The sequence below is a fragment of the Phragmites australis genome, chromosome 14 (assembly GCF_958298935.1).
Source record: "Phragmites australis chromosome 14, lpPhrAust1.1, whole genome shotgun sequence".
NCBI lineage: Eukaryota > Viridiplantae > Streptophyta > Magnoliopsida > Poales > Poaceae > Phragmites > Phragmites australis.
Genome location: NC_084934.1, coordinates 28,191,011 through 28,251,958, shown reverse-complemented (window position 1 = coordinate 28,251,958; position 60,948 = coordinate 28,191,011). Strand labels below are relative to the sequence as shown.

At 42.5% G+C, this 60,948-nt stretch overlaps 5 protein-coding genes across 5 annotated transcripts; 3 read left to right on the top strand and 2 right to left on the bottom strand.

Moving 5' to 3' along the window:
• Window positions 1–614: 614 nt before the first annotated feature.
• LOC133891441 (uncharacterized) lies at window positions 615–2,854 on the bottom strand. The gene has a single exon (XM_062332153.1). It carries the CDS (start codon window positions 2,793–2,795, stop codon window positions 810–812), a length of 1,986 nt encoding a protein of 661 aa, XP_062188137.1. The 5' UTR covers window positions 2,796–2,854; the 3' UTR covers window positions 615–809.
• A 4,418-nt stretch (window positions 2,855–7,272) lies between these two features.
• LOC133890622 (kinesin-like protein KIN-12E) lies at window positions 7,273–30,893 on the top strand. The gene is given in 34 exon segments (XM_062331087.1): window positions 7,273–7,700; window positions 8,071–8,226; window positions 8,313–8,396; window positions 8,476–8,595; window positions 8,674–8,787; window positions 8,865–8,957; window positions 9,080–9,240; window positions 9,304–9,378; window positions 9,879–9,966; window positions 10,056–10,114; window positions 10,208–10,271; window positions 10,359–10,424; window positions 10,496–10,642; window positions 10,725–10,829; window positions 10,992–11,191; window positions 11,319–11,388; window positions 11,473–11,529; window positions 11,746–11,825; window positions 11,987–12,044; window positions 12,117–12,173; window positions 12,262–13,212; window positions 13,215–13,277; window positions 14,358–16,277; window positions 16,359–16,466; window positions 17,004–17,155; window positions 17,248–17,335; window positions 17,426–17,500; window positions 17,568–17,804; window positions 18,254–18,352; window positions 18,442–18,516; window positions 18,602–18,660; window positions 18,759–18,870; window positions 30,273–30,368; window positions 30,443–30,893. Coding segments are annotated over 34 exon segments (6,423 nt in total). The 5' UTR covers window positions 7,273–7,310; the 3' UTR covers window positions 30,587–30,893.
• Window positions 30,894–31,739: 846 nt separating this feature from the next.
• LOC133891778 (serine/threonine-protein kinase haspin homolog) lies at window positions 31,740–40,241 on the top strand. The gene is made up of 15 exons (XM_062332525.1): window positions 31,740–31,929; window positions 32,028–32,136; window positions 32,257–32,337; window positions 35,311–35,410; window positions 35,490–36,046; window positions 36,136–36,259; window positions 36,330–36,445; window positions 36,691–36,802; window positions 36,915–37,007; window positions 37,096–37,157; window positions 37,639–37,781; window positions 38,589–38,659; window positions 38,739–38,791; window positions 39,694–39,763; window positions 39,846–40,241. The coding sequence occupies exons 1-15, from the start codon at window positions 31,914–31,916 to the stop codon at window positions 39,993–39,995; spliced, it is 1,857 nt and encodes a 618-aa protein (XP_062188509.1). The 5' UTR covers window positions 31,740–31,913; the 3' UTR covers window positions 39,996–40,241.
• A 1,009-nt stretch (window positions 40,242–41,250) lies between these two features.
• Window positions 41,251–46,563, bottom strand: LOC133891357 (novel plant SNARE 13-like). Its single transcript, XM_062332070.1, has 10 exons — window positions 46,187–46,563; window positions 45,848–45,940; window positions 45,598–45,691; window positions 45,477–45,514; window positions 45,251–45,339; window positions 45,079–45,158; window positions 44,938–44,994; window positions 42,374–42,466; window positions 42,211–42,285; window positions 41,251–41,651 (listed from the first exon to the last, which is right to left on the bottom strand). The coding sequence occupies exons 1-10, from the start codon at window positions 46,261–46,263 to the stop codon at window positions 41,550–41,552; spliced, it is 798 nt and encodes a 265-aa protein (XP_062188054.1). The 5' UTR covers window positions 46,264–46,563; the 3' UTR covers window positions 41,251–41,549.
• Window positions 46,564–49,402: 2,839 nt separating this feature from the next.
• On the top strand, window positions 49,403–53,560 carry LOC133890399 (uncharacterized). The gene is made up of 2 exons (XM_062330782.1): window positions 49,403–49,589; window positions 50,100–53,560. Exons 1-2 carry the CDS (start codon window positions 49,403–49,405, stop codon window positions 53,558–53,560), a joined length of 3,648 nt encoding a protein of 1,215 aa, XP_062186766.1.
• Window positions 53,561–60,948: the final 7,388 nt, after the last annotated feature.

Sequence of the window (60,948 nt, the reverse complement as noted above, 5' to 3'; positions counted from 1 at the left end):
GGATTTTGAATTTTAAGCTAGTGTTGTGAAGTTCTTGTATTCTTAAACTTCGGAGAAATTTAGAGGATTCAGGTGAGGTTTAAGTTAGGAATCAAGTTTTTAGGTTGTTGAATGAGTTTTATACTCTATAAACTCTTTTAAACATGTTCCCATTTGATTGGCAGAGACTGCAAATTAAATCGGCAAATTTTCCTCATGAAGAATTGCTTTCTGTAGAAATCAGGAAAGTTCGGATAAAAAATTCGGAGAATTCGAATAAATCCGGAGTATCCGAAGAATTTTTTGGAGACTACGTAATCCGAAAAGTCGGGAGAAAAACAGGAGACTCCAGAGTTACTATTTATCATGACTTTCCTTTTACGAGTAGGCAACTACTCGAAGATCGAGTTTTTAGATAAAATCTAAGGACATATGATTTCACCTATTTTTTATTATCTTTAGTTTTTATTTTTGCTGTGTAAATTCTTTTTGTTGATTAGGAATTGAGTCGATTTTTATTAATGATAAATTGTGAAATCTCTTTTGGGCATGTGCCGTTCTGCTGGTAGGCCTAGTCGGTTCAGTAAAACTTTCTTTCGGCAGACATGGGGTAGCCGGCTGGTTAGGTAGCTTCCTAAAAAAATTGCAAATATACGTGTTTATTTTGAAAAATTACAAAGTATGTTGTCGTTTACACCACGCATTGGTTTATTCAGCAATACAACAGATCGTCACCAACATAATCATTATTCCAATCCGGGATTATTATCACCCATCACCGACAATCGTAGTCACGGAAAGCGAAGAGGGTCATCATCGGTCCTCACTCCTCAGACGTCGCAGGTAAGCCAAAACGGCTCATCGAAGTGGCCCAGCAACTCCTCCCCGGCGGGCGGGCCCAGCGACAGAGACTCGATCCCCAGCGCCGCGCTCGCGGGGCCCCACGCCGGCGTCCCGTTCTCGTAGGCGTTGCAGGTGAGCCTGACCAGGCCGGACCCGTCGAGCCGGCACACGTACAGGTCCCCGTACGGCTGGAACTGGTTCGGGCCCGAGATGGGCTCGGCCACCACGCTGTCCAGGTTCGCCGTGAAGAGCAGCCACTGCGAGTCCGGGCTGAAGCACACGTGGTTGATCCGCTCCTTGTCCGCCTCCGCGCTACCCTCCGGCGCGGCCACGTAGACACGGCGCAGGCCTGACCCGTCGGGACGCACCAGGTAGATGCTGAACACGGCCGGGTTGGTCGGGTCGTGCCGGTTGGACGAGAACGCGATCAGGCTCCCGTCCGGCGACCAGCTCGGCATCGTGTCGATCCACTCGCCGACCGTCAGCCTCCTGATGGTGCTGTCGTCTCCGCTGTCCTCGCCGCGCGCCGCGTCGACGATGTAGAGGTTCTTGTGCCCCGAGCGGCCGGACCGGAACACGAGCCACCGCCCGCACGGCGACACCGCTGGGAACGCGTCGTTGCCGGCCTCCGGCCGGGTGAGCACCTTGAGCGTCGCGTTCACCTCGTCGCGGTCGTCCGTGAGCTCGCTCGGGTCGAACTCGACACGCGCGATCCGGACCGTCGCTTTAGGGGTCTCGAAGATGGGGCCCACGGACGTGAACACGACCCCACGCTCGGTGGGGCTCCAGGTGGTGTAGAACAGGTTGGGCTCCTTGCTGAGCGTCCACCGCTTGGAGCCGTCGGATCGGAGGACCCTGACCCCCGGCGTCGTGGAGAAGTCGCCGTTGAAGGCGAGGTGCGACGCGTCCGGCGATAACGACGGGAACGAGCCGTTCACGCGGAGCATCCGGATGGAGCTCACGGGGCTCCGCACTGGCTGCAGGTGAGGAACAACCGAGTCGCCCGGCGCCCCTGCGCCGCGGAAACGGTGGTACCCGAGGCGGCCGCCCGACGGGGAGAAGAAGGGGTTGTAGTGGTGGAGCTCGGGGTTGAGCAGGTCGGTGAGCGGGGAGAATTGCTCGGTCTCGAGGTCGAACAGCTCGATATGTCGATGCGCACGCCCCTTCCGCCGCGTCGCCACGGCGATCCAGCGGCCGCCGCCAGAGCCCACCGCTGCAGGGGTGAAGCAGTGCAACCCCGGCGGCGTCACGCGGCGCTCGGCGCCGGAGGGCTCGAGGGTCTCCGGCGAGATGTCCACCCGGAACACGCTCCACCATCCGTCATCCGCGACGCGGTGGAAGAAGAGCGTGCTCTCCCCGTGCCAGGTCGGCCACCCGCCCCGCGCCGCAGCGACGATGCGGCGTGCGGGTTCGGCTGCGCGGAAGATGGTGACCTCCGTCTCCAGGGCCTGGAAATCGAACGCCCAGGGCCGGTCGCCGTACGACGCGACGGCGACGAGCTCGCCCGAGGCGGACACGGCGGGGCTCATGTCCACCACGCCCCGCGGCGAGACCCTCGTCACCTTACCCTCGCCGCCGCCCACGTCCGCCGCGTACACCGCCGCCCAGCTCCGGAACGTCTGCGGCGGCTTCTCGTGCGCCGAGACGAAGTACACCCGCCCATCCCTCACCGTCGGGCGGTCGTGGAACAGGCTGCCCTCAACGGCCGGGAGCGGCTCAGCGCGCTCGGACCCCGGCCGGGTCAGGAACAGACCCGCCGCGCCGGTCCGCTCGGAGACGAACGCGACCGCGTCGCCGGCGTCGTCGGCGAACTGGGCGTTGAAGTTGACGGACACGCCGTCCGTGTGCCGCCGCTCGTGGAGCTTCGACGCGGAGACATCGTCCGGGGACGCCGGCACGGCGACGGAGAAGACGTCGAAGCCGAAGTTGGTGACGCCGACGGAGAAGAAGAAGATCGTGCCGGTTGGCTCCATCGCAATTCGGGAAGTGACTGGTTTGTTTGTGGCGGCGAGTGAAGTGCGGTGGAAGTGGAGGGCATGTCCGTATTTGTAGGTTGGCGGTCGCGGCCTGAGGGGTCCACGGGCGAACGTTGTCTGCTGTCTGCTTGGAACGTCGTGGACGACCATTGGAGTGGTTGTAGGGTCACTGCAGTGAATGTGTGCACGTGGCGTGTGTGAACGTGCGTGTGGCGAACGGAATCTGTGGACCACGTAGCCATGCACAATTCGATCTCTCGATAACATCGCAGCACCGTATCATGTACGCCTGTTCTGCATTGGTCCTAGTCATGCGGCTAAAATATGCTGCTAGTGGTGAAGTTAATTAGGAGTAGCTTCTACGAAAGTGCTGTCACTAGAGAACGTGTTACCGAGAGGTTGGACGGTTAGTGTGGTGGTACCAACTATCTATAAAGTATCAAACTATAGAGTAGTGTTTGGTTTATAAAATAAGACGGAATAGATTTATTCTATTTTTAGTTGTTTGGATGGAGATCAGTGATATAGAATGGTTCGGAATCAAGGAATATTATTTAAAGATTCTGGACAGAGTCGTTAAAAAATAGTGGAATACAGCCGTTCCACTTCGAACGTGACACTAACGATAGATCAAGATACTAAAATGGACTCGTTCCATCCCACCAACCAAACAAGTGTCTACATAGAAATAAAATAATCATATCTTTAAATATATAAATGGAATCATCCCATACTACCTCGTTGTCCAACCAAATATTACACAACTTTGCTTCTTTTATGTTTTATTGAGTCAGAATTTTCTTTGAGTGGTAATGACATACATATCGATAACGAGACACCTACGGTGACTTCGTTAATTTTTTTAGCTCCGTATCTTTGATTTTTAATAGACATATGTGTGAGTACATACGATATTGTGAGTGTATATGCTGTTTACAAATGGTATCGGTGTTTTAAAAAAAATTATAGAACGTGTTACATGGAATGTGTTGGATGGCGTGTAAAAGTCAAGTGATCGATGTTGTAACATGGGGCTCCACGAGCAGGATGTATCGAGGAGGAGCAGGCGCGAAGCTATATGTAGTTTGGATGGTGCTTGATACTGGAGTGAAAAAATATTTTATTAGTAATTTGCTCATATCAATAATATAACTTTGTATATGTTGTTAGATGTATAATGAAGTGATATCAAGATTATTTTAGCTTAAACTTCGCCTGCTCATGTACGCCCAGGTGCGAACGCATACGAGCAACAGGCAAAGTCGGCAGATTCGAGCTTAATTTGGTCAAGGACACACGATCTGATATCACCTGAGCTTGTTTACCAAGAAACGTATCGTAAATCATGCTGTGCACTCGCTTATCTGCCCTGCCATCCTATGTTACGCCAAGAAAAAACATTTCCCATAAACGTGCTCTCACTTAGGTCAGCTTCAGCAGTTCCACTATCCAGTGCTACAGTATTTCGTAAAGTATTATACACTAGAAACACTGTAGTAGAACTGTTTACAGAAGCTGACAGTAGGATCGGATGGAGGAAAAGAGTAGTAGAAAGTAGAAAATATGATAACTATTGGAAATGAAAAAATAAAAGATACTATAATAATAATGGAGATACTATAATAATATTTTTGAGAATGAAAATTTAAATAACTGTTGCGTGTTTCTGCCTGCTACGACTGGACTGCGGTCTGCACAGGGACATCGGCGTCGGTCACACGGGATGATCTTGCTGTCGTGCATGCAGCCTTGATTAGATGTGAACACGGCGCGCACCCGAAGATTCCGATTTTGGTCGATTCCACGTGGGGCAATTTGTTTCCTTGGTGGGACAATGAACTGCTCGGTCGTTTCTCTTTCATTCTGCAAATTCGTGTACAAATCGAGGTGATTTGAAGTGGACATCCGATACCCTTTTTTAGTGGATTTTCATCAGCTTCTTCTTTTATGCTTGGCATTAGTGCGCAGCGAAAGTTAGGTACTCCCAGTGCTGGGCATTGGTCTAATGATTGGAGCTACACAAGCTGCCCAATGATGTTCACTATTCGGCCTAGAAATTTTGGCCTGCCATTCTGTATGGGCCGATGGTGCATTTTTAGGAAACAATTTATAGGGTTGGTTTCTTAGCTCGGAGATTTTATGTACTCAGGCCCTGTTTGTCAATTTAGGAAATTACATTCTACTTCCTCCGAACATAAATACAGATTATTTTAAATAAAATATGATCTCTAATGCATAGTTTTGATCACATTTTTTATTAGAATGTGTTTATAAAATTCATTAAATTTATGATATTATGAAATTATTTTTCAAGACAAAACTATATTTTTTTTTATATATATTTTAAGGTTTTCAAACTAAAATTTTTGAAAGCCACTGTTAGTTAAAGTTCTTTTAAAAAAATTAGCAAACATTTAAAAAAAATGTATTTATGATTGAATGGAACAGATACTTTGGTGCCCGCAAGATCCTCTCTAGTATCCTGTGCAAGGGTATTTGGCGGATACGAACCGAAGTGGGTCTGCAAAAAACTATGCTTGCTTGGCCAGGCGAGGCTGGTTTTTAGGTGATTGTTCGAACTGCCACCAGGTTTTCATAAATTGTCGCTTTTTGTTACTGAAAACATGGAAATTGTAGTTTAATTTGCACTCTGAAGTGACAAATTGACAAACGGATCCATTTTCAGTGGTAGTTTGATATATATCCGCTGTCGCGGAGGATCCTGATAGACCTTTAATTAGTTCATTTTTGTTCACATGACTGCCATCTTATTATGCTCGCCACCGCTAAATCAAACTCCATCACAACTAGCTGTGTATGTTGTTACCTCACGGCTCACTGATGGGTCATTGGTTTTAATAAGGAGAATTTGTATCCATACCATTATTTTAGATGTATATTTCATTTATAACATCAGCTGTGTTAATGATACGTAAGGTTTGATCCTACATATCAGTGACCTAAGCTGATAATATAGATAAAAAGTGTATCTAAAGTGATAGTATAGATAAACTTATTTTTTTTAAATAGTCTTGTAAGTCTGTTTAGTTGTATGTTACAAATAATCTCAACTAGGGATGTAAGTAGATGAACCTATGGTTACTTATCAATTCACAATAAGTCCGTCTAGTTATATGCTACAAATAATCTTAACTAGGGATATAAGTAAATCAAACTATGGTTACTTATCAATCCACACTATTTAGTCTATATATCTACACATAAAATTAATTAAGTGGAGTACTAGAGTGGGTGAATCGATCCGGTTACATTGTACATCTCATCTCAAAAGTGTCTTTATTACGGGACTAGGGCATACCTAATAGTGTTGTCGGAAAAGGTAGGACGTTATAGCCTAAAAAATCCGAGTTTTGCAAGTGAAAACAAAATCTGACTTTTGAAAGGAAAAAATGAGCTACGGTTCAAGCCATTCTCATCAGGTAATCTCCGTTGTTTTTAATGAATGGTAATACCCGTTTTTAAACGAAGACAAATTAAGGGCAAGTTTGGATGGACGTCCATAGTCACCCTAACAAAAAATGACGCCGATCAAGTGCGTGTGTAGTTCAGTTGGCACTTTGAAGTGACAAATTGACAACCAAATCTATTTTCATGCCCATGCGCGGACAAAATGGTGATGACAAAATCATCCGTTAAAATATTGGCAAGCTAAAGTATTAGTTGTGCTGGTACAGATGCTATCCAAATATACCTTAATTATACATGTGGTGAGGATCATAGTAATTAAGGGTGTGTTTGTTTCAGCTTCGAATTATAGCTTTCAGTTTTTACAATCTGAAGCTGAAATAAACAAATAATTTTTTATAGCTTTTTATAATCTGTTTGTTGTATCGTGAGAATTTAAAAACCTGATTTCTCTAAACTTTTTATAAATTGTGAAAGTTCATTTTACTAAACTGTCTATAATTTTTTTTTAAATCTACTACTAAAAACTTTTTATAATTCAATTTTTTACCATCTACAACCTACCGACTGATTTTTAAAATCTCAGCTAAATAGAACCTAATAAACCTAACCAAACGACTTTCCCAATAACGGCAAGGTGCTACCGAGCAGAAATCCTCCGTCAAGTCCACCACCTCGCAGCCTCGCAGGCACGCGCAGTTCAAATTTGAATCAGAGCGGAGAACGGCGCAGGGAGAGTGGGAGACCCCATTGGCTATTAGACTATCTCCAACTATATTCCTTTCATTTCGTTCACTTCCTGATTACCTTCTCTGTTTTTATTCTCTTTATTTCCTCTCATCTTCAACAGCTTTCTTTCGAGGAGAATCGTGAAGGAAACGGAGAGAGAATTTCATCCTGAAGAAAATGACCTTGAGAATCTCATCGTGAACAAAATCATAAAGTAAAATCGTTAGGAGCGCTGAAAAGAATCCCTTCACGACATGAATATGCCCGGGAAGGGATTACCGTGGGCTTTGTCTTACTCGTGGCCGCCTCTGACCACCTCGCTCCGCTCCCACTGCCCCGCCCGCCTCCGCCTCCGCCATGGCCGCACCCGGCGCCGGCGCTGGCGGCCGGCGCGCCTCCGCCGCGGCGGCGGAGTCCAACGAGAACGACGACCTCGCCGCCGCGCCCTCGTACTCCGCCTCCTCCTCCGCGTTCGCCCACGGCCCCGCCCCGCATTTCTCGCTGCCACCGAGGTCGCCGCTCGCGGCCATCGCGGATCCCGGAAGGAACCCACGGTCCGCGCCGGCGACGCCGAAGTCGCTGGCCGGCACGCCCAGGGCCTGCGCGGCGGGGTCGGGGGCCAGGGATCGGACCTCGTCGATTGGGGCGGCGAGGAGGGTGTTCGATCTGAGGGATCTGGCGGCCGCGGAGGTGCCGCACTTCGAGCTCGACGATGACTCCGCCTTCTGGAAGGATCGCAATGTGCAGGTCTGGGTGTTTGTAGCTTAAACCTGTGGCGTCAGTGAGGTTTTTTAGTAGAAGTAATAAATTAAGTACATAATCGTTCTGTGTCAGTTAAATTGGAAACCGTAATAATAATGTTCTAGATGACGATCAAGTACCCTAGTATTATCCTCGCTTAATCGCGCACATCGTAGAACTATGCCTAACCATCATGTAAGGCTGATGCATTTTGAGGGCTTGTCATGCTCGTTGAGTTCTAACATTCCATTTGTCATGGAGTGTGCATCATGCCAATTGTGATTTTTTTACATGGCCAAATTTGATCTGTATATGCGCGTACTAAGGTGTGAAGCTAATATGGCTAAGTGTCGGACATTTGATGCGGTTTCTACAGGTGTTGATACGGATAAGACCAATTAGTGATACCGAGAATGCCGCGCATGGTCAAAAAAGATGTCTGATGCAGGATAGCGCGAAGACATTGAGCTGGACAGGACATCCCGAAACAATGTTCTCGTTCGATCATGTTGCATGTGAAACAATATCACAGGTCTCTTGTATACTAGCACTGTTTTAGAGTTCGTTCTGGATCAGTCTTGCTTTAGCCTAAGCAATATTTTTCTACAACAATTTTAGGAAAAACTGTTCAGAGTTGTGGGTCTGCCAATGGTGGAGAACTGCATGTCTGGATACAATGGCTGTTTGTTTGCCTATGGTCAGGTAAGACAAAGTTGCACTTTTGTTTAGGTGCAAAAGAACTCATCTGAAATAATGCTGTTCGATAATTATACTTTTGTAGACAGGAAGTGGGAAAACTTACACAATGATGGGAGAGCTTACCAAGTTGGGCAATGAACTTAGTAAGGACTCTGGCCTGACACCTCGCATTTTCGAATATCTTTTTGCACGGATAAATGAGGTAAGGTGTTTGTATGTTGGGTTAATACTTTAGTGAACTGTTGTTTATTGATAGACCTAAACGTGACATAATTTGAAGGAAGAAGAGCGTGGGAGAGAAGATAATCTTAAATATATCTGCAAATGCTCTTTTCTGGAGATATACAATGAACAAATAACTGATCTGCTTGAACCATCATCAACCAATCTTCAGGTGATCTTCTTGTGAATGGGAATTGCTTCCTACTGTATGAACTGAATGTGAAATCCCACATCTATTTTGTTCTGTAGATACGCGAAGATATAAAGAAAGGTGTATATGTTGAAAATCTTATGGAATGTTATGTGTCATCTGTTAAAGATGTTATGTTGCTATTGCTACAGGTGACATATATATATATATATATATATTTTTCTGTATTGTTCCTTCTATTGAATCTGAATATCTTAGGTACCTGTAATTGTTAAATGATAACTTCAGTGAAGTTTCTGAAATGTTCTTCTAGGGGGTTGCAAACAGGAAAATGGTTGCCACAAATATGAATAGCGAGAGCAGCCGTTCACATTGTGTCTTTACTTGTGTAATTGAGAGTCATTGGGAAAGTGATTCGATGACACATCTCCGCTTTGGGAGGTTGAATTTGGTTGATCTTGCCGGTTCTGAGAGGTGAGTTAATAATAAGGCATCAACCTTTTCTTGCTTCACAAATACTGACTGTATTCAAACTAGGCAGAAAAGCTCAGGTGCTGAAGGAGAACGCTTGAAAGAAGCTACAAACATCAATAGATCGTTGTCAACCCTTGGGTAACCTTTTGTTCTCAGATAATATTCCCCATGCATCTTGGTGTCGATCATACTTCCTTGTCTTGACTCAAAAGAAATACTGCAATATTTATCCAGCTGCGACCATGTTATATTTGCCAAGGCTAACTTAATGCTTATATTGTAACACTTGTGGAGTTTACAATGGCATAACAAAAGCTAAACTCTTATTCCCTAAAAAAAGAGCTAAACCCTTGCATGTTAATTTTCAAGATTTAAGCTGTATTTTTTATTTTATAAAACCTGCCCTACTTACAACTTGGTGAAGAATATTCATGCGTAACATTATTGGTTTATATTTTTAGTCTTTTAGAACGTAACATGTGTAGAAGTACATAGTTTCTGTAAACCTTTGTTACAATCTTCTTTACTATATCAGCTATATGCGTATTTGGATAGTAAGATTGATAATTTACTGGCATGAAAAGTTGTAGTGTAAGAAGCACCGGTCATAATTATAATCCATCTATATACTCTTTCAGGCTTGTTATCATGACTCTAGTGGAAGTTGCAAATGGGAAAAGCCGTCACGTTCCCTACAGAGATTCAAGACTGACATTTCTCCTCCAGGTTAAAAACACATCATAAAAGCAGGCTCCTGGATCCTTTTTCTCGTTTTTGTCCATTGTTTTCTCCGGCTCATTATTCCATCTTACCACGATTCCCTAGGAGGAAACTCTAAAACAACAATTGTTGCCAGCATCATCCCATCTATTTGGTATCCATTTTCTGTATCTTCATTCCTGTTATTCAGCATTTTTCTAGATATTTCACAATGTGCTTAACTTATCTATTAATTACTCTATTGCAGTTCCTCCAATGAAACATTGAGTACCTTGAAGTTTGCTCAACGTGCGAAGCTGATTCAAAATAATGTACTTATATTCCAAGTATATCAAATTTTCTAAGATATGGGAACTTTTCCCTGTTGACTTAATTGGGGATTCATCTACTTGTGCTAGGCAAAAGTAAATGAAGATGCTTCAGGAGATCTTATGGCTTTACAAAGGCAGATAGAGGAACTAAAGGTTTTTATTGCAAAACTCCCTTATCAAATTAGATGTGATTCTTAGTATAATGCATGACTTCGTTCTAACAGGATCAACTGACATGCTTGAAGAAGCAACAAAATTGTCATGGATCTCCTAGCTTCCAGCTGATTAATTCAGGCTTTGCCAACGAATTCAAAACTTTGTGTGGAATAGATGATCAACCAGACTGTGATCTGTATATCCTAAAGCAAAAGGTCACAGGGCATGATTTACCTTTTTTGTAAATAATGATAACTAATAACAGATGCAACCAAGTACTCATGCATTTAGTAACAGGTTAGCCATCTAGAAGATGTTTTGGTTGGGAGCCTCAGGAGAGAGAAATCAGCAGATACCAAGATCGGGAAGCTGGAAGCTGAAATAAAGCATTTGAACCGTTTGGTAATACTGTATTCTATTACAGATATCTCAATTGCTTACAGAAGAGAGCTAATAATCAGTAACTACACTTATTTTCCCAAAGCTGCAGAATACAATCATATTCTCTTATCAATGAGCAGTGTATGCCTTTTCAATACTGATATTAGCTATCTGTTTTGATAGGTTGACCTGATGGAATCTGACACGCAACGCTTGAGAAGGAGGCTCGAACTCCGTGATGAAGAACAAAGAAGACAACATTTGATGGATGAAAATACTGCACTGTCCCAAGAGATTCAGCTGTTGCAAGATCAAATCAATGAAAATCCTCAATTGACTCATTTTGCTTTGGAAAACAAGAGATTAATTGAGGAACTTAGAACGTAATATATCAATCTTACAGTTTTAAATTCATAATGATTTTTGCTTGTAGACTACACACTTTGCATAGGGATCTTTTGTGCATTTGAATAAACTGGGTGTAGCTTATTCTACTCCACTCACATACAGGCTTCAGAACTTCCACAAGCAAGGGGAAAGAGAGATGTTATTAACAGAGATATCTCTTTTGCGCAATCATGTATATTCAACCTTCCAAAATTTCTTTCTGTTCCAATGCTTTTTTATCTTACATGTTATTCTTATCATTTTTTTTTATTTGTAGTTCCTTCATATTCTTGGGCAGAAATATGCAACAACTCCTAAAAATATAGAAGCTCAGGTTTGTTCTCGTTAGTTTTGGTTCCTTATTCGCATTGATATGTTTTCTGTTTCAAAGGAAGGCCCAAAGCTTAGCCTAATATTTTTAGCAAGCAATACCATCATAGTATAACCCATAAGTGGAAGTAGGATAATTTGGAAGTTAACTCAATTTGCCTCAACATATAATGAAGGACAACCTGATTTTATTTACTGATTGTGGGATGCAATGATTTAGGGTGATGAAATCATCAAGGATCTTGACAATTGCAGGAAGGAGCTAGATGCATGCTTAGAGAATAATGTTCTGTTATCTCGGTAAGTATTTTTACATCTGTCATACATCTCAATGTATATTTACATATAATTTTTTATTATCATAAACTGTTTCTGATATTAATTGTTATGCACCTTATGCCTACTTGTTTCTGAGATCTCAAATGATATAATGATCAATTAATTGTTCGTGCTGTTTGCAGTGAAGTAAATAAGCTGCGCTGTGAACTGATACAATACCAGAAATCTAGCATAAATCAAGTATGTATGGCGTTTGCACAACCTCCAATAACTCAGTGCTTGGATGCTCATATTCTTTCATCATATTTTCAGGTTGGTCCCGAGGCAAAGGAAAATGTTCTGGTTACAAGCATCAATCCGATGCAACATGTGAGATTTTCACTCATTTTTTATATATGCCCCATAACAATAGGTCTACACATGGGTTCATTTTTCTGTTATTTCGACTTCATAACAGGATCAAGCTGGACAGACTTTTTCATATTTATCATCAGATGATGTGGACAAACAGTTCATGCAAGCAGGGACCACAACTAGTATTACAGAATCATTTCAACTTGACTTACCTTATGAAATTGATAGTGAATATATGGAGTCTCCTTATCATTTGCATGATCCAGAAACACATGATTTCAAGGATCCTACAACTGTGTCAGATGATGAACTTGACAGATGCACTATTCTGAATGGGTTGAATTTTCTGGAGAAGGATGGAATAAGTCATGTCCATGAAAAGGCTCCAATGATGGATATACATTTGCATGGAGAGATTTTATCGTGCCATCAAGAGATTGAAATAATGAACTCAAGTAAACATTTATCACAGGATGCGTTGGAACAAGTTAAAATCATAAATCAAGAGCTCAGACAGAAGCTAGTCATTATGGCTGAAGAAGGTAACAAGCTTTCAGAGATTATTGTTGCAAAAGATGTAGAAATTGCTTCTTTGTCTCAGGAATGGGAGGCTGCAATGTTTGATCTAACAAGCTTCTTAACAGATGGATGCAGATCGTTAGATGATGCATATCAGAATGTTGATAATATGATTAGCTCATTTCCTCACAGTAATAGTTCTGTCAATGAACATGTGGAGAAGGCTATGAAAATTAGCATTGAGAAGGAAAAGGTTATATTCAAACTTCAAATTGAACTACAAGATGCACAGAAAATTGGCAAGGAAGCGAAAGAAAAGTTGCACATTTTGAGAGGTGCAGCTCTTGCTATAACTGAAGCTCAGCAGTTAGATAATGAAGAAAGTTTTCAGGAAGCATTACAACTAGTAGGTTTATTGCACCAAAAGGACTGTATAATACAAGAATTAGAGAACAATTTGAAAGAGGAAAAAAGCCTCTATGCAGAAACAGAAGGACATCCTTGTGATGACCTATTACCTGATAGTCAACTGACATGATTGCGGAACAACGTCATGATGAAAATGGACCAACAGTCAGTCAAGCTAATCCATATTACCAGGTAGGCACCAAGCTAATCAACAATCACATACCTTGTTCGGATGCATGCATTTGATGTGAATAGTGGATGATATTGTTTGTGTAGACAACTTCATCTATTGTAGGTGAAACAGAAAATAGCCCAGTAGGATCTCCCTCATTGGTGAAAACAAGCATGACCATACTTTAACATTTCAGATTGCATTGTTCATTATTAAACTTGCTGAGTCCATTATCTAACTTCCTACCTGTGTACCCATTATCGCCTCCTCGGCTCTACTGTAACTACTTGCCAAGTCGTATGTTACTTGGATATTCCATTCATATTGTTGCGCTAGAAAATAATCGCAATGATGTTTATAAGCAGATTCTGTACTGCTATTTATTCTAGTATTATTTCTACTACTGGTGATGGGCTTAGTCACTAATTATTTCCCTTCTATTTTTTTGGCATTGTAGAATGTGTGCATCCATGTTTTAAAATCTATGACCATTCATAAACACAAAAAGTTAACTTATGGAAATGCTACTAGTAGATTTGGCATCAAAATACATAATTTTAAATTTTGCTAATATATAATTGAAATGGTAATGCTCAATGATGTCTATTGGAGATTTTTTCAATATCTGAAACAATTTATCAAACAGAGGGAGTATCATACGAGACCAACATGACAAAATTTAATTGAACAGCACTTGTCAGGCAATTATCTTAAGATCAAGTACAGCCTAGGAATTGTGCTACATTTACATTTGTGGCATGAAGGCTTACAATATTTGTATCCATACACTGATCATATTTTACATGTAGCCGTGTGTCAAATGCTGCACAAAACAATTTGTATAATCGATCATGTTTCTAACTGTGTACAGAGTTTTTTTTATCTTACATATCATCTGTAAAGATGTAAATAGAATTTTACATGGGTCATGACATCAGCATCTCCAATTAGAATAGGAAACAGAACTTGTGTTCCACTTTGATTGAAATGCTATATGCACAGACAAATTACATCTTTCTTCATATACTCCAGCTGATGTTTTCTTTCTGGGTTACGCTAATCTGATTGATAATGGGATTTCTTGCACCAAAATCTTGCAGTCAAAGCTCGATAGTGTCTTGCAGCTTGTCGAAGACAAATCAAATAAGGTTCTGACGTTATTTTCAAATTTTGAGGAGGCTCAAGAAACCATGGAAGAAGCTGAACTTATGCTTTCAGCTTTGTTGAAGGCCAACGAAGAATTAATACTTGAAAGAGATAATGGCAGGCAAGCGGTGGAATTGTTGTTGTCTGAGAAAACGTCTCTGATCAATGAGTTGAAGGAACTTGAAGCATCAAATTCTTGTACATCACGGAGGTATGACAAATTGCATCAACAGATAAATGATTGTGTTGTAGAGATGGCAAAGCTTGCTGGTCTAATAAGGGGGTTGTTTCAGCAAATACAAAGTGTCACTACAGTGGAACTCTTTGCTCTTTGCTCCGAGATTATTAATTTTGTGCAAGACTTGAAGAGATGTATAAGTGAATCAAGGTCTTATCTAGTGAGCATGGTATCACTTGTAGAAGAAAAAGGCAGATATTCTGCCGAGCAGTTCCATCACCTCAATGCAAATGATCCTGGGTTTGCTTGTCAACAAGTTGAGTCACACTCATGCCAGTGGGGTAGCAGAGAAGCTGATATCAGTGACAGCACTCAAGCAATTCAAGAAACCAGCAGCAATCATATGATTGACATGGCTGAAAAAGGAACAGAAATGCCATCCGTGGGTGTACTTTCAATAGGCAGGGGTGCAAATCTGGAAGATAGCAACAAGATCAGTATGCACGATATGACTGTTGTCAACAACATAGTTTCCAGTATTGCTCAACAGTGGGATATCTTCGTTAACAAAGTGTCCTGCGTAAACAATGCTGTGACATATCCAAGTGCTGCTTGTGCTGAACGAAATACGAATATTTTTGCTGCTCTTGAGAAACTAGAGAGCAGACAAATATGTTCAGCTGCTCCACTGCAATGTGAGGGAAGCATGGAAGGTTACCAAAGAGATCAAAACAGTACAGAACATCTTTTGAATGATGTTGAAAGTCTCAAGCATCATTTAGCGCAGTTAATAGTGCCATTGTTAACATTTATTAATAATATCGTCGCTATGGGGAATGGACAAGAAAAGATGCTACATAACTGTCAGGCAACAGTAAATGTGAACCAATTGTTTGCTGTTCTGAATAAGATGAGTACTAACTTGAATTTTGTTATAGATTTATTTGGTTCTCTGGTAATGTCTGGTCACGAAGGCTTTCAGAACATTCCGTTGCTGAGCAACATCGCCCATGACATTAGTAATATAGAGAAGAAAGCACTCATGCTTCTACACATACAGTTATGCAAAGACAATTCTCCAGCTGATTATAGTGCAGACTATGCGTTACTCAGAAGAGAGTTTGACAGGAAAAACAATATTGCAGAAGGATTGTCTTTTGACCTCAAACTACTGCAAGAGTCTACCTCAAATGCGAAAGATATGAAGGATAAAGCTGATGAAATATATATTGCTCTTAGCAATGTTAAAAGAGAGCTTGACATGAAAACTTCTGCAATGGAAAACATGTTGAAAAAACAAAAGGCACTTGAGGAAGAACTGGCTGAAAATGGTGCTGGACTCATAATATTAAGATCAGAGTTAAAGCAATCTCAAAGTTTATCGTCAGAGCTGTTGAAGGAAAACAAAGATCTGAGAGTGATGCTGGAAGAGGAAACTGTCAGGAATAGTGAAACTAAAGTGCTGTTGGAAGACAAAGTTAGGGTCATAGAGGGATTGGAGCGCCAAATCCTATTCCTAAATTGTTCTGAAGCGGGACAGTTGATGTCAGATATTGAAGAATTAAATAATAGTCTTAAAATAATGAGTAGTGACAGGGAAAATCTCCAAGCAGAGATACCTCAGTTAAGGGACAAGCTTGAGATAGCAACGTCTTTAGCTGAGGAACATGAAGCTGCTGCTATTGAAGGTCGTCAAGTAAGCATTTTTTTAGTTGTTTTTTCCAATCCAGAACTCCGAATTTAAATGAAAGTGGGTTCACTTGTCATGCTTTTGTAGACTGCAGAGATAAGTAGAATCTACGCAGAGGAGAAAGAGGAGGAGGTTAAGATTCTTGAACGATCTGTTGAGGAACTTGAAGCAACAATAACTGTTCTCGAGGAAGAGGTAAGTTATTCATTTCTCTGCTTCCTTCGGTGTTTTCTCTGCTTATCAAAGTTTTTCTTAAAAGATGTTGTAATGAAATTTATGGTCACCGAGAACGTTAAGGAATAGCAATTATGAATGCATTATAGCACATTGATTTGAAGCAAGCAAATTAGATAACCCAAATTTCTGTTTGCAATTACTTAAATTCAGCCTTTCTTGATGTAACTACGTGAGAATGTGCAAATAGCACGGTGGTGAGACCTCCAGGTGTGAGGCTACCAACCAGGGCTTGAACTCTGTTTCTTGCAAAAAAGGTCCCTCGCGTGTGTTCCCCGTGGTCGTGGCGCGGTCGCTCAGTGATAACGTACGGGTTGTAGCCGGCTTTCAAGGTCTTTTCTCGAACTTAATGTAATGCCTTCAGGATATCTCTCCCTTTGGGTCGAATTTTTTTTTTTATGTAACTATGTAAGAATTGATGCAAAATTATGTGAGCACATAGGGCCATAGACTTTATTGCACAGTAATATTTGTCACATATTCTTGCTTTTACTACAGGTATGCAACCTTAAAGAGGAAGTAAGGAGCTATCAACTACTTAAGCAATCTGAGGCTGAATTTCAAGCTGTTGGTGACATGCTTGCTGTAGAAAACGCATCAAAATGTGATGCCCCTGAGGAATTGTGTCAAGGGAAATGTCATCTAGAAAAGTATGAATTATGTTCAACTGATTTTTTTGTCGTGAGACCCCCATAAGATGTCTTTGTGATTTTGTTCTCAAGTAATTGCATTTTTAATGTAGGAGAATGCAAGCTGAGATTATTGCACATCAAAATGCTAAGAAGAAGATTGAAGGTCTCAGATTGGAAGCAAAACGTAAAGATGAGGAGGTATATGTTGAACTTATACACATGACTATTTGAGATTTTGAGTTCTGTGTTCGTAAATAATCTTCTAATACCTTCTTTTCATTTATATAGATAAGGCAGTACAAAGAGCATATTGCTGAGTTGGTCCTGCATTCAGAAGCACAATCTTTGTTGTTTCAGGAGAAGGTATACTGCCGATATTGTTGTATAAGTATTCATTACAGCAGATATGCTAATAATTCTTGTTGTACAGTATCAAGAAATGGAGCATATGGTTTCTAAACAGAACTTTGGTCCACATGAATCTAGTTCTGAGACTGTCCGTGCCAAAATTGAAAAGCCTTCAGGGCGAGCAAGAGGATCTGGTTCACCTTTCCGGTGCATATCTAGCATTATTGAACAAATGAACTCCGAGAAGGATCAAGAAATCTCAGTGGCACGCCAACGAATTGAAGAGCTAGAAGGGATGGTTAGTAGTAAACAGAAAGAGGTAATGTTTGTTACCTTCTGTTTTTGTCATAGGTAGATTGAATATGGCACTGGTCAGTCATACTATACTGTTAATCAGAATATAGTCCCACAAAGTCACATTGTTGTATACATCCTTAGATTACAATGACGTTCACTATGCTTACTGGTCTGAATTTAAATGGCATGCTAGCTAGTTGGTTGAGCCCATTGTTTGGCTTGAAAAAAAGGATAATAATGTGCCTTCTATGGAGGATTATCTGGGACCATTAGTAGATTTTGTGCCTGCATTGGGATAAAATATTTCCTTGATCAAATTCTAAGAATTATCACTTCTTCGAGGATTATCTAGAAAATAACATAAAAGCAATTGTTTCTTCATTTTTTAAATTGTAAAGCACACGAATTTAATATCCAATATTCAACAACGTCCCTAAAAGTCAATGCTTATATGTTTCTCCTTGTCAACAGATATGTTTGCTAACATCGAGACTGGCCTCTGTGGATAGCATGACACATGATATTATAAGGGAACTACTTGGGGTCAAATTAGACATGGCAAACTATGCTGTAAGTAGCAGCAGTGTCTCCAAGCTGTTGAATATTAGGTGTTATTGTTTATAAGTTCACTTAATGAGATTTGTTGTTCCCATGTCTAGAATTTGCTTGACAAAGAAGAACTGCACAAGTTGTTAATAGCATCCCAGCAACAAATTGAACAATCAAAGTCGAAGGTAACCCACAAACATATCTATGTTTTACTTTGTTGCATCATACAGAGATGATTTTCCTGATTTTTCATCTGTTTTTCCGCTACAGGATACAGAACTTGAGGTGCTTAAAGAACAACTTGGTCATCTCATTCTGGAAAGGGACAGGTGAAACTTCTATTCCAGAAATTTGTTCGTCTGATCCTTTTGCTTTTTGCTGAAATTACTAAATCAAGTACACATGCTGGATTTTGTTTCTTTCATAGCTTGCTTGATGACATGGACCAAAGAAAGACTGACCTATTGGAGAGTCAACTACTCGTCGAACAGCTTGAGCAACGGGAGCAAATGCTGGAAGCGCAGATCAAAATGTTTCAGGTACAGACAACATCATTTTGTTACTCGCCTTCGTATTATATGAGATGAAACGTCTCAAACATATTGCGCAATTCAACCTACCTGTTTTTTCCCAACTGTTAATGTGTGTGTGTCTATACACACACACACACACACACACACACACACACTAGTTAATTGCCCGTGTGTTGCAACGGCAACCAAAAATTTCGCAAGATAACATGTGTCGTCATCGACTTCATATTGCAGTACTAAGTGTCACTCAGTTTCTCATAGTCATAGCCCTACACAATTCAAATGAAAAGTGAGGAGAGAAGGATACCTCAAAAGGCAGAACCTAACTCACCAAGTTTCAGGAACAATACGTCGAGGTCGTACCACATGTGCAGATAGACAAACTTGTTCATCAAGACGTGCAACCAAAGCGAGCAACTCGGCTTTAAAAACTTTAGTAGTTCATCTAGTAGCAGTTGTTATAGCCATACAAATCACTCCAAAAATGTTCAATCTTGATATATAGATAAATGTTAGAAAAGAAAATACTCTAACTGCTCTCGATTTGACAAGGAGAAAAAAAATGCAAATTAGGCATAAAATACTACATACTAAATTCTCTGCAAACATATAACATCTTATTAACGTAATTGCCTAATTGATACAAAATATTTCACAAAAAAAAATCAGATATGGAAATTAAGTTGATCTACCCAAAGCAAAAGTAGAACCATATATTGAACTTAGGTAGTCAATTAAAACAGACATGGCTATTCCAGAACCTCACCCCCCAAGCAAAATAGTATCCTCTTCTTGCCCAGAAGCAGCACCTCTCTCCCATGAAGATGTAGGTCACAGCGTCTCCAGGGAAACAGCGATTCGATCCTTGCATGTGTCAACCTGCCCATAAATTATATCACCATTACACAACATGCTCATATTGTTTAAATCATGTTGTAGTTAAGCTGATAGTTTGTAACATATTGGGGCAAAAAAAGAAAATAGGGGCATGGCATCTTCAAGGGCAACAGGCAAACCATTTTCTTCTAATTCTGGAGGAATGAGAACATTTTTCATAATCGAAATTGGACCTTGGACATCATACAATGCAATCTTGTGGCTGAATACCAATTGAACTATATCCACTCACTATTTTTGTTCTAGTTCTTCTGAAACCGTACTCTCGTTATTTGCATATAGTTGGGTTCCTTTGGTAAGTTTCCATCATCACAATTCACAGGCAAAAGTAACTTCGTACCACTGTAAAGGGAGGAAAGCCGCCGACGCCAGTGGTCGCGGGCTGGCTGCGCTCGTCTCCAGAGCCTCATTGGACGGCGCACGCCTCTAGAGCCTCTGGTGTAGACGGGAAGCGGGAGATCGTCGCGCGCACCGCCATGGCTGCGACCTGGGCTCCGGTCGGGCTCACTCGGCAAGGTGGGGACGACGAGGTGAACGAGGAGCAACACAACACAAAGGGGCATCACTGGGGTAGGGAGGCGGCGGTGGAACTGTTGGCATGGCGAGGAGGAAGCGACGCGGCAGTGGAGGAGGTGGCGGATTGGGCCAAGTGGACGCTGAAGGGGGGTGGATCTGGTGACGGTACCGGACATGGGCGTGTTTTGGGATGGGAACGGGGAGTGCGTTGACGGGCATGGAGGGAGAATGGTGGTGGAGTGGAGGAAGAATGGCGGCAGCGCGCGAAATTCAATTGGAGACGGTTGGATTCGGTCAATGGAGCATCGTGCGACCTCCCCCTAGGCTCCTCTTTGCTTGGCGGAGGCAAATCCGTGCTTGGCGGCGCGTCGGACTTCCTCTGCAGCGAGCGGCTTTGCTCGCTGTGCTCTGTGTGCGGCTGAGGGAGAGTGAGGAGGGATAGAGAGCACAAGATGGGGGGTGGAGGGGGGTGGAGGATAAGGAGCCCTGCCTCATAGGTGCTTGACGCGACGCCATTGGATCGGGGAGGGAACGAGCGGGGAGGAGGCGACATCGCCTGGGGAGGGGATGCAGTGGTAACGGCGGTAGCAGTAGGCGGGGGTGGAGATCGGGAGAGAAGGTCCGGAGAGGGGGAACGGGAGGGGAGGGCGAGGTGGAGAGAAGGGGAATGGAAGGGGAGCGAGCACGACATGCAGAGATGGGAGCGGAGGGACCACATATCAGAGCTCGGGGAGGGGGTGGCAGGACGTCTTACCTGGTGTGGGAACCACTACATATTTTTTAAATGGTAGAGATATATGTTCTGTATTTTCTCTTTTGTGGCATGTCTATCGGGCCCTTTTAGCCTTTTGGCCCATACAACATGTACAAAACATGGTCCTGGTTTAGGTTTGAATTGTTATAGTAATTTGCAAATTCCCCAAAACATTTCATGGTGTCAGAGCCTTTCTCTTCGTCGAAGCGGCCACCGCAGTCGCCGGAGCTTCTTCTCTATTCTTTCATCCGTGCCTTTCGTGGCTGGTCTGAATTTTTTTTTTGTGCTTAGCTGGTGTTCCTGCTGGTGCGATGTGTATTTGCTTGAGGCCTTGTCGCCCGACTGTTCTGCTAGAGCTCTCTGGTGTTACTCTTTGATTGTGGCCACTTGAGTGAGCATTCTTCTCTGCTTCTCCCACCCCAGGATTGGTGGATTTGTGTTGTCTGCTTGTGATGGCTTCCCTGGGTTTTCTTCAATCTTGTGATGTGAAGCTGGATGGGAAAAATTACAAAGAATGGTCTTCAACCATTCGAATTATCCTTAATGGAATGCGGCTTTGGGGGCATATTAATGGTACAACTAAGAAGCCAGACTCTCTTTTGGCAAGTATGAGGACATTGAGACATGGCTTGCTAATGAAGCCAAAACTCAAGCCATTCTGTGTCAAAGCACTGAGGTTGCCATTCGAATGGATATATGCGAGTTATCTTCAGTTGAGAAGATGTGGGAGCACTTAAAGAGACGGTATCTTCCGAACAATCAGGCTCATCTGTTTTCACATCTCAAGCAGACCTCTTCTCTTCATCAATGAGAATCTTCAGTTGAGGAGCTCTATAATCAGTTCAGTGCAATTTGGCGTCAGATGGATTCTATGGCACCATCTCCATCCCCAACATGTAAGAATTGCACAGATCTTCGCACTTATGAGTTGCAACGTTGCTTATATGAGTTTTTGATGCACCTTCGATCTGATTTTGAGGCATTACGTACTCAAATACTCAATCGTCCTGTTACACCATGACATGAGGATGCTCTTGCTGAGCAATACGTACTCAAATACTCAATCGTCCTGTTACACCATGACATGAGGATGCTCTTGCTGAGCTTATTGCTGAGGAGACTGGTGTGTACATCTCCCATAGTTCTTGATGTTCCACATCATCCAAGCACTCGCTCTTTTGCATCTGGTCAGTCTCAGTAGTTAGGACGCAAACCTAGCCGAGATGCGCGCAGTGTGGTTTTTGCCAAAAAATTGGTCATCATGAGGATCAGTGCTACACAAGTTCTCCATGCGGCTACTGTAAGAGGCATGGTCACCATGAGGATAAGTGTCATAAGCGTCAGAACATATCCGAGGAACTTGCAGCCTTGGAGCATACTGGTACATGGGATGTAGTCCCCCTGCCTCAACGTGTTGTACCGATTACTTGCAAATGGGTCTTTAAGTCGAAGACTCGCTCTGATGGGTCTATTGATCGCTACAAGGCTCGTCTTGTTGCTCGTGGCTTTCAACAAGAACATGACAGTGATTATGAAGAGACTTTTGCTCCAGTTGCTCATATGACCACCGTGAAAGTTTATCTAGGCCCCCTAAGTGGGTTTTGGCTTATTGATGACAAAACGATTAAAGAACTAACATGCTTTTCGAGTGTTGAACCGGTTTAAGCATTAGTTGTGAAGATAAATGATGTTTGACGCCCGCCGAAACAAATGAAGAATCAACGAAGGGTACTAGATAGGGTTTACATTCTTTTATTTTTTGAAATTGAGTTTAGGATAGACGTTTTTTTAGAAGGATGGATTTGATTGCTTGGTTAGTGTCTCAATGCTCAAGAGATCCTTTAGAACCACCCAGTTGAGAGACACATTCACTCACGGACACAAAATTCTTTCTGAAAATCTTCACTGAGTCCGGAGTCTCCGAGGTAGCCTCCGGCAGAGAGTCTTGGTTACGGTTTATTCTTTTTGGAAAAAGGCCGGAGTCTTCGGTGTACACCGGATACTCCGGTAATTTAGGGGTTATCAGACCGGAGTCTCCGAGGGAGACTCAGCCAGAGAGTCTCGGTTAAGTATTTGTTTTTTTTAATTAAAAAAATTGGACCGGAGTCTCCGGTGTTCACCGGATACTCCGGTAAAATGTTCAGTGTTCAGCCGGAGTCTCCGAGGTAGACTCCGGCAGAGACTTTCGGTTAGCATTTAATCTTTTTGATAAAAGAAAAGAAAGACCGGAGTCTGCGGTGTTCACCGGATACTCCGGTACCTGAAGATGCCGGAGGGTCCGGCTAGTCTCCGGACTTAATCTTTTTGGAAAGACTGTCAGGACCGGAGACTCCGGTAATTAAACAGAACTGTAACGGCTAGTTCTGACACGTTCGGTGACCGTTCTGATTCCGTTTTTGGATTTAGGACCGGAGACTCCGGTGTACACCGGATACTTCGGTAAGCTCTGACAAAAACAGTAACGGCTAGTCTGTGAGAGAGTGCTATAAATGCCCCCTCTCTCCATAACATTTAGAGCTTGCTGTGGCTGGTAAACTTGAGACCTCTTGAGCACTTTAAGAGCATTCAAAGCCCCTCCGACCATCTTTAGAGCGAAGTTTGCAAAAATTTGAGAGTGTGTGTTTGGAGAGGGTTCAAGCCACTTGAGCATTGAGTTCTTCATCGAGTATCTACTGCAATTATCTCTCCTAAAGCTTTGGGCTTCTAGAAGGAAAGGAGTCGCCCGAAGAGCACCCAAAACTTGTGGTGTGCCTCGGGAAGTTTGTAAACATCTTCATATTGAGTAAGAATTTCTAGCTTGATCTTGGTGGTCGCTAGAAGAGGATAGGGTTGGAAAAGACCCAGCTCTTTGTTAGCTCCTCAACGGAGACGTAGGCACTTCTTTGTGAGGTGGCCGAACTCCGGGATAAATTCACGTGTCCTTATTTGCGCAATTTACTTTATCGTGTGAATTTGGTAACTTGTCATTTAAATTGCTTTAGTGACAATCTTGCTAGTATTAAGTGTTATTCTAGCTTTGTGATATCTAGTAGACCTAGTGTAATTCTTAGACTCTAGCTGTTATCTTTAGTTCACATTTATTCTGAAAATCCCTGTTAGGCCGGAGACTCCAGACTAGACCGGATACTTCGGACCATACTGGAGTATCCGGCTTTCACCTGAATATCCGGCAGTTTTAATCCGCTGTTTTTAGTTTTAATTTTCAGAAAAGCCTATTCACCCCCCCCTCTAGGCACTTTCACACCGTTCGTACTCTTATAGCTGTGGTTGCCACTCGTCGTTGGGAGATCTCACAGATGGATGTGAAGAATGCTTTTCTTTATGGTGATTTACAAGAAGAGGTCTATATGCAACCACCTCTAGGTTTTGCATGTTCGACAGGTCATGTGTGTCGTCTTTGACGTGCTCTTTATGGTCTCAAGCAGGCTCCCCGAGCTTGGTTTGAGAGATTCAGCTCGGTTGTCTTGAAGACTGGTTTTGTTGCTAGTGAACATGATCCTGCTTTATTTGTCCACACTATTTCTTGGGGCCGCACAATTCTCTTATTATATGTTGATGATACAATTATTACTGGTGATGACCTTTCCCATATTGCCTTTGTGAAGCAAAATCTCAGTGAGCAATTCATGATGTCTGATCTTGGACCACTTCGGTATTTATCTTCACAACTAGACTCAATTTCAAAGATAAAAGGAATGTAAACCCTATCTAGTACCCTTCGTTGATTCTTCATTTGTTTCGGCGGGCGTCAAACATCATTTATCTTCACAACTAATGCTTAAATCTAGTTCTTTAATCGTTTTGTCATCAATAAGCCAAAATCCACTTAGGGGGCTTAGATGTACTTTCAATCTCCCTCTTTTTGGTGATTGATGACAACCCGATTAAAGCATACACAAAGATATATGAAATAAGATTTTGAATTCTAGAAGATATGGTGAACTCCCCCTAAATGTGTGCATTGGTTTAAACGGAGTTATACACCAATGTACATATTTGAGAATTTAAATTCACAGGAGCTCCCCCTATATCCTAGAATCCATGGGATACAATTTTATGATAGGACCTGGAGCACATAAAACTTAAGAAAGTACGACAATCATCACACTAAAATAAAAGGTCTTACAAATTAAACGACACAAAGTTCATCACAAGCAATAGTCCAATTGTCCAACAGCGATAGAAATTAAACAGAGTCCAAAGCTAAGGAAACTAAGAAAATGGATAACTATCTCTCCCCCTTTGGGGTCAAACACCAAAAAGAGAGAGCCTACTCGCTGCTGCCATCTTCATCATCATCTTCTTCTTCTTCTTCATTTCCTTCGGAGTTGTTGCCAGAGGCGTCGTCAGAGGAGTCATCTTGTGCTTGTTGTTGAGAACTCTCGGCAGCAGCTTGGGCTTCATCATACCATGCCCAAGGGTTCTCAACCTCAACTGGTGCACTCTCCGCTTCATCTGACTCAATAGGAGAGCAAGGTGGCTGGAGGTTCATGGATGAGTACATTTGTTTCTGATGTTTCTCCATTTCCTTAAGCGAGCACCTTGATCCTTGATTTGAGTGGCATTATGGGTGCAAATCTTGAAGATTGTTTTGAGAGCGCTCTTGATGAATGAAGACCCTCGAGGAGGAGCACGTCTCGAGGCAAACTGTCTCGAGCTAGGAGGAGCACGAGGAGGTGATGGAGATGGGGAGGGAGCTCGTATGTTTAGGGGCCTCATCCTATAGGGTTCATGCTTAATCTCCTTCACAAAAGTCTTCTTAGATATCTTTTCAATGATAAACATTAGATAAGGAGCATATCCACAGCTTTTGATTGGCGACTTGGATGTAAAGACAATTTCTTCCCAAAGAAAGTGTACCACGCTGAAAGGAGCATGATCATTGGACATGGTTGCAAGGAGATTTCTGGATATACTCTGAACTGTTGTTGCATCTCCGCTCTTGGGTGCCAAGGTGAGTCGAAATAGAGAGTTTAAACAACGATAGAAAGGCCTCATTCCCGTAAGCTTTTCGAACTCAACTTGTCAATGATTCAGATACATGAACCCAATTTCTTCCAATGTCAGCTAATTCTCATTGTGAATTTGATCTTTGGAAGTATCTCTGGCATCAAGATGGAAATAGTGAGCAAAGCCTCTGAAGCTAATTCTGTTTTTGACTCCCTCTGTCATCCAGTGCATAATGGGATTTTCAGATCCCTCAAACCACACTGTAGCATAGAATTATACGATAACTTTCTCGCACCAATCATACTTGAAAGCCATAACATTTTTTACATTCTTACTCTCATAAGCTGCAATTACTTCAGTGAACACAGGGTCGTTTTTCCTGGTCATATAATCCCAATCAATCCATTGCATTGGAGTAATAGGCTTTTTCTTGGCCAAGATCACTGTCTCATAGAAGTCTGCCTGAAAATCATTCCAGAAGCGATAATCTGCAATATTCTTCTCATAATCATACGGGTTGTTCAACCTTTCACTAACAACCCTGGAAACATGTTTCATATATTTCATTGTCTGCTTTGGAGTATCAATGACACAACCAGTTCTACGAGGTCTATGAAGTTTCAAGGGTCCAATAACTTCATCGGCCTGTTCTTCTTCATCATCCTCGGACTCAGACGAGTGTTCTTGAGCAACACCTTTGCCTCTCTCTTCCCTAGAGGGCATTCTTCCTTGTCCTCTTCCCGCTGTCACTTTAGCTGGTCCCTTTCCTTTTCCACAATCTCGGCCTCGCATAGCTTGAGTTTTGGTCCGGCAAACAGTCACAATGTCCCTTTCATAATTTCCAGCATCTCCTCCTTCCTCAATGTGGATATCACCACCTGCGGCTACTTTGCGGACTCTTTCACCGCTAGCATGACCGCTTCACTATCTTCCGAGCGTGCCGGAGCTCTTGTTTCTTGTGCACGAGGGTCACTTCTTTGTTTCTTTTTCCTTTCGAAAGTATGACCCTTCTCAAAACGATCTCCGGCCATTGCAAGAACACCTAGGAGATATGGAATGAACAAAGGATATGAGGAACAAAAGTTTGGACAGAATCTGCTGGAAAATCAGGCTGATACCGGAGTATCCGGTGAACTCCGGTCGGCCCTGAAAAATTCCCAAAAATCCTAGGGTTTGGAAGATTTGGCCGACTAGAGATGAAATAAGTTTGGGAAAGTGTTCTAGGAGGTATAGGAACTATTCTACCAAGGGAAAACAACTGTAGACAAAGGCATTGAGAGATCGGGAAGATTATTGAAAAAGGTACCTTTTGAGCTCAAATCCTCCGGGGATTTTGATGAATAGGAATCTCCGGAGGTTCCGGCCTTCAATCCAAGTGAGAAAAGTAGCAAGACTTGTAGATTCTTGGTTTCTTCTCAAAAATCGCCGGATAGGAAGCTATTGTGAGAGAGGACTTGTGAAAGGATGAGAAAGGAGAACTGTTCGGGCTGGGGAAATATATAGGATTCTGGAAACACCGGAGACTCCGGTGTAGACCGGAGACTCCGGTCCTGACACTTTTACTGGAGATTGAAAATCTTATTTCATATATCTTTGTGTATGCTTTAATCGGGTTGTCATCAATCACCAAAAAGGGGAGATTGAAAGTGCATCTAGACCCCCTAAGTGGGTTTTGACTTATTGATGACAAAACGATTAAAGAACTAAAATGCTTTTCGAGTGTTGAACAGGTTTAAGCATTAGTTGTGAAGATAAATGATGTTTGACGCCCGCCGAAACAAATGAAGAATCAACGAAGGGTACTAGGTAGGGTTTACATTCTTTTATTTTTTGAAATTGAGTCTAGGATAGACGTTTTTTTTAGAAGGATGGATTTGATTGCTTGGTTAGTGTCTCAATGCTCAAGAGATCCTTTAGAATCACCCAGTTGAGAGACATTCACTCACGGACACAAAATTCTTTCTGAAAATCTTCATTGAGTCCGGAGTCTTCGGTGTTCACCGGATACTCCGGTACTTAGTGTTCGGTCGGAGTCTCCGAGGTAGCCTCCGGCAGAGAGTCTCAGTTACGGTTTATTCTTTTTGGAAAAAGGCCGGAGTCTCCGGTGTACACCAGATACTCCGGTAATTTAGGGGTTATCAGACCGGAGTCTCTGAGGGAGACTCCGCTAGAGAGTCTCGGTTAAGTATTTGTTTTTTTTAATTAAAAAAAATTGGACCGGAGTCTCCGGTGTTCACCGGATACTCCGGTAAAATGTTCAGTGTTCAGCCGGAGTCTACCTCAGAGACTTTAGCATTAAGTTCTTCATCGAGCATCTACTGCAATCATCTCTCCTGAAGCTTTAGGCTTCTAGAAGGAAATGAGTCGCCCGAAGAGCACCCAAAACTTGTGGTGTGCCTCGGGAAGTTTGTAAACATTTTCATATTGAGTAAGAATTTCTAGCTTCATCTTGGTGGTCGCTAGAAGAGGATAGGGTTGGAAAAGACCCAGCTCTTTGTGAGCTCCTCAACAGAGACGTAGGCACTTCTTTGTGAGGTGGCCGAACTCCAGGATAAATTCACATGTCCTTATTTGCGCAATTTACTTTATCGTGTGAATTTGGTAACTTATCATTTAAATGGCTTTAGTGACAATCTTGCTAGTATTAAGTGTTATTCTAGTTTTGTGATATCTAATAGACCTAGTGTAATTCTTAGACTCTAGCTGTTATCTTTAGTTCACATTTATTCTGAAAATCCCTGTTAGGCTGGAGACTCCGGACTAGACCGGATACTCCGGACCATACCGGAGTATCCGGCCTTCACCGGAATATCCGGCAGTTTTAATCCGCTGTTTTTAGTTTTAATTTTCAGAAAAGCCTATTCACCCCCCCCCCCTCTAGGCACTTTCACACTGTTCGTACTCTTATAGCTGTGGTTGCCACTCGTCGTTGGGAGATCTCACAGATGGATGTGAAGAATGCTTTTCTTCATGGTGATTTACAAGAAGAGGTCTATATGCAACCACCTCTAGGTTTTGCATGTTCGACAGGTCATGTGTGTCATCTTTGACGTGCTCTTTATGGTCTCAAGCAGGCTCCCCGAGCTTGGTTTGAGAGATTCAGCTCGGTTGTCTTGAAGACTGGTTTTGTTGTTAGTGAACATGATCCTGTTTTATTTGTCCATACTTTTTCTTGGGGCCGCACAATTCTCTTATTATATGTTGATGATACAATTATTACTGGTGATGACTTTTCCCATATTGCCTTTGTGAAGCAAAATCTCAGTAAGCAATTCATGATGTCTGATCTTGGACCACTTCGGTATTTTCTTGGAATTGAAGTTACTTCTACCGTTGATGGTTTCAGTTTGTCTCAGCATCGCTATACCTTGGACTTGCTTTCACGTGCTGGTCTCAGTGATACAAAGATTGCTACAACTCCTATGGAACTTCATCTTCAGGTTCGTGCTACGGATGGTATACCTCTTTTGGATCCTTCTCGATATAGGCAGCTTGTTGGGAGTCTTGTTTATCTCGCTGTCACTAGGCCAGATATCTCACATGCTGTTCATGTGCTCAGTCAATTTATCAGTGCTCCTACTTCTATTCATTATGCTCATTTATTGCGGGTGTTGCGCTATCTAAGGGGGACTTCTTCTCACATGACAGCTCATTACAACTTCAAGCCTATTATGAGCAAGTGACCTAGCTGATCGACGCTCTATCACTGGTTATTGCATTTATCTGGGCTCCTCTCTTCTTGCATGGAAGTCGAAGACGCTCTAGTACAGAAGCTGAATTAAGCGCTCTTGCATCTACAACTGCTGAAATTATATGACTTCTTTGGTTGCTTGCTGATTTGGGTGCTGTCATCTCAGAGCCCACTCCACTATTTTGTGATAACACCAATGCCATTCAAATAGCTTCAAATCCTATGAAACATGAGCTCACTAAGCACATTGGTATTTATGCCTCTTTCACTCCATCTCATTGTCATCACAGGACTCTCTCTCTTCACTACTTGCCTAACTTCATTGCGGATTTCTTCACCAAGCTGCAGACCCGTGATCAACATAATTATCTTCTTTTCAAACTCAAGACTCTTGATCCACCTTGTGTTTGAGGGGTGTTAATGTATATATGTGTGTACTGTATTTTCTCTTTTGTGGCCTGTCAGGCCCTTTTAGCCTTTTAGCCCATACAACATGTACAAAACATAGTCCTGGTCTGACCAGGGTTTGAATTGTTACAGTAATTTGAAAATTCTCCAAAACATTTCACCAACAAGCTAAACTGTACTGCTGTGTGGCAGGTGGAGAAGGACAACCTTCAACAGAAGATCATGGAAATGGACGAGACGATTGAATTGCTAGTTGGATCAAATAAACCGAATACAACTCTACGAATGGTGAAATACCCGCACGATATGCCTAATCATCCAGCAGTTAATTTTTTGTTCTAACCATCGGAACATTTGTACAGGGCGATAACCACCATCATCCTGGCAGCAGTGAGTTCAGCAGGAAGCTAGCCCAGTCGGACATGCTCCTCTTCCATGCGAGACATGAACATTCTCGCAGCCACGCGACCAGAAGCTCGAGGACGCATCGTGGCAGGCATCAGTGAAGGCCGGCCGGTGCGCAAGCCATCAGACACTGCTTGTGTTTGTAGATTGGCAGCGGCGGGGCGACACCTCGGACTTGGGACTGTACCGATTATTTTGGAAGCTGTAAGGTCGGGATGGCGAGGACTAGAAGAAACCTTTCCTCGTCTATAAGATTTGCACGTCTGTAAATTCGATGTATTTTTGCTATGTTTGTGTTGCTTTTGTGTAGAATTTCCCTTGTATGTTCTCCCTCTACATCTATGTGGTAGATTCCGGCGTTCTCTGGAACGACCAAATAACATAATCTCACTGAGACCCATTGCTACAGTACTGGCACCATATGCATGTTCACCCTACCGGGGAGCACTGGCGAGTACTCCACCTGCACCATACTGGATTGTTTATTTTTATTTTGGTAATAAAAAGATTAAAAAATAGACTACCTGTCGCCCTAACAGGTGACAGTGTTAAAAAAACCAAAAATACAATATTTTATTACTCTCAAAATTCAAAACACTATGTAAAAAATAATAAAAAATTTAAAAAAGTATGATGTAAAGATGCTATCAGATAACACTCATAAAATTTTCAGCTCAAAAAGTTACTTGTACAAAAAAGATAAATTTTGTACAAGTAACTTTTTAAGTTAAATTTTTAAGAGCTATATGATAGTATCCTTTGCACCATATTTTTTTCAAAAAAATTTATGATCATTTGCCTAATGTTTTGAATTTTGAGGACAATAGAATGTTACATTTTTATTTTTTTAACCTATCACTAGATGGAAGGATGATAACTTTATTTTTTAAAATATATCATCCGTTGGAAGGAAGACATGTGCAGATTTATATTATTTTTTCAAACAAACACATATAATTGCTAAATTAAAAAAAATTAAATTATAAAAATAAAAAATCGAGTGCCCGGCCCAAGCCTCCTACCGAGCCCACTAGACAAGTGACCGCTGATATTTTTATATTTTATTTTTAAATAAAGTATATAAAAATATAAGTATTGGTTTTAAAAAAATGCAGATGCAGATTCCTGTCACCGTTGCAAATTTTCAAACGCATGTATATATTTACAATTTTTTATTTAAAAAATATATTAAAAAAAAGGCTACCGCACCGACCGCTCCGCTCGTATTCGGTCTTCCCCTCCTCGGCGTCGCCATTTCAAGTTTCCAACGGCCGCACAATCCGACTCGCACTCCACGTTCGATTTCAAACTCCACCGCCTCGTCGCCACCACCTCCTTCCATCCCCAACACCACGCAGGCTCCGCTCCATTCACACACTCTTCGCCTCCTCCTCTCCCCATCTCCCCTCCCACTCCCGCCAAGCCCCCATGGCGTCTCGAGAAGGTACGACGACTCCCAATCCCCGGCAGGGACATCGCGCCGCCGCCCACTACCATTACCACTACCACTAACCCGCTTCCCCCGGCCTCTCCTTCGCGCAGGCGACCCATGGTCGGAGATTGTGACCAGTGGCGGGGCCCGGCCCCACATTGGCGTCGTGTACGGTCGGCGCCGGGTCCAGGAGCCGTCCAGCCGGAGGAACCTGGAGACGTAAGGGCTCCTAGCCGCTGCCGTCGCCGATCGTTCGGCGGTTGGTTCTAGTTTTTGTGGTTTTAGGATTTGGCCCTGCTGTGTTTGCCTGATTGGGTGATGCGTTTTCGGTTCGTGCAGGAGAGGCAGCTTCAGCGGCGAGCAGCGGCCGAGCTTCGCGCCGAGCAAGCGGACCAGCTGGAATCGGTCGCTCTCCATCAGGTGCGCCTATCTTCGATTTTTTAACTCACAAATCTGTCCTTGTGATGCACAGATCCTATTCTCGCCACTTTGGTTCCATATACAGTAGTAGGCTGGAATTAGAGCTGTTTGCAACATTATGTAACATTCTGGGTGGAGAGAGATTGAGGGTCAGAGAAGAGAGGAGAGAAGAGGCTTTGAATCCACCAAATACATCCACTTGAGAGTGAAACTGTTGTAGATTTAGAGCCTCTCTAACCTTCTTGGCTCTTACCTCTTCGTATTTGGCTTTTTCTCATAGAGGGTTGCTCATCTTCAAAGCTCTTCTTCAGTTAAGTTGAGGTGCAATCTCGGTAGATGATTAATTTGAAGGGTCAAATGTTGTTCTATTGAGCTGAAATTTTGAAAACATGTTGAGGACTCGTTAAATTATTTTTCTATCAAGTCTCATGCAATTTAGATCAGTATTTTTTAAGATAATAGGAGTAACTAAGAAGAGAAGTGGACAGAAACGACCCTGCTTTGTTTTATCTCTCTCTTGTTAGCTCTCGTGAAAAAATGGTGATGTTGGGGATCCGGTTCCTCTGACTGTAACAATTTTGCTGTACGCCTGTATCATCAAAATATTGTCCATCCACGCAGGATCGAACGACTCACACGATATTGAAGTCACCGTGACTTCAATACCAGTGTTTGACCAGCTCTAGGGTGGAGTTGGGAGTTGGAGTCCTACGAAACAGGGCCTAGATATTCTAGAAAAAACTCCTTATACCTATTGTTTAATAGGAGTGATTTTTAAAGTGTTCGAAACCAACTTATTTTTTCTATCACGATCCTAGGTCCTTGATCAGGTGCCAACCACATCAGCCCATAAGTAGTTGCTTGCTCTCTTCTTTAAAAATTAATCTTAGCCATTGATTATGATCAAAAGCAATGGCTTACAAGCACTTGTCTTGTGCCTATTATTAGGTTCTTTATCGCCTTCATTTGGTCTGATATGGATACGCTTCAATAGTGTGTGAGTGCGCGTGCAGCAGGGGAGTGGTTGCGGTTCAACCCATGCACATCTCTATCGTTTTGCTGCAACTTGTACTTTGGTATATACTTAGTTTAAACACTGAGGTATCCAGAATTGTAACAAGCTGATGATGGGCATGGCCTCCCAACAAGTGTTGTGCAAGTTAGACACAGATGTTTTACTGGTACTACGAAATTCTACAAATAGTTGTGCAATGCTATCTTGCATTTATGGTAGAAACCTAGAAATTACTTCTTAAAAAAGCTTTCTTTACCTTTACAAATAAATATGGTGTTGGGACCGAAATCCCAGACAAGGTGGACCTTCGCTTACGGAAATGCCGAAGGGTCCTCGCGGTGACACGTGCTTGGGATAGAACTGTTTCGATTCACCCCTTGGATACAGTATGACCCTATTTATAGCCTGTACTCGACCACTCCAGACGTGGTTTACAGTAAAGCGGGCCCCGCTATCCAGTCGTGGTCTTCGGCTCCGGAAATCCACCGAAGTCTCCTCCACTCAGTCGCCGCGAGCTGGCCTTCGGCTCCAGGTCGAAGACCATCTGCTAACTTCGCCCACTCCAGTCAATCAGAACCATTGGCATGGACTTCGGCTTTCGGTCGAAGGCTCGCCACCACCTTCGCCGACACGGGAAGCCGGGACTGCGGGCACGCCTACATCCTTCGACCGATGGTACTTCGCGATCTTCACTACCTTCACCTGCAGTCCCTGAAACGAACATGCAGTGACAAGCAGGTGGACCTTCCAGCAGACTTCGAGCTATCCTCCAAAAGGGGGTGGCTGGAGATCATCCCCAACACATGGAAAGAGCACCTGAATTTTCTTTGAGGAAGTTCTATTTCTTATTGAAGACTCTCTGAAGGCTTGGTGTGCATCCCAGCGAAGGGGTTTGATTGACTAAGTTCATCAGAGAAGCAGCAGAAATCAAGCCCTTTGAATGCCTTGTCATGCGATTGGGGTTTTTCTTTTTCCCTTCTTTCTTTTGCATTCCCTTCCTTCCCCTTTTGTTCCTTTTATTTAATTTTTAAAATAAATAAATTTCTGTGTTTCTCTTTTCCTTTTTTCTGTTGTAGAAATGAATAAGTGGATTTTGGCAATTGTTAATCTGGACCTTGAGCCACCACTTTATTGCATTTTTTAGGTTCCTTACTAATAAGTAATTTTGTAATCATTAGCTTTACTTACAATGGTGCACAAATCAATGCTCCTTATGGTATTTGTTTGGGAATTTGGAGTGCCATTTGTTCTGAACTAATTTTTCGACCTGAAACTTGACGTCTTTTAGATTGCTTTGCTCTATAGGTGCCTCAAATTACCGGTTCTGTATTACGCATCTTTGTTTATTTATGCTACTATACACATTTCTTAGAGTTAATTTAGTTGAAAAGGTAAAAAAATCCATTACATTATCCTTTCTATTTACTCAAAATAAATAGATCTTATATCTATGATCTTTATGCTTGTATCATTTATTTGGACCTCCATTTATCCTAAAATGTTATTTGTCCCACTACTTAACTAATAATCAGATTAAGTAGCATCATTTTAGCAAGTAAATGGACCCTAAGTGGCATTAATAGCAAGGTCATAGAACTTTCTAACTCAGATTCAAGTTAACTATCCAAATGGAGTAACCTAGCAAGTCTAAATTGAATGCAATTATCTTCTCTCTGGAAGTTGACATACCCTGTGAAAACACGTACATCTTAGGCTCAAGAGATACTATAGCTAATTGTATTACAAAAAATTGAATGCAATTATCTTCTCTCTGGAAGTTGACGTGCCCTGTCATTCTCGAGGGAAATTGTGAGGGGTGCAAGAGTTCAATATACTTTCTACGATTAATCTTATCCCTATCATATGTGGAGATTTGACCCATTAAGTATGAATTTTGGCAAGTTGTAGCGGCATTATATGACCCATTAAGCTTCTAATGTTGTTTTGGTGAAAGACAGAGGACGGGAAAGCATCTTTGTTGCTCCTGGTACAAATCTTCAGCCTCAACAGAAACCCTGCCGAGCACTGAAACGACCACCAAAACCGGGCAACCGAGTGGTGAGTCTAATATTTCTGCAGGCATATTTGCTGATGTAGTTGAAGTAGTTTGCTTTGTTAAGGTTGCCACCGTTTACAGAAAAAAACTTTGGGTGGCCCTCCCGATTTGAGAAAGGAGAAGGCATATTTTGAAGAAGTAGATGCTTTCGAGCTGATCGAAGAAAGCCCTTCTCCCAATAACTTTGGTACATGGGCCAGAGGAATGGAGCAGAATCACATTGATCATGATCTGCCTGCAATACTGGAGAGGTGGAAAATTTCCAAGCTTGCAAGACGCGCATCATCTGAGCCCTTGTTTGACATCATGGAGACGCCAATTGTACCATCAGTCCTCAGTAACAGCAGTACATCTAATAGTTTATTTAACAACAGTTATAGAACCCCTGAAAAGGATAGAAGATCAGGGACACACCCTACGGGAAGGGCAATCCCTCCAGGATACACTGATAAAAGTTTAAAGAGCACTACAGAAGAAACCAGCATCATTACATCATTCGGAAAATTGAATATTAAGGAAGAACCCGTTGAAGCCAGCATTCCATGGAGTGGTGCAGCTCTGACGGCTTTTGAGCAGCTCCTCATTGTTTGCAGGCAGTCTGCACCAGTTACACTGGCAGAAGTTTTTTCTGCTTATTGGTAGGTGTATCAACCCTCCAACATAAATATTATTTTTTTGGACAGTTTTGTGGTTCGTTATTACTTAATGAAGACGTTCGTGAAAATAGCGAGCTAGGCAGCATCAAGAAGCTTGGTGAAGGAACATACGGGGAGGCCTACCGGGCTGGAAGGACCGTATGCAAAGTGGTTCCTTTTGACGGAGACTTGTTGGTCAATGGAGAAACCCAAAAGGTTTATTTCATTAATTTATGTTTTCCACTCTGTAGTTTTCTGGTACTCATGAGAAGGTTCTGTTTTGTAGAGATCGGAGGAAGTACTTGAGGAAGTCTTACTTTCTCTAACGCTTAATAATCTGAGATCAGACCGGTGCGATAATGAGAAAGAATATTCATGTGATGGCTTCATTGAAACGAAAGAGTATGTGCTTTTCATCATCTTTGCAGTGGGAAAAATACATAGATAAAATTTAACTGTAAATGTAGCATGTATGAAGAATTTTTATGTTTTCAAAGTTTGCATCACATTGTTTCTAGAAATTTTGCTAAATTATTAAGCCTGGCACGCCTACCGAGAATTTTGATCCTGTTTGGACAAAAGTAGTGCATACTGCATAACAGTAAATACCCTAGTTTGAGTGCTTCTCAAGTTCATGTATCTTGCAGCTTTCGGGTTTGTCGGGGAGCATATGACCCTTCTCTGATTAGTGCTTGGGAAGACTATGATACCAAACGTGGATCTGAAAATGATCATCCAAAGGACTTTACAAGTGGACAGGTAAGTCCTCATTTCAGATAAACAAAATATCATTATGCCATTGTGGTGGAGCATCAGAGGCGGACCATGTCTGTTGATTATCTATTTCTTACATAAGTAACTTTTATTTCAGTGCTATATTGTCTTTGTGCTAGCTGATGGTGGCACTGACCTTGAAAGTTTTGCTTTCGTCGACTACAATGAGGCTCGCAGTTTACTTGTTCAAGTATGCACCAGGCATTTCCTAAGTTTATACGAATGCGACCTCAGCTACAAAGTTTTTCAGATAACTATATTTCATTCTATTGACGCAGGTTACTGCTTCCTTGGCAGTAGCTGAAAGTGCTTGTGAATTCGAACATCGAGATTTACACTGGTTTGTCCTCTCATCACAGCTTTGCTTGATTAATGTCTTTAACCTAGATTCTCCGAGTCAATAACACATAATCTAGCCTGAATGGGGTATTTTATTTTTCCCTTTGCAATTATGTGAGGGGGATTAAGTACAAGAAAATGGGACCAGTCTATGTGTGCTGTTATTTATATGATGCAAAACAAGGGCCAGTCTGGGTCAGTTTTTCCCTGACATAATCCCAGCCTCTCAATTTTATAGTGAAAACAGCATTTGGATTTACGATAAATCAAGAAAATACATCTCATACTTGAGTGCATTAACTTTCACAGCCTAGTTCTATTGTGAAATGCCGAGACTGTTTGTGTCATTAGAGCTAGAAAAAAGAATTGGTGCCAATTCTAGGTAGTGGTAGATTTAGCCATTTAGGAGTGGAGAGCCGAGAGCGCGGCTTGCTATGGGCTGCTCATATGTTACTTACCACCATAATGTGTCTGCATGGCAGGGGAAACATTCTTTTGACTCAAGATGAAACTCCAGACACCAATCATACAGCAAGCTTCACTCTTCAAGGGAAGAGGATGCGTGCAAGAACTTTTGGTTTGAATGTCTCCATAATTGATTTCACCCTTTCTCGGATCAACACAGGTGCCCCCTTTGAATTTTAGTTCAGAATTATTTGTGCTTATTAACAGACTAAGTTTTTCAATTTTGCATTGAATTTCACCGCTCTGCAGTTTGAATGTCGAAATGGAACAATATTCCTATAATTATTTAACTGTTTTAGTGAGATCGGTGCTTTCTTATCTTTGTGACAATTATACAACAGTTTTTGACACAAAAAAAAGGAAATTGCTGCAACTGGTAGAAGGGAATTACGGATACTTGGTGTCCTAATTGGATCAAAGAAATCCCCTAAAGCTAGATGTGGTAATCTTCTACCTTCTCCAAGTACTTGTAAAATCGGTGGACATCAGCGCCGAATCTGAGACTCGAAGTCTCGAACTCTAATAAGTTGGGTGCACACCCAGCCTCCTAGCCATCCGGCCATAGGCCGGCTTCCTCCAAGTATGTTAACTTCTAGCCCTTCATGGAGAACAGGACAGTAGAGAACCCTTTGTAGATGATGACAAGGCAAGATATTTTTAATACAGAATAGCTGTCACTTTTCGCTCTTAATGTGTAGCACTTTTTGTCTGCTTCATGAGTTGAATCCATGAAGGGAGTTGGTGGGCAAATATGGTAACAACCGACGAGGTAGCTTCATGAAACATTTAAAGTTGGCACCTCACACAGTCCATGTCGCACAATCAGCTTTAACCACCTTTTGAAACTATTTGTTTCATAGAGCAAAAGTGATTGTGGGTCGTTTGAAGAACATGCTGTCATACTGTACCTTTTTGCTCCTCTTATGTCCCTTTGATAATTTTTGTTCTTTGCAATGTTATTCTCCAGGGGATGCCATTCTCTTTCTTGACCTGTCTGCGGACCCAGCATTATTTCAAGGGGAAAAAGGAGATAAGCAGGTTTTCATATGCTCAACACTAGAGTAGCGTGTTAAAACACTTTGAGGTTTTGTAACGTATATGGATCTCGTGTATGCAGGCAGAAACCTATCGAAGAATGAAAGAGATCACCCAGGAATACTGGGAAGGCAGGTAAATGATATTTATGACAGCACGGAGTTCTCTTTTATTACACACGCCACGTTTAGGTTCCCTTCACTTGCAAAAATTACTTGTGCATGATTAACTAAGCTGTCCCCAAGTTCGATAAATAGACTAAAATGCTCATAATAAATGATTAGGATTTAATAATTAAGAATTAAGAATTTACTAAAAAATACAATATATCTTGAAGATAGAACGTCATTGTACACGTGTCCTTTATCCGATATGTTAGGTTTCATAATCGTTATGGGGTAAATAAGGTGTGTGTCAATATTCCAGGCAGTTCATCGTGTTTTACACAAAAACCATCCCCAGATTAGAAAAAAATCTTTCATTCAAGAAGGTTACACTTAGAGATTCCGAGTACGGTACGTCTCTCCGACTCGACTATATAAGGTGCAAAGGGGTTACATCTAGGAGGGAGGAGGAAGAGAAAGGGAAGTGGGGTTGGAAGTCAAAAGACAAATAAGCAATATGAAGCAAGCTTGGTCGGATAGAAGCAAAAACAACTCATTGAGATACACAACAGATTTGAGCCATGATTATATTATCCGACGATAGCTTTAGGATTTGGATATGAGAGAACTCATCGAGATCCTTCAGATTGGATCTAGACATCCTCTATTGTAATTGTCTTCTCCTGAGATTAATAGAGGCAGAATATGATGTAGGGCTATCATCATAAGAGATGTCTGAACTTGTATAAACTCTCATATCCTACTCTTCGATACGCACAATTGATGACCAAATATCCTTACTTTAAATAAGATTTGCATAATTGACTTTATCAATCGTCGACGCTAAGGAATGTCAAATGAGCTAGCCATTACTTTTCATCTGCAAAACATAATGCCATGATCGGTCCTGATTCTGTACTTGTTGTATTGCAGCTTCCCAAAGACAAACGTCGTATGGCTAATTTACCTTGTAGATATGGTACTACAGAAGATGAAACCCCTTGTGAGTTCATCTTTCCTCTTAACTTTTCAATCCTTACTGATTTACCTACCACCATTTCTAAGTTTGTGAACACTTCCGCTAGGCGCTTGGCGCCAAAGTCGACCGGGAGCTTCGCTCGTTCAAGAAACGACTGGCATCGTACGAATCTGCTAGAGATTGCCTCGTCGATCCCTTTTTAAGTGATCTACTGTTGGACGAGGATGCGCAGCTCTCTCCAATGCCGTCTCTGTAGCCGGATATGTGAACTGGCAAGCCGGAATGCAGAAGACTTAAGGTTTAGGGTTGGGGTTTATCAGTTTATGCGACCACTAATCATCTCACGTATGTGTTATCTAGAACAGATCAAACACAGGCTCGTACCAGGGGTGTGAAAGAGAGCTTGCTGTTGTCCGGGCGCCTTTTGTAACTAGCGTGTAATTTATCACGTTGCTCCTTGCCGGGTTCTTGTGTTTCTGAAGTCTACGTTTATTATATGGTCTGCCGGAAACCTGGAATGATCTTGTCTCGATCAGCGGCGTCTATAGCCCTGCCAAGTTGCCATCTGATAGCCCTGCCGTCTTACTGCGGTCGGCCAACTAATTCCCTGTACTAGTCGCCTGCCCCACTCCGGCCGCCGGCGAGCGCCGTGGCGACTCCAACGCCACCCTTCGCCGTGCGCGTCCGCACCCACGCCTTGTTCCGGCGTTTGGCGTGAAGCCGACACTGATCATGTGTAGCGAACCAGCACACGTTGCCACCTAGACATGAACTACAGGCATCGTCCAGCGTCCGGCCGGTCTGCTGCATCGCGTAGGCCAGGACGCAGCAGGAACGCACCGTGTCTGCCGACCGAGCCTGCTTTGGTCAGCAGCCAGTCTCCCTCCCAGGTCCCAGCACGCAACAGCCATGCGCGCCGCCCGTGAACGGTGAACCTATGGACTTTCCAACTCCAAGGTTGCACCGAGCCGGCAGGGGCGCCCCGCCATATCTCGCTAAACGCTAGCGCGGGCGAGTCAGCCACTACAGCTGCTGGGTGCTTTACACGGAGCTTCAGCTTCGAGATACATATATAATTTAAAGTTTATAAAATAAAATAAAATTATTTCATTATCTATTTTTAATCCATAATAATAATAAAATATCTAAATCAAAGCTCACAATATATTTATAGCTTAGCTCTAAAAAAAAATTTAGCCGCGGGTTTTAGCATGACGCGAATGCCTGGCACCCCCCCGCCCACCCGCCTGGGAAGGTGGCGGCCGCTGCCCCCAGCGTACAGCCGTGCGTGGATCGGTCCGTCGACGAGGCACCACCGCGCCGGTGAGCGTAGCGTAGCAGGGCGCAACTCTGACGCCTTTGCGTGGCTGCTGCTGCGCGGAAGAGCCGCGCCGGGCTCCGATGGTTAAAGCCGTCGAGCCGTTTCAAGCGCCGAAACCATGGCATATGGCACAAGGCCACAGGTGCAAAGCAACTGGAGCCTGGTGATAACGCAAGTGCAAACTGAAACCTTCAAATGCTCACAAGTCACAGCAACTAATCATACAAATCTCACATCCTCATCATTATCGCATATACACGCAACAAGAAAGCCGGGGGGAGGGGGGGGGGGGGTTGCAAACATCCAACAACATGAGTGCCGCTGCAAAACCGAAGCTACTGACAACCAGGGAAAGCTTTAATGGATCAATGGAAACAGCGACAGGAGACAATATACAGGCGCAAAAGAATTGTTACTACGTGTTGTGGCCCATCAACAGCTGAATCGCGAAAGATAACTGCACCACACGGGGCAACCAAGCAACAATGCTCAGAATGTTCCCAAGGCTTCGATGGACAGCAGTTTCCTGTTCATAGCAGGAGGTGCCAGCCCCGGGATGTCTCTGATATTCTTGTTATGCGGGTTGACAATCTGGGAGAAAGAGTAGGAAGTGGTTATTGATTGGCAATGTAGGAAAACCAGCAGTTGATCTAAAGTTAAGTGAGAAATAAACCGATAATAACTTAAGTGGGTAGAATAACATGAATTGGGTTTCAAAATAAACGCAAAAACAATATGCTTGAGTGTAGCAAGGCATGAAAGGAAGGACAGTTGAATCATCATCCTCAGTCATCACTACTTCACTAGCTTAGTTCCAGTTAGCACCAGTCTTACTTATGGTCCTAAAGATGTAATGTTCTGCCTTCAATCCTCAAAATTTAAGTGATGTTTTTTTTCATTAATAATCGAATGGGGTCACAGTTTTCTCATGGATAGTTCATCTCCAACAAATACTTTATGGAAAATTAGAGAGGTGAAATTGCTCCACCACACGGATTTGCACTACCAAAGGGATTGAGTTTTAGTTGTACTTGCCCATATGGAGGTTCTGTTCCTCAACTAGCCACACTATCGAGCACAAGCAATCCTATTTAGATCTGGTAGAAACACAGACACCAAAGGCTACCTTTGCAAAGGGAAAATAGCATACCTTAACAACAATTATTGCAATCACACCACAGACAATCAGAAACAGGAAAGCCATGATGCATTTGTCAGTTGCAACCTGAAACGACAAATCTTGTAAGTACAGGTACTATCGCTTCACATAACGAACAAACCCGCAAGCACATGTAGAGAAAGAGAGAGAGCACCTGGCGACCAATCTCCTTCACCAATTGACTAGCCTTCTTCAGCGAAAAGTGAACAGAATCTAGCTCATTGCCGATTCTCTTCATTTGTTCTGTCTGCAAAAAGGAAGGGATCTTTAGGCAACAAGGAGATAACACATTCAGATTAGCAAGTAGAACTTATCAAATCTGGCCATCAAAACCACAAATTGTACAGGTAACAGATCAAGAAACCAGATTTTAAGTGTTAACAATTTAGTAAAATATAGAAAACTACTACTGCCTTTACAAACATATCCAAAAGCAAAATTGTAATGATTTGGTCTAAAGAAATCTTGTGAACATACTTGAAATGGAGAAACATAACACAACTCTCTGAATAATACAATGAAGCTGTATAGTTAATGGGAAACCGAAGCTAAAACATCTTATTACACAGTGCCCCAACAGAAGTGTCAATCTCAAATAAATAGACAACCAACAACAACAAAGTCTTTCAGTCCCAAACAAGTTGGGGTAGGCTAGAGATGAAACCCATAAGATCATGTAAGTCTAGTCATGGCTCTGGCACGTGGATAGCTAACTTTCACGCACCCCTGTCCATGGCTAGTTCTTTGGTGATATTCCAGTCTTTCAGATCCCTCTTTATAGACTCCTCCCATGTCAAGCTTGGTCTACCTCGACCTCTCTTGACATTATCCGCACGTTTTATTCTTCCGCTATGTACAGGCGCTTCTGAAGGCCTGCGTTGTATATGCCCAAACCATCTCAAACGATGTTGGACAAGCTTCTCTTCAATTGGTGCTACACCAACTCTATCACGTATGTCATCATTCCGAACCTGATCCTTTCTTGTGTGGCCACACATCCATCTCAGCATGCGCATCTCCGCTACACTCAACCGTTGGACATGTTGCCTTTTAGTTGGCCAACATTCTGCGTCATACAACATTGCAGGTCTAATTGCCGACCTATAGAACCTACCTTTTAGCTTCTGTGGTACTCTCTTGTCGCAGAGGACGTCGGAGGCTTGGCACCACTTCATCCATCCGGCTTTGATTCGATGGCTCACATCTTCATCGATTTCACCATCCTTCTACAGCATCGACCCCAAATATCGAAAGGTATCCTTCTGAGGTATCACCTGCCCGTCAAGGCAAACCTCATCCTCCTCGTGCCTAGTAGTACTAAAATCGCACCTCATGTACTCAGTTTTAGTTCTACTAAGCCTAAAACCCTTCGACTCCAAGGTCTGTCTCCACAGCTCCAACTTTCCATTTACCCCGGTCCGACTAACGTCGACTAGCACCACATCATCTGCAAAGAGCATACACCATGGGATATCACCTTGTATATCCCTTGTGACCTCATCCATCACCAAAGCAAAAAGATAAGGACTCAAAGCTGACCCTTGGTGCAGTCCTATTCTAATTGAAAAATCATTGATGTCACCATCACTTGTCCGAACACTTGTCACAACATTATCGTACATATCCTTGATAAGGGTAATATACTTTGTTGGGACTTTGTGCTTCTCCAAGGCCCACCACATAACATTCCGCGGTATCTTATCGTAGGTCTTCTCTAAGTCAATGAACACCATATGCAAGTCCTTCTTTTGCTCCCTGTATCTCTCCATAAGTTGTCGTACCAAGAAGATAGCTTCCATGGTCGACCTCCCAGGCATGAAATCAAACTGATTTTTGGTCACACTTGTCATTCTTCGTAAGCGGTGTTCAATGACTCTCTCCCATAGCTTCATCATATGGCTCATCAGCTTAATCCCACGGTAATTAGTACAACTTTGAATATCCCCCTTATTCTTGAAGATTGGTACTAATATACTCCGCCTCCATTCTTCGGGCATCTTGTTTGCCCAAAAAATGAGGTTGAAAAGCTTAGTTAGCCATACAATTGCTATGTCTCCAAGACATCTCCACACCTCAATAGGGATACCATCAGGGCCCATTGCCTTGCCTCCTTTCATCCTTTTTAAAGCCTCCTTGACCTCAAACTCCTGAATCCTTCGTACAAAACGCCTGTTGGCATCATCAAAGGAGTCGTCCAGCTCAATGGAAGAGCTCTCACCTCCTCCATTGAACAGCTGGTCGAAGTACTCTCGCCATCTATTCTTAATCTCATCTTCCTTCACCAGAAGTCGATCTGTCCCATCCTTGATGCATTTGACTTGGTTGACATCCCTCGTCTTCCTCTCACGGATCTTGGCCATCGGATTAACATTATTGAGCATAGTAGTAAGAAATGACTACTGGGTACAGACTCTAAATGACTATCATAAATCAAAATTTTGAAGTTTACCCAAAACTGTTCAAGACTGTCTCTTTCAGTAGGATAGAGAAGTGATATCATGTCCAGGGAAAATGAAGAATACAAATCTATGGTCTAAAATGAGGGGAGGATATCATAAAAGGAGGATCTTTTAGAGGAAAAAGGTATGTAAAAAAAAAAGAGTGTTCTGTAACTCATAATAGTTCAGCACCATAAGGCTTGAAGAAAAAGTTTAGGTAGTGAACAAACAGGCTATTACACTCATGAGTGGATGGACGACACCATTCCAGAAAACTTACTTGCTGTGTCAGAGTTGCAGCAGTCTGAGCTCCGACTTCAACAGTTTGTGCTACAACCTACACAAAAGGATTCCTGTAAAAAATCAAGCCTACAGGCACATGGAGAGTCGTTTATGGTTTGACGCAATAGCAGAGCTTCACCTGTTTTGAACGCTCGATAGCTTGGTCGGTTTGGTCCATTTGTTTCCTTCCAGCAGTAATGAGTTCTTGATTTGACATTTCTGAAAAAATCATCCAGGTACATTGATGAGAATGTTAATACCTATAAAGTCTCAAGAGGATACTAGTAATATTAAAAGTTAATGATGACCACCTGATGCCATTTGAACTGCGTCCTCAGTTACTTGATCATTACCAGTATCGAATAATTCAATCCTCTTATTACCGAGGCTACTTTGGTACCTGCAACACCACGAAAGTTGCAACACATATATATTAGCATGAAGTGAATTGCAATGGAGCAGATAAGATCGCAGCGGGTGAAAACTATGCAAATGATGCGTTGAGGACATTATAACAAAAAAAATGTTTCTACTTACGTTTTCCTCAGGGTGACATAAGAATTCAACTCTTTGATCTGTTTATAACACACAGGTAACAAATTAAATTTGTGTGAGCCAAATAACATATAAGGCACCAGCGAAGGATACAGCTACGGACCATGAACTGCTTCTTGTCATTTAGCTGCTTGTTGACATCAGGGGTGTTCTTTTTCTCCTCGTCTTTGAGTATACGATCAAATTCTTTGATTAAGCTGCAAAAAAATCCACAATACATTTACAGGATCTTAAGACATCAGTAAGACTTCAGTGCTGCATTCAGCTGTTAGATGCAAAAGATCTGAAGTTGTTTAGTCAAGTTCGAAATTGTTCACACACGAGCCTTGCATCAACAGAGCACAAGCACATACCGCTTGCACTCCCTCATTTTGCCAGTGAGATCTTCCAATTGCTTGGACTGCCTGTTGGAATCCTTGATCTTGTCCATCTTCTGGAACCCATTTCTGCAGCAAAAATCACCACACCGACGTAAGACTTCCTACAAAGATGCAGGGGCCAACAGGGAAGCGAAGAAAGTGGCTACAATTCGAGCATGGGTTGGCAAAATCTGACGCCACCGCACTCCACAAAGTCGCAAGGAGTTCTTCAGTTCACTCCAATTTGTTCAGCAGCTGAACATCTGGAGCGCGACCGCGAACCGAATTGGTAGGAAAAGAGCATTGCAGCGGAAGCGGGGAGATCCGACTCACTGGAGGGCGCGGAAGATGTCCTGGATCTCGCCGTCCACCTGCTCGAGCTCGGGGCTCATGGGCACGTCGCTCGCCATGGCTCCGCTCCACTCTCGCCGTGCTGGAGGATCCCCGCCTCCGCTTCCGTCTCCGTCTCCGCCTCCGCCTCCACCCAGGAGCAGCAGCGGCGGTGCCTACTCTCTCCGGTCGGGCTCTTCACCGCGCCATTCCGGTGGAGGCGAGGACGGCGGCGGTTGGCGTGAGGAAGGGGAGACAGTGGTTGGTGCGAGCCGTTGGGTGATTGGGTCCGGCTCGAGTCGAGCTGTGATCCCAGGCGCGATGGCTCTCGGTGAGCTGGCGAGGATCCTCCTGGCACGCAGGGATTTTTTTAAAGGTGATTATTGCGGCTCAGGTGGGAAGGAGAAGTCTGCGCAGCCAATGAGGCCTCCGGACTCCGGAGACTCCGGAGGAAAGATGGTAATAGGTAAAATACTCGCGAATATAGGTTATTTAAATTTGTACCCGTGAGTTTATATCTGTGCCTGCATCTGTACCTGTTACCCGCCATGGGTAAGAAATGTTACACACGCCCGCTACCCGTGGGCATCTTATACCCACGGGCGCGCCCATATGCCCGCCCAAAGCACGGGTTTACGGGTAATTAGGATGAATTTATATACCTAAGCTCCTAGATTATATACCTAATAATGATTTGGACCCACATGTAACGTGATTGGAGCGGATTTACGGGTTCACGGGCACGGGTATGCTTTTTTCTTGCCTGCGACCTTTTACCTATCGGATTTAAGATCAAACCTGTACCCGTGGGCAAGCATTGAAACCTAAACCCGCACCCGTCGGGTTTCTTACCCACGGGCACGCGGGTAATCTCCACTCGTTGCCATCTTTACTTCGGAGTCCTTTAACTTTTTTTTCATGGATGAATGAGAGAAAGAAAAAAAGAGAGTGAGAAGAAGAGGAATAACACGAAAAAGAAGATTGAGAGAGAGAGGTGGACGAGCTCTGGTATCGGATTTATTTACATCCGTCATTAAAAATTTATGTATGAAATCTAGAAGGGATGGAGGAAAACCTCACTTCATATGAAGGTAAGGGAAAGCATTAGGTTTTTTTTTTGTTTGCTTGTGGGCAAAATACCGAATATGCCGCTATCTAGCTTTGACAATTAAAAAATGTAGCATATGTGGAGTTTGTAAGTGCTATTACATTGTAATAAAGATATAATTCAGAAGACTTATTACATCTTAATTTGCCGTGTTCATATGATGTGCTTATGTGAGGTAGATTTATTTACGGTTTGGTTAAAAACTATTTTTCACGTGGTTGTGTGAGACCCACCATCGGTTTTGGTTGTCAACTAGTTTTTCCGCATAGATCACCGTAACTTCATGTGCTACCGTGCCATCATTCCTCGGAAGTTGGGAAAATGCTAGTGCTAGCTGTGAACTCGCAACCGATTTAGCAAATACTATATGGTTTAGAAAAAATGGTATTTTTTTGTTAATGTTAGCGCAAAGGGTAGCAACATCTGTGTTATAGCAAGAATCTTCTCCCTCAGAAGCTCTGACCTCTCTAGCGACTGCTACAGTGCTCGCGGGCGCTTTAGAAGGCGACTGAGGTTTTCCTGCCCTTGTGGCTTCAATCTTCCAACTAGGGGCAACTCTGTTTGTTCCCTAGGGTTGGATTAGTCCTTATAGCTCTGAGTTTCCTTCGAAACGCAAAGCTATTCTCCTGATCCTTGCCTCAAACCTCAAGAACTCTGATCTTTCTTCGGGGAAAAAAATATCACCTCTGGAGTTTCTTGAAGTTTCCGCTTGGATTTCTCTGTGGTTGGAACTAGGTTTGTGTGTGTATTGAGTCACGCAGCATCCCTTGCTGTTCGCCCTTCATCGCGGTGCCTGCTATGGCTTCGTCCAAGGGAGGTGCTTTTTCTTCCGCCAAAGAAAAGTCTGGCCAACATGAAGATACTAGGAGCTGTACTGCTAATGTCGCTGAACTTTTTGGCCATCTGAATTTGACATCAGAAGAAACAGAGGTTGTCGATTTTAGTGATGACGAAGAATTGGGAAACACTTCGGTAACAACATGGCCTCTGATTGGTAAAGTCCTCTCACCATCTACCTTGCATATTTCCACGATCATGAGAGCTATGAGACCCGCTTGGGGTAATCCATATGGTCTCAAGGCACGTTCTGTGGGGACGAAAGACGAAAATCTATTCATTGCTGAGTTTACTTGTGCTGCTGATAAAGAAAAGGCATTACAAGGAACACCGTGGATGGTTGGTAAACATGCAGTACTCCTTCAGGAGTATAATGAAGAGTTAAGGCCTTCAGATATCCGTTTTGAGAATATGCCTATTTGGGTACGAATCCAAAATCTCCCTTTTGGCTGGATGAATGATACTAAAGGTTACAGGGTAGCAAGTCTTGTTGGAGAAACTACCAAATTGGACGTGGATGAAGATGGAAAAGCCAGCGGCCCTTTCTTGCGTGCTCGAATTGCAATTGATATCAACAAACCGCTTCGTCGGGGTATACTCTTGAAAATTAAAAAGCACTGCCCACTGCAATGGTACGAGCTTCAGTATGAGAAACTTCCGCTCTTTTGCTTTTCCTGTGGGTTAATAGGTCACACGGAAATAGAGTGCTCTAGTCCGGCCCCGAGGAATGATTTTGGCAAATTACCATATGACATCAAGCTGCGAGCTCCGGAAGAAAAAAAGAAGAAGATCCAAAGCTTTAGCCAGTCGGCTGAAAATTTTGTTGACAGTAAAGATTCCTCAAGGTCTTGGGGATCCTGGACAAAAACTCAAGGGACTGGTGCAGTCCATTCTTCAGATACAAGACAATCAAATAGTGAGCAACCGGCTACTAATAAAGAACGGGGTGCTGACGATATGAAAAACACATCTGCTAGCCCTCCAAAGCAGAGTGTTCAATCGTTTAAGAGCAAAAGGAGGCTACCACTAGAGGCTGAGGATGTCTTGCCAAAACAGCACAACACTCTGATGATCACAGAGAGGGACCATATGGATGAAGGCAATGTGATGTTTACAGATGACACAAATGAAAAACCTCTTGGGATGCCGGAAACAGAGGCTAGTAATGCAATGACCCGTGACAATAAACGTCAGAAGAAGGTAAAGGGAGGAAACAACACTTCAAATGTTTTGGTTTTTTCGGCGGGCTCCTTCGAGGAGCGCCGCCGGGCCTAATGGATCTCTTAAGCTGGAACTGCCGGGGCCTGGGGCAGCCCCGGACAGTTCAGGAGCTCGTCACCCTGACGAGAATGCACAGCCCTAAACTCATTTTCCTGTCGGAGACAAGGCAGAATAGCGAGTATGTTCGAAGGCTGAGATGGAGATTGGGTTTGAAAGAATGTTTTGCGGTTAAAGGTGAAGGTAAAGGAGGTGGTTTGGCCTTGTTTTGGGAAGAATGCATGCACGTGGAACTGCTGTCTTTTAGCAATCACCACATTGATGTTCGCATTCGGGACGATCAGGATGGCCAAAGTTGGAGGGGTACCTTTGTGTACGGTGAACCTAAACCTCAGCATAGACACAACATGTGGACTTTATTGCGAAGAATCAAAGACCGGTCGACGGAACCGTGGTTAATGATTGGGGACTTTAACGAAGTTATGTGGCAAGGGGAACACTTCTCCCGCACACGACGTTCGGAGAGACAAACGATGGACTTCCGAGAGGTACTATCACATTGTGACTTGCAAGACGTTGGTTTCGTAGGGCTGCCTTGGACCTACAACAATAAGCAAGAGGGGGACCGGAATATTCGTGTACGGTTAGACAGGGGGGTTGCTACACCGACTTGGATGGATCTTTTCCCGGAAGCGAGGCTACGGCATCTAGTCTCATCCCGATCTGACCATTGCCCGATCCTTTTGTCTCTAGTTTCACCTCCTGAAAATCACAGGGGACCGAGGCCGAAGAGATATGAGACCTTTTGGGAGCGTGAGGAGGAACTATCAGAGGAGATAAAGACTGCATGGCTACACACGCAACCTGTCCAGCATCTGGGTGACGTGGTTACTAAGCTCTCTGCTACCATGTCAGCACTGCATACTTGGAGCAGAGAGAAAATTGGTTCTATATCCAGAAAACTGGAAGACCATCGAAAACGGATTGAGCAGCTTCAACGGACTGCAAGCGATGGAAATAGCGGGGAAATTAAAAAGCTACAATGGGAGATGGATGAGCTTCTCTATAAAGAGGAAATGATGTGGCTACAACGGTCTCGGATTTCATGGCTGCGCGAAGGAGATCGAAATACTAGTTTTTTTCATCGCAAGGCTGTCTACAGATCAAAGAAAAATAAAATTCAAAAGCTGAAGAACTCAGTTGGCAGGTGGATCGACAAGGATGTGGAACTGGAGGCTTTGGCCACGGGTTTTTTTCAAAAGTTGTATTCAAGGGATGTAAATGTCGAACCGGTTCAGGTCATAGAATTGTTTGACAGAGTTATAACGCCTGATATGAATGAAGCTCTTTGTAGGAACTTCTCTGAGCAGGAGATTGGGGATGCCCTTTTCCAAATCGGACCACTTAAAGCGCCTGGACCGGATGGGTTCCCGGCGAGGTTTTTCCAACGGAATTGGGAAGTTTTGAAGCAGGATGTTATCTGTGCAGTTCGGAAATTCTTTGATGATGGCATCATGCCGGAGGGTGTAAATGATACCTTTATAGTCCTTATCCCAAAGAAGAATGATCCAGAGGAGCTAAAGGACTTTAGGCCTATAAGTTTGTGTAATGTGATATATAAAGTCATCTCCAAGTGCATGGTAAACCGGATGAGGCCTCTTATGCAAGACTTCATATGCCCGACACAGAGCGCCTTCATTCCGGGAAGGATGATAACTGACAATGCACTTATTGCATTCGAGTGTATCCATACCTTGCAGAAAAATAAAGGGGCACAAGGGGAATTCTGTGCATACAAGTTGGATTTGGCGAAAGCTTATGATCGTGTTGATTGGAGCTTCCTGGAGGAGATTCTTTTGAGGCTGGGCTTTCATCGACAATGGGTTCAGTGGATTTTAACATGTGTAACCACTGTTCGCTATTCGGTTTGTCTCAATGGGCACCTTTTGGCGCCTTTCTCTCCTTCCAGGGGGCTCCGGCAGGGAGATCCTTTATCGCCGTATCTATTTCTGTTCGTGGCAGATGGCTTATCGAGGATATTGCAGCATGAAACTCTCTCGGGACATTTACAGGAGCTTCGGATCTGTCAAGGAGCACCAGGTGTATCACATCTTTTGTTTGCCGACGACAGTCTATTGTTTTTTAAGGCTAACCAGGAACAAGCTTTGGTAGTTAAGAATGCTATTCTTAAGTTCAAAAGAAGTACAGGCCAGCTACTTAGTAATGCAAAGTGCTCTATCATGTTCGGCAATGCTTGTACTGATGTGGTCCAGAAAGAAGTAAAAGAAGTGTTGACAGTTCAACAGGGAGGTTTCGAGGAGAAATACCTTGGCTTGCCCACACCACAGGGACGGATGAAGAATGATAGATTCCAATCAATCAGAGACAAGTTTAACAAAAGGCTTACTAATTGGGCAGAAAAGTATTTGTCTAGCGGAGGTAAAGAGGTCCTTATAAAATCTGTCATGCAAGCTCTTCCAACTTACATAATGGGAGTTTTTAAACTCTCCTCAACACTGTGTGAGAATTTGATGCAGCTGGTGAGAAATTTCTGGTGGGGTGACGAACAGAATCAACGTAAGTTACATTGGATTGGATGGGGCAAGTTAATTATGCCCAAGATGCATGGAGGCTTGGGCTTCCGAGATTTCAAACTCTTTAACCAGGCGCTCCTTGCCCGTCAGGCGTGGAGGCTCATCCAAAATCCGAACAGTCTGTGTGCACGATTGTTGAAAGCAAGGTATTTTCCTAATGGACCATTACATGATACGGTGTTCCCTGCGGGAGGTTCTCCTTCTTGGTCAGGCGTGGTACATGGACTGGAGCTATTGAAGAAAGGTCTCATTTGGCGGGTTGCTACAGGGGAAAAAGTTCATATATGGAGAGACAACTGGCTTCCAAGAAATGGTGCACTCAAAATCACATCTCAACCGAATAGCCAGCGTGTACGACGAGTGTCACAGCTCATATTGCCAGGGACTAGGAACTGGGATGCAGTCACCATTCGAAGTTTGTTCCTGCCTCATGATGCTTATGAGATTCTACAGTTGAAACTACCGAACACATGCTATGAAGATTTCCAAGCTTGGCATTACGAACGTAATGGCATTTTCACGGTCAGAAGTGCATACAAATTGGCATTGCGTGAGCAGTTCCCGGCACCTGAAGCCACCAGCATTCATGGAGATGGTGAACAGAAGATTTGGGAGAGTATTTGGAAAGCAAATGTGCCGACAAAAGTGAGAATTTTTGCATGGAGACTTGCGAGAGAAGGACTTGCAACTCAAAAAGGCCGATACCGACGATCGTTGTGCCCTATGGCTACCTGCGAAATCTGCGGCAATGGTGAGGAGGATGGTTTCCACGCTGTTGTTCTATGCACAAAGTCCAGGGCCTTGAGGGAAGCATTACGCCAACATTGGAGTTTGCCAGATGAAATTGAGTTAAGGTATACAGGCCCAAATTGGTTACCTTTGCTGTTGGACAATTTAAACAATGAAATGTGCACGCAAACTCTCATGCTTTTGTGGAGAGCATGGCATCTAAGAAATGATATCATTTATGGTAAAGGTGAGGCCACAATTGGCGCTTCAGTGGCGTTCCTGCGTAGTTATGTTCAATCTCTGCTCGGCGTGCGTCTACAGGAATGCATTGACAAAGGAAAAAACCTGGTTACTGGATCTCACACGGTTTTGGATGTTGGCCTGAGGAAATGCTGGTCAGCTCCTCCACAAGGGTGGGTAAAATTAAACTGCGATGCCAGCTTTGATTCAGTATCAGGAGCATCAACATGTGGTATTATTATCAGAAGCTGTCGAGGACAGGTTTTAATTGCTGCATGGAGTATACTTCCTGCATGTGCCAGCGCTACTGAAGCTGAAATTCTTGCAGCACTAGAGGGAGCAAAATTACTAGTGGACTGGATCAGCCAGCCGGTTATCTTCGAATCAGACTGTGCTGCAGTGATTCAGGGACTTTCGAATTCCTCATTGAATCGATCTCATATGGGTTTGGTTTACAGGGAAATCAAAGACCTACTGAATTCTCTTTGGGGGATACTCATAAGGAAGGTGAACAGGGAGTGTAATAGGGTAGCTCATGAGCTTGCTCAATTAGCAAAAAGGAGTGCGGGGTCTGCGGTTTCGCACCTACACGCGCCTCCTTGTGTTTCTGAGCTCCTTGCAAATGACTGTAATTCTACTACTTTTGTTTAAATGACATTCCCGGTTCTTCGCAAAAAAAAAAAACATCTGTGTACTTGAAGTCTTGGATAGGTAATACTCTAACAGAAAAAGAAAGAAATCTTGGATAGGGACACAAACTGTTGGGGAAAACCAGATCAAGGATGGTTTCGTTGGCACAAAGCGATGGCTAGGTGGCATGCGTTGTCATGGTCCCACTCCCAACTCCCAAGGCGTCTGGGAGCATATACGACGGTCATGCGGGCCCAGGAAAACGTGTCGTTTTGATCCAACTGCTCCGGCCCAGTGGACCGATGCAGTGCGAGAATCTCTGCCTTGTCCGACTTCGGCAACGGCCCGGCCCGGCCCTTTTTCAGGTTTGGGCCATTCTCCGGTCTCAAGAAAATGATCCAGTGGCGAACGAGCTTTTCAGCTCGGTGGTTGCTCGCTCGTTGCGAGCGGCCGGGTCGGGCCTTTCACGCTTTTGTAGAGTGGCGAAATTTATTTATATGGATTTTTTTAAGCCTCAAACTTCTATAGATTATAGTAAAAACGTGACGTGCTTATTGCTTATGGAGCTGGATGTTTCGTGAATTTTTTTCAGTATAAGATATATATAGATTGGTCTAGAGTTGTGTGTAGGTGTGAGTATATGTTGTGTGATGTGAGTTTAGATCTACAACTTGTAAAACAAAATGATCCTATGAGACACGATTGAAGCATCCACAGCAGACGGGAGTTAGGGCATCTCCAATCGGACATCTCCGAGAGTTTTCTTTATCACCGTAGGCACAGTACATGACGTCTTCAACAATGTGACTAAAACATCAGTATAATTTGTAGATGTACGTATATACTTATATCACTATATATACATACTCCTACAACATCAACTGAATGCCAGAGATATGAAGCTTGAAGATTAACGAAGTCACATAATCATCTCGTTATCGACGGGTACGTTGTCTATTACTAAAAGAAAATTTTCATATTAATGAGATACACAAGAAGCAAATCTAGTGTTTAATCTCTAATAGATAGATTATATAACCATATCTACTAACTATAAAAAATATTGATTCTCTTCAACAGTGTGACTATAAAAATGCATCAGCTGCCTCTTTATATAGAAACAAGAAATTATAATCTTAGTTCAATTTTAAGTCTAACTTCTTTTTAAACTTATCTCACTCTAAATTTATTTCGGAGCGATTCTAATTTAATCTGATTCCTAATCTATCTCCTACTAAATTTATCTCTTAACTAACTAATTCGAATCTTAGCAACCAATAGATATACTAATTAATTTAACCTAACCTTCCTTATCTTGTGCCACGGTTACGGTTTATGTGCCTAAACAATAGTTACTGCAGATAACGGATACGATGGACCGACCTAAGACCATCTACAACCATATTATCTTCATTTCGTTCCCTTCCCGATTCCCTTCCCCGTTCTCAATTCTTTTATTTTCTCTCATCACCAACAACTTCCCTTCGAGGGAAATCGTGAAGGAAAAGGAAAGATAATCCCATCCTGAAGGGAATGAACTTAAGAATCCCTTCGTGTGGCGGGAACTGTGAATAAAAACCGTTGAAGCGCTGAAGAAAATGAAAATATTTTCATGACAGGAATATGAACCGTGAAGGGATTCCGTTGGACATAGTCTAAAGGGGAAAATGCAAAACCTCTCAAAAGTTGTTTTGTTGCAACCCCCCCCCCCCCCCCAGGTTTGGTTTTGTTGCAAAAACACCCTCAAAAATTCAAAAAAGTTTTTAAAAAACCACAAAAAAATTCTAAACAAAACTAGAGACAATTCTAAGACTTTTTGTGAAATTTATTTTCAAAAATAATATCATTTGCATTATATTTCATGGAAAAAAAAGTTTTTTTTTTAAAAAAAAGAAAATGTGCAGCTCATTTATTAATTCGAGTTAAATGCATAGTTAATTATTTACTAATCCAAAAATCATGAAACCAATTTTTTTAGTCTTCTTACATGATCCTCTATCTTCTAAAAATACATGAAATATTGAAATAGTTATTGTAACGTGTAGGATTTTGTAAATGTGTTGCAGATAGATTAATTCATAACTAATCCATAACAACCCCAAAATTAGTCAAACCACTTTTATTATTTACTTAAACAATTATTTGTGTAGGAAAAATAATGGTAGACATGACAAAGTTAAAATAACATGAGTTAATAAATGAGCTGCATATTTTTCTTTTTTTCAAACTTTCTTTCCATGAAATAAGATGCAAAGGATATTATTTTTGAAAAAAAAATTCACAGAATGTCTTAAAATTGTCTCTAGTTTTTAAGATTTTTTTGTGATTTTTTTATTTTTTTGAATTTTGGGGGGTTTCAACAAAATCAAACTTTTGACGATATTTTTGCCACAAATTAATTTTTAGAAAAAAATCAAAATCCAAATGATTTTTTAGGGTTTTTTATTTTTCCCTAGTCTAAATGGCGGGTGACAGGGGTTAATCCCATTCTCACCGCCGCATGATGGGCTCCAACGTGTCAGGCTGGAGATTCCATGATTTCCAGCGGATCCATTACAGCCATCGGTCTCGCCGTACGGCGGCATAGGGTACTCGAGTGGGCCCCGCGACTTGTACCAATCTGGGGAGATGTGTCCCTTCGCCCTCCACGTCGGTGCCGGGCCCGCCAATAATTCCGGCCAAAGTAATGGCTGAAGCGACCTGGCAGCATGCCTGAAAGCAATGCAACCTTTAGGCTCTCAGCCTTGGATTTGATTTGATGGTGGGTTTATTTCAATGTCTTTATTGTCTGATCGATGTTTCCTTCGATAATGGTTCCATTTAGGAGGGATGTAATCGAATCAGATTGCGACTGATAAAGTTTATTTTGTATTTTATTTTATATTTTCTAAGTTGAAGTAAAAAAGAATAGTATTGGATAATTATTTCTTTATTTTGTATTATATCTTATATTTTTTAGATAAAATAGAATAGATATCGGTTAATCGGATAGATAGAAATTTTTTACTTTATTTGTATCCCACATAGCACATAGGGATGTAATCAAAATAAGCAAAGAGGGAATGATTGGTGAGATGAGAAAATAAGAGCATTCAGTATTATTTATCTATAGATACGTGATAATCTACCTACATACTATCATATTTTTAAAGTAAAATCATAATAATCTTTCTCATAACACCTAATATTCGAATACTTTGGATGGATATCAATCATCCTATATCCTATCTAATATTTTTTTCTCGAATCCGGAGTCAGACACGAATAAGTAGTGTTGGACATGGATACCAGTTATTTCATAATTGCTTTGAACCTCTTCGGCCACTCGGACGGTCAGAAAATATATGTCGAATTTGTATCCCTACCATTTAGGTACTAACTTGTTGTGAACAATTCCTTTTCCTTTCGAAAAATGACCATTATTATGATTTCTCCCATAGCATTATATACAATATTTTCATCTTTATCTTGGGGGAATATGGTGATAAATAGAGCGACCGTCGATGATTGATAAAGTCAATTATATAATTTTTTTATTTAAAGTAGGGCTACCTCGTTATTAACTGTACGTATAAAAAAGTGACACTAGATTTTATACAAGTTCGAGTCTCCCTTAAGATAATAGCATCACATCTTGTTTCACCTTAATTAATCTCAGAAAAATACTATTATAATAGGTTATATCTAGATCTAATCCTAAGTAACTTACACATTCACTCGTTTTCTCAATGGATTGTTTATGCTCTACTATAGATCTCAATAGGTTATTTATGCTTCTAGATTAGGCGTGCTCTGTACCACTTTTCTGGCTTCTCACTTTGAATTGCTTGTAATATCGGCACACAACTTATTTACCTCATGATGGTTGTGAAATCTACCGTATCAGATCAAAGACGTGTGTACAGTGGATAGCTGTTTTAAGTATATACCATATTTATAGTAACCCAAAGACTAAATTCCGAGCGTGCATGCCCTCATCATGCAGCATGCACGCTCAGATGAGCCGTTCGTTTAGCATCGGATGTCATTGGCTGCATACATGGAGAAGAGAAATATGACAAAATTGCTGACGTCATTCACATGCAAATCCATTTCAAAACTTTAAAAAACTATAGTTTTCAAACCGAGCATCTAAATTAAAATCCGATCGCACCATTGTGTTTCGTGTGATAAGAGCTTCAAAACTAGACACCAGTTGAGTATATTTTGATGATATTTTTTTTCTAACATCAACTTCATATAAAAAAGTGCTTCTGTGTGCATTATAATTTGCTTATGATTTTTGAAAACTTGATCATGACTATACAAAAACTTGCTTATTCGTCAAAATATTTTTTCTCAAATCTGTACCCAGTTATGCTAATTTTGCTTTTCAAATTCACATAATATGCTTTTCTGGTTCACATGAATTGCTTGTAATTTGGAACTAATATGTTTTTTATGAGTTTACACGGATTTGAGTTTTTCAAATTGAAACAATTTGCTTTCTGGATTTTTTGAACTGCTTGGGTGCGCCTCTCTTCTTTGCTGTTATGCCATGCTAGTCTTTGTTAGGATTACTAAAAATAGAAAAGATGGTTAGATGAAATGCTTTTTCACAGCATATGAAATGTTTTTTCATAGTATATAAAATACTTTTTTCAATACATATGATTTTTGCCTGTGGACAGACAAATTCGCTTTTTCCCAGGTATTGTCACGGGCGTGCTCTGCGTGTGTCATGCTAATTTGCCCTAATTAGGAAAGCAATTAATTAAATATTTTCTTAATTAAGAGTGTGCATGCTATCTTCTTATAGCATGCACAACCAGTATTTAGTAGTGTCCATTACATAAAAGAAGCGGTTATTAGCTAGTTTAGTTTAGTGTGACATCCTATGTTGTTCCTATTGAAACGGCAGAGAAGTTGCATGCAATCTAGTTGGTTAAGAAGCAATCTTTTGGCTATTACTTTACCTTACCATATGGCTTGGATAGTTCATCGAATAAAATAGCAATAAGATGTATGTTGACCATGTAGTCGCCTTAAGTCCTTAAGTGTTTACACAAGAGTGGATCGACAACATGCAGCAGGCTTTAGTTCTACCTCATCCTAAATGTTTACACAAAGGGTGGATCAGCTGCAGCTCGCAAAATCTCCAATCGGCTACCCCAACTATTCAAGGCATATACAATTTTTTTTCCTCTTTATCTATAGAGGTTGCATATACAACTATACAAGGCATATACAACGGGTCCGCTATGCATTATGCTTGTCTAGCTCAACAATGGGAAATGGATTTAAGTGGGATGTTTCCATCATTCAACATGCATGTGGTTCTTTTGTTGTGTGGTGTAGCTGGAGCTCTGCACAACCATAGATCTGTTGGTAATATGCCCTAGAGGCGATCGAGTTTGCGGATTGGATCTGCTAATGGGCTTTAATGTTGATTAAAGGACCATTAGGGTTTAGAGTCATAATGAGCTTTAATGTTGATTAAAGGCCCATTAGCGTGCTCTATATAAGAATAGGCAGGGGCCAAGGCGCATGGTGTTCTTCAGAAACCCTAGCCGCCTCCTATTCCCGAACTCCCTTCGAAACCCTAGCCGGACGCGCGGTGCTAGCACACCGGCGCACGACGATTCCATACTTGTACGTGTGGATACCGTGGAGGCGCTGCTACTATTGCGGTGCTGATCTGCTCGGGAGTACTCGGGACGTACCCGCGAGTACTCGGAAGGTGCTCGGGACGTGCTCGGGACGAGGTTGACGATCGACTACTTGACGCGCACGACGTTGGATTGGTCTGCTCCAACTCTTCTTCCGCTGCACTGCTCGTCAAGTGGTAACGATTCATGATCCCCTACTCGCATGGCTTCCTGGTTGAATGCGGTAGAGAAAATTTATTTTATGCTAGCGTAGCCTACCCGCAACCCTTCAAGATCAAACATGTGGTCTTGCCAATTTGCTTTATGATTGGAACTCTCTTCCCGGACCTGTCATTAGATACAACCTTCGAGCAGTGGCAGATCCAAGGGGGCTCAAGCCCTCTACTGGCTGGAACGTCATTGAAGAAAAGAGGTGGAGAAGGAGACGGAGGAGGAGGAGGCAGAAAAAGGAAAAAGAGGTAGAGAATGAGGAAGAAGATGAGAGAGCCCCTGTACTTTGCCTCTGCCTCTGTCATAGCCTTCGAGTCATTTTAAATTTCTTTCTCAAATGTTCTAGCCACTGTGATCTTTTTCCCATTCAAATTTAACCATGGATTCACTGGGGAAGGTTGAGGCTCAGAACCCTCTCTAAGTACTGTTGGACGCAAGGCTACGCCACTGGTTATTTTCTTCGATTTTTGTTGTGTATGGGGGACAACTTATGGTGTAGATCCAGCCATGGATGCCGTCCACTAGTTCGTCAGAATGTGTCACTCGGCACCCCTTCACTCTGTCCCTAGTGCCCCTGTACCAAAATTTCTTCTGAATAAGTCATGGTCGTCGATGACAATGACGGCATGACAGCACCCTCTAGGTTCGAATCATACCAAATGGAAGTCGGATTAGCACTGAGAACCATTCTTTGTTTTAATCTAATATCCTTTGATCTTTAACAAGAAAAACCGGTATGAACTTTTTTGCCAAAGGCCGTTTAATTTCACACGCTATATTCTACACCGAAAGTTGTAGCACGAAAAGGCACTTCTTTTGGATAGATTCAGAGGTGGATCTATAGGGGCTGGCTCCAATCTTTAGCGGCTACAACTCTATTAAAAATTAGAGGTGGGGGAGGAGACTTAAGAGGAAAAGAAAAAAGATGAGATTGGAGCTGGATGAAGATGAGAAAAAAGAGAGCCCCTAATCACCGGGTCTGTGTTGGCGCTGGATAGATTTGGTGAAAATATTGAGATTATTTGTTGATAAAGCACATGATATTCACCAGGATCTATTCCCAAATCCTCGTGGATAAGCCAACGTGTCCTCGCACACTTGGACCAGGTTAACAGGTGTGCTAAGCCCATCACATAACCGATTTCCTGATTCGGATACCGTCCACACAAACTAATTCCATCTTTGACAATCTAGCCTCATACCCGTCTAATCAGAAGTAAATTTTATAGAATTTATAAAAAAAAGATTACTGTAAGATCTTCTCTCACGCTCTCCTGCATAGATATGTGTACAGATCACTAGGTGCGTTAAGCCCAGCACATAACCTGATTCGGATACCGTCCACACAAACTAATCCGTCTCCAACAGTCTAGCCCCACACCCGTCTAATCGAAAGCAAATTTTATAGGATTTATAAAAAAAAGATTCTTATAAGATCTCTCTCACCTCTCCTGCGTAGATACGAATGTTACGCTGGCCCCTCTCTGACTGCGCATAACACGTGTTAGGCGCAGAAGATGGCGTACACGTGAGGGCCTAATCACCAGATAC

Coding starts and splice junctions, on each gene's coding strand:
- LOC133891441 (XM_062332153.1), bottom strand. CDS start 2,795: ATGGAGCCAACCGGCACGATCTTCTTCTTCTCCGTCGGCGTCACCAAC.
- LOC133891778 (XM_062332525.1), top strand. Junction 32,137..32,256: donor AGCCGGAGGAACCTGGAGAC/GTAAGGGCTCCT, acceptor CGGTTCGTGCAG/GAGAGGCAGCTTCAGCGGCG. Junction 37,008..37,095: donor CTCGCAGTTTACTTGTTCAA/GTATGCACCAGG, acceptor CTATTGACGCAG/GTTACTGCTTCCTTGGCAGT.
- LOC133891357 (XM_062332070.1), bottom strand. CDS start 46,263: ATGGCGAGCGACGTGCCCATGAGCCCCGAGCTCGAGCAGGTGGACGGC. Junction 45,692..45,847: donor AAAATGAGGGAGTGCAAGCG/GTATGTGCTTGT, acceptor ATTTTTTTGCAG/CTTAATCAAAGAATTTGATC. Junction 41,652..42,210: donor TTGCAATAATTGTTGTTAAG/GTATGCTATTTT, acceptor TCTTTCTCCCAG/ATTGTCAACCCGCATAACAA.
- LOC133890399 (XM_062330782.1), top strand. CDS start 49,403: ATGGATCTCTTAAGCTGGAACTGCCGGGGCCTGGGGCAGCCCCGGACA. Junction 49,590..50,099: donor TTTTGCGGTTAAAGGTGAAG/GTAAAGGAGGTG, acceptor TTTTGTCTCTAG/TTTCACCTCCTGAAAATCAC.